General features: G+C 41.8%; 2 protein-coding genes across 2 annotated transcripts; one reads left to right on the forward strand and one right to left on the reverse strand.

Moving 5' to 3' along the window:
• Positions 1-1,655: 1,655 nt before the first annotated feature.
• On the forward strand, positions 1,656-42,535 carry LOC126556791 (uncharacterized). Its single transcript, XM_050212277.1, has 9 exons — positions 1,656-2,121; positions 17,875-17,973; positions 19,257-19,355; positions 20,630-20,905; positions 21,005-21,227; positions 25,729-27,400; positions 31,671-32,180; positions 37,669-37,780; positions 42,264-42,535. Exons 1-9 carry the CDS (start codon positions 1,691-1,693, stop codon positions 42,481-42,483), a joined length of 3,642 nt encoding a protein of 1,213 aa, XP_050068234.1. The 5' UTR covers positions 1,656-1,690; the 3' UTR covers positions 42,484-42,535.
• Positions 42,536-52,511: 9,976 nt separating this feature from the next.
• Positions 52,512-55,691, reverse strand: LOC126557757 (octopamine receptor beta-2R). The gene is made up of 6 exons (XM_050213634.1): positions 55,150-55,691; positions 54,767-54,865; positions 54,507-54,605; positions 54,229-54,350; positions 53,084-53,525; positions 52,512-52,891 (listed from the first exon to the last, which is right to left on the reverse strand). The coding sequence occupies exons 1-6, from the start codon at positions 55,617-55,619 to the stop codon at positions 52,570-52,572; spliced, it is 1,554 nt and encodes a 517-aa protein (XP_050069591.1). The 5' UTR covers positions 55,620-55,691; the 3' UTR covers positions 52,512-52,569.
• Between the last annotated feature and the right edge of the window lie 16,398 nt (positions 55,692-72,089).

The raw sequence follows: 72,089 nt of genomic DNA on the forward strand, positions 1-72,089 counted from the left end.
CGTGTCATAGTACACAAAACAGACTTGTCCTGCTACGGGGTGAAAATAAATCAAACAAGTCACGAATGACACACCCTCTTGACGATTTAGTGTCAAAGAAGACAAATATTCTTTGATCTTTCAACAGTATATTGCGTAGAATATTTCTTTCCTGTATGCTTCACAGTATGCTTATTTCTATTTCCCTTCGTGAATGTTGTTTTCTTTGAACTTTCCAGCTCGCAAGTAATGCACCTTTACACCATAGTAAGGTTTGTTTGCACAGAAGATTTGATTTTTGGTTGCCATTCAGAAGTGTTTGTTTTGTGATTAATCCCGGTTTTGCACCATTAAAAGATTGATGTGTTGCAGCGGTTTGCCACAAGCCACAGTGAAAAGGTTAATCCCGCCGGATAGTGCATGTGCCGCAAAATGGTCTTTTTTTTCCTTTCCCGGATCACATGCAAACACATTGAAACTTGCATGGCTGTTTGATGCTGATGTTCGAAATGGGAAGAAGAAGCGTAAACATAAGCAGAAAAATACAATTGTACGTTTGTGAGTGAGTTGAATGGATGTTGATTTTTTGTTGCTGTTGAGCTCTTGTATTGATGATCAACGTCCATGACGGCATAAATCGTGTCGCGGGTCGCGTTTGACACAAATGTCAACCAAGTGATTATGTGCACGTTTATGGTCAGTTGGGTGACTATTGACCGAAGGGATCTGCTATCAGGAAGTGGGAAAAAGCGACGATAAAGCTCGTTATATATGTGTTCGTTTTGTAATGAGTCCCCTTCCCAATCCTTATGCACTGCCGGGGATGATTGTTGTATCCTTACTGTTGATATTTTATTTCATCCCACATCACTTCCAGACATGATAGCAGTTTTGGTTTTTTATTCGTTCCCTCTCTCTCTCTCTCTTCCACAGGTTTTAATGAGCTGCCACTTGGTGACCTGTCGTGCTAATGGACATGCAGTCACACGCAGCACATGAATGCAAAAGACGCAAACGGGAAAACATGAAAATAAAACACTTGCCTCGTTCAGCGATAGGATGGCTGACTCGGTTTTGGCCGGCCCATCCCACCCGTTCAACTCAGCTTAATTAAATTCGAACAATCAGCGCCAGCTGACCGCTAGCCTCGAGCAGCAACGGGTGAAATTAGTGCTTCAGGGCACGTGCATGAACGCGCTGATAGTTCGCCGGGTCCCGGTTGTGCCCGGATATTCGTCGACGAGGATTATAGTGTCCGGTGGTCCGGTGAACGCGGTTTTTCGCCGGCCGCGATGCATGGGCAAACGACTTCCATCAACAGAAGCCACCAGCAGAGACTGTCCAGTGTTTTTCGTTCGGCTAATGGCAGCGACACACCCATCCGGCTGGCCCATTACTTCCGGGACGGTATCGCTTGGAGCGGATCGTTCTAAATCGTGTGATTGTTTTGTAGGGTAGTGCGCAAGTATGTCCCAGTATGTGAGTGATGGTGGAGAGTGCTTTTGTTAAATCTTAAAGCGTACATGTGCTTTTGCGTGTGAATAAACCGGTGCAATCCCAAATGAGTGTCGATATTGGATGGACATAGCGACAACCCCATAGCTATTACACTAGTGCGCTGTTTACCGTGGCCCACCTCAGGGAGCGCGTAGCTTGCTTTCATGTGAGCGTGTGTGTGTGTGTGTGAGTGGGTGATGCGAAAACCTACCGAATGAAAATGTTCACCAGCCGCAGTTTAACGACAGCAGCGCCGGAAGTGAACATCATTGGGGCTGCCACGCTGCGTCTATCCGGACCGGTTCAATCCACCCTGAACGGTACGCTGGCGACCGTTGCGTCGGCGATAACGTCGGTGGCCGACTCATCCACGCTCACCTCGTTCACCATGGCACCGTCGTCCGGAGGAGGGCCGGTGACGGATGGTACCGGTGGCGTCTGGAATGAAACGGCCGACCAGCCCGGAACGGGCAGTGCGGTCAACGTGACCGAATCCACCGCGTCAACAATCGTAGAACCATCCGATCGGCTCGTCGAGCTGACGGTACTGTGCTTGAAGAGTCTTATCTTCGGATCGATCATCATCGGGGCTGTGCTAGGCAATGCACTCGTTATTATTTCGGTGCACAAAAATAGAAAGTTAAGGTAAGCGGGCTACTAGCGGAATTTCATACTTTTTTATAAAAAATATCTGCACGGTTATAGCATTCATTTTTATGTGCTGTTAGTTCTGGCGGCAAATGTTGAAGAAGAAAACCAAAATGTGCTACATGAAAGAAGGTCTATTGCGGAGGTGACCCTAATGGATAGATAGGAGCTGTTTGGATGGAAGGGACCTTTAGTTCATTTGTCAGACCTTTAATGAGGCTTGGTCGGATGTGGAGATGTAATTCTTCAGTGGGCTCTAACACAAGACGACGCTAATGAAATATATTCATGCTGTTCAATTTGTTTAGGTCACATTGTGCCGGCCGTTTGTTTGGGTCAAATTGGATCTGTTCTGCACGCGACGTAGAGAAGCACAGGAAGCACTCGTTGGCTGAATCAGGTGGATCAGAGCCCGGTTTCATCGACGTGATCTATTGGGCAGACTAAGGAGACGAAGAACAAGAAGAATAAGAAGAAAAGTATCAAATTTCTGCCTAAAATGATCCACTCCATGGACCTTTCAAGCTCTATTTGATTACTTTGATAATGAGTTTCAGACCATAGTCGACCAAAATACGTAGAGCAAACCAAAACTTTTTATCTTTTTTGCTCAGTTAACAACTTAAAAATTCAACAGTAGAAAAAGGAAATGGTAGTAGTGTATTCAATACCAGTACATGAATAATTCAACATCTCTACCAGTAATCGATCATTACAAGAAACCACAAAACAGGAAATAATGCATAAATTTATGTACTGCTTTCATCCTACTTGTATATCATTACGTTCGAATTAAAATTGTAAGCATGGCACAAACCGCTTGAAGCACCTTTCCCTTCAAGTATTCTATTCCGGCTGATTCTTGTGTATCGAGGCACTTTTCCACAAGATTCCATAAAACTCCTTGATGCCTTGATAACACAGAGTATCGTTACTTGATCTTCATTCGGTGCGAAACTTTTTCCATCATTCTTTGCTCGTTTCGTATAATTGATATCACAAAAACTTTTCGCTCTACCGCTTGTGCCAACCATTCCCTCCCTCTCGTGTTCTGATGGGGGGGGGGGGGAGAAACAAGATTGCAAACGTTTTTGTTGGCCCTCTGCAAGAGGTTGTATGTTTCACGTTTTCAAAAGGCGAACACGGTTTCAGTATAAATAGCACGAGAGTAGAAGATTGAAAGAAAGTGCAACGATGGATTATGATAATGGTTCGCGGGAAGAGAACGCTTTACCTCACTGATTTCCACCATCGCTTGTAAATGAACATGCGGCTATTGTTTTATAAATGATATGCAGAAGTTGTCTACCGTCGTGCTGTTGTGCAGTGAAGTAGAACACTTTTTTAATCTTGGTCAATTGGAAGAAAAGCTTCGTAAGAACTTTTTGACTTACGGTTACGTTGGGATTTTGATACAGCTCTCCAAGACCGAGCCCAGCCATTCCATTAGTCTCTGGTACCTGAGTAAACATATTCGTTTGTAGTGTGTTCATTTGCATTTATTGGATTTCTATTGTTGGAAGAATTCGTGAGAAACAGTGTAAAGGTAAATATGTTCTCCATGCAAGAGACGATGGTGTAGCAGAACTGGATAGAAATAGAATGTATTCTTATGCTGCTTTCTAGTAGCTATTATTTCACCTGAATATACAGCCATCCTTTGGTGGTATCGAATGTTGTTGTTTACCCTGCGTGATGATAAAGAGGCGGATCTTAACTGTGAGAATGAACGTGATAATCGATTTTATGATGGGTACTATGCTGTGGCATTTTCTCTTTGAAGCAACATGTCATTTGCATACGTTCGATCGCGGGTAGAGTAGAACCTTACGGGGGGCAGAAGAAACCTTCGCTGGCATAACATTATTTTTTATAAGAGTGACAGGAAAATAGACTAGCAAAAAAGAAAGGAAAGTAGTTTGTGTAGGTAAAAAGAAAGCAATTAATGACCTCCTTTCAAACGGGATGAAAAAGCACAACCATTCTAGCCATTCTGGACGTTGACCAGGCTGTAAACCTCGACAGGTTAATTGATATTTCCACACCAAAAGAAGAAGAAAAAAAAAACCAATCAACTGCATCTGGTAAAAATCATTATCCAAGCGCCCGTTTCGTGATGGATTCGGGATGGGCACAGGTGAAGCTTAGGCAATAACAAAGGACAATATTGGTTGGAGCCTTTGGCAGAAAATCACCACTCCAGCGGCTGGTAATGCGAAACAAATACCGTTTGACAGGTAATTGACACGCGGCCCAAACATGCTTGCCGTTTTTCACTTTCGCCACGCTTTCTCATGGCGCAAAATGCAGAAAAAGAAATCATCACTTTCGCTTTGCCTTACTTGTCAGGTGAGCTTTTGGGATTTTCAGTGCTTTGCTCTATTAATCAATACCATCACCCCTGATAGTAATGGGCGCCGAAGAAAGGTGAACACCTTAGCTTGTTGATTTATTAGCGCCACCGCCCTTACCGTCTAGATGAATCGATCGTTTCTTTGCCAGACGGGTAACGCATAAAAAGAGGACGGAAATGGCGAACGTGGTTTGCTACTGTGAGCTGTGGCTGCTGTGGAAGCGTAAAAATGCAGATTCGATGTCGTTTGTGATTGATGCGTAACGTGTTTCTACATTAATGCGTACTGTGTCTGGTGGAAAAAGATGGAACATTGAAAATTATGCAACAAAATATTTGAAGGTGTGTTTTTCTTTTTCTCCTTTATGAATATTGGAACTCTTCTTAACGCTACAAATACGGTAAGAGTTCCACGCTTTTCAATTATAATTTTCACTCTGCCAGTCGCGATGCTTGCTTGCTTATTCTGCACGGATAAATAAATAAATATCCGGCTGTGATTTCATGTGGTTTCCAATTGTTTTGCTATTGCGGAGTTTCTTAGAGATACTTCGAAGCCTGCCCGTGCTTCTGCCACATTGTAACGGGAATAGAATTATTTTGTTTAGCTTACGTAGCGTCGAGGTAATGAAATATTCAGCGCCCTTTGTGGTTTGCTTTCACTAATGGTCTATGCGCCGGCATAGCCAGTAAGAAAAATCGATGCAAAAATCGTTCAACTTGTTCGTTCGCCCTATCGCACAGCTTCAATGGTTCGAAAGGTTGAACCACCGACAGTGCAGGATATAGAATGAATGATGCATTCTGAAACGCTACAGAGAGTTCAATTAGTATATTGCCCGGCCCGCCGGGTGTAACAATAGCGAGTGCAATAATGGTGGCTGAATACGTGAGAGCATTTAAAATTTATAAACTAACTGCCATCCCACCCATTGGAAAGGCCTAGAGCCAAAGGGCTTGTCGTGAGAGCAGCGAAAAAAATCACATTATTCATATTTCCCCTCATCCAGTTGATAAAATCGATTACCAAATCTTAAAGCTCTTTTGCGGCTACTTAGTATGCACAGCATTACTTCAACATTAAAAGACATCATCAAAGTTGCAAAGTTTACAAAAGTTTGATCGATATCAAAAATACCACGCTGTTGCCGACACAGCAAACTGTAATCAATGTCGAGCGTGTGATGAATACTAAAATGATTATTTCTACGATGCGTTTCCTGCCTGCCTGGCGCGCGGTATCTTGTCCGTTTGCTTCCTAATCTAACAATATTCATTACTTCCACGTGACGTGCCGTGGCAGGATCTGTACCAGCGACAAACAACAACGCGGCGGAAGGAGAAAATCAATTTTAGGTGCCGTTCCAAAGATACCGTCGTCGGTGCGACATCTTTCCGCTGCGCCCAAGCAGTGGCATTGTCGTTGGAAAGTTTTGCGATGCATAGCGATGTATTCTATAAAACACTAATTACTTCCCGTCTGACGCAGTTGTCACACAACGACATGGAACCATTTTTCTTCGTTGCCGCATATGCTCGATGGCATTGGTTTTGGATGCCGTGCAAGAAGGCGAACCCGAGAACACATCAGTAAAGGCTAACGGTGGCAGCTGTTGAGTTGCTGACGAGTGTTACGGGTCACCGATTCGACTCCTTTGCGTTGCTGTACATTGCGAGATGGTTCGTATGCTGATGTGACAGTGTGGTGTAGTGTTTCGTGGAAACTTTGCTAGATGCCACTAACGGTGTACGTTGCGTGTGTAGTGGATTTTGATTAATTTAAGGCGCCTTTTGCAGCACCTTGCACCAGCAGCATTTGCCACCACTTTGCTTGAAATGTTTAGTATCGCTTGATTGCTTCACATAAACATCCGGAGATATTCACTAGGCAGTTTATTGAAAGGAGCAAATGTGTAATTATTTAGTGGTGGTACAAAATTGCAAATAAAAGTTTGTTTATTTTATTCAAAGAGGAATGTCTGACTTCATTTTTTATTTTTTATTTCTTCGGAGACGGCTTGGCCGTATTGCTTTTTTCTGAAGAGTTCTTCATTTATATTTTAACTACGTTATGTATAATTCTATAACCTCTGTTTCTATGTTGAATGATTCATTAAAAACCGCTGGATCATTGAAACCTTCTAGAGTGCTGCAAGATTGTTGCTAGTATTTAGGTATTTTTTTTTTCTGGAAATGATTTATAATATTTCTAAACGTGCTTATTGGCTATTTTCAAAAGCCAGTCTGAAACGAAACGGGCGAACAAAATACATCATATTAAATATTAAAAAATTACCTAATCTGCCAAAAGAATACTGCTCGTGGTTGATTGCAATGCAAATTTACAAAAATTCCGTACAAAGAAATTATTTTATTAGACCTATTCTTCGAACAAGTAATATTTGGAAGGAGTTTAATAAGGATAATTTAGTGATCTGGAACTTTATTATTGTATTGTAATTACGGCAAATATTATAGTGTGATAAGACCTACTCATAACAGGTTGGCTGATAAGTCCCCGGTCTAACAAAGAAAAACACATTTGTTTGTCAAAATTCGTTTTTATTATTCAACATAGTTCCCTTCAAGAGCGGTACAACGATTATAACGACCTTCCAATTTTTTTATACCATTTTGGTAGTACTCCTTCGGTTTTGTCTCAAAATAGGCCTCAGTTTCGGCGACCATCTCTTCATTGCAGCCAAATTTTTCCCTGCGAGCATCCTTTTGAGGTCTGAGAACAAGAAAAAGTCGCTGGGGGCCAGATCTGGAGAATACGGTGGGTGGGGAAGCAATTCGAAGCCCAATTCATGAATTTTTGCCATCGTTCACAATGACTTGTGGCACGGTGCGTTGTCTTGGTGGAACAACACTTTTTTCTTCTTCGTTCTTTTTTCGTTCGTCAAACAACCAAAAGTTTCTTGACAAAAGACGCTCTATCTCACAAACTAATTGACATACAGACGTCAAATTTTGACACGAATCATTTTAAGGTTGGTGCTATATAAAAATAATATGCATTTAATACTAGCGGCGCCATCTATGTGTCAGACCGGGGACTTATCAGCCAACCTGTTAACTTCACCACAACGTATGATCTTGCGAAAATGTATGCGACCGCGCCAGGCAGTAGATCACCGTGGTTAGCTCGAAGAATCTCATCAATCCTTCGATGAACAACAGTGATCGTAAAGCTAAGACATCCGACAATTTTTACCTTGTTGTCATAGCGCGGCGCCGTGACGAATTGCCCGCAGCAAAAATCGTCTAAACCACTCATTCTCAATGTCATATTCTCGTTGATAATCTGGGAATAAGTCGCAAAAGGGTCGAGGAGGTTTTAGTCGGTAAGTATCAGGGAGTGCCTAATGGATTTTCTGCCTTTTCTTATAGGTCTCTATGAAGGTCTCCTCCTCGAAAAAATAAAACTTACTACTATAACAACCAAGAAACATACAATGATCCAAATTCGTTAGGGTCATGATTGCGCTGTTCATATAATTAAAATGATGCTTCATTATGAAAAATGTAACCACAGTGATTGCTGTGTCTTGAAATCGATTCTTGCAGCAATACTGCCAGGCCATCCTTAATGAAATAAAAAAATAAAATCGATTCTTGCATTGCTTTCAACCAAAATCGCTTGTTTTGTGGCTAATGCATGCAATTGGATCGATCACTTGTTGGAATTGGTTTTAAACCTGTTCCAGTTCCAGTCCATACGACGTGGTCTTGCAGCAACTTGTGGAGGCTTGTCTTTCCTGTTTACCGATCGATAGTTTGCTGTTACCGTTGGCAGCGGAGTCATCGACGGTTCATCAAGCGTGAGTCCATTTTGATGGCCAGTGCCAAAGTTTTACGACAACCAGCAGAGCATACGTTGTGGCCTTGTATAACACTGTGATACGTGCAGAAAACCAGCAAGACGACACACGTCAAGAAGGGAAGGATGACGAAGGTTCGCAGATTCGGAAAATTGGTTTCGGTGAAAGCGAAAGATAACTCAATTTCGAGTGCCGTGAAATCGAACTGCTTCGACTGTTGATTGGATTCTTGTGCGTTTCTGTGCTGAAGCTCGCTGCCCAAAAGCTTGCCGAGCCGAGCGAGTGGAACGTGAGGCAATTGCTTTTTCTGGGGCGAGTTTTCTTCCTTCACGCCTGCTCGACGGTGTGCTAGATGCGGAGGGAGAATGCGCAAAAATTGATTTCATTTGCGTCTGCCCGTTCCAATAGAAGGGGGCTGTTAGAGTAAGGAGACCGGGAACGGTAGGTGGTTCATTTCTGTGGATCCCGAAAGGAGGCCGGAGACTTTGCCGAGCACCCCTGAATAATCCTTTAATTAATTGGTATGAAGTTTGGTTGCGAGCTATTCGGAGGCAAAGAAGTATAAATAAGTTTCACGTATTTTCGTGCTTTAACGATGTAATCCATCAGAATGGTATCATGATTGAAGAGTAACTTGAGCTGAGTGGTGCTATGAATAGAAATATATGTGCGGCACATTCATTAAGGGTTTGTGCACTAAGAATTAACTCAATCTTTCATCAGTAGTTCGCTTATTTAATAGGTTCTAACCGAAACTAAAATCAATAAGTTAATTCTTGTACAAAAAAAAAGTATTTAATCTAATTGCTCGACGGTGTAAAGAAAAGCATGATTGGTTGAGGTAAACTTAAAGCGCCTTCGATTCGAAGACTTTTCTCACTGGCGTTCAACTTTAAGCTCGTTAGTCATTTCTGTGGCGAATGTTTTAGGTAGCATTAGTCTCCGGTTACGGTTATCGATCATATTTCCTTTCAATAGCGCTAACAGCCAATACCTTTACCATCGTTCGCATCATTTGCCGAGCCCGGGTCGGTCTGCCACACGGAGAAAATTCAAGAAGGTAACATCACACCAAATCCATCGGCCAATACCGCAAGCACACAGACCAGACAGACGATAGAAAGAAGCTCTGAGTCGAGGCGAACACTTGAACTCATCGATAGCGTGGCATCGATGTTACTCGGAGCCGGTCGATATACTTCCGCAAAACGTGCAAATCGCGAAGCCCTTTGCTCTGGTCCGGGTAAAGCTCCGGGCTATGATTTGATCCCGATGCTGGTGCGGAAAATGGTTGAGAAATACCGGGGACTGAATCCTCGTTTGAATACTCGACTCAAGTTCCAACTAAATGACTGGAACGGATGCATTCCGGACTGTTTGAGATTTTGCTCCTGTAGAACGTTACGCAACGAGCGATTGTATGGCTACGGTGGGTGTCGAAGTGTGTTGGAAGATTAATTTGGTTCATGATTTAATGATGAATCATCCTTCGGTAGCTGTGCTGTCAGGGAATACCTGATAAGAATGTTGGGCATGTTAGCACACAACACAGTATCAGATTGCTCTGCACAAGTTCGCTTTCTCTCTTACTGATGATGACTGAGTGGGTACGGATATGTTTAAGCATTGCTTCTTACATCAACAAAGCAAGATTACAGCGTCTATCAAACAGAGTTAAAGCAGCACTTCGTATGAAGGTTGTCCAGCCACGAGGCGAAAGTAGGGGCAAGCAAACATGGACGCTGTCGGTTTACTCAAGCCGTGTGGAGATGTCAAGAAACATCAGCAAATACGAAAACAACACACGCAGCACATGCCCAACAAACCAGATAAAAACACTTTATCGCAAAGTTCAACGGATCCTATTCAAACAAGGGTAACGCATGGTTTCGGTGTTGTTTGCGTAGATTGACTTTGCTTGAGTCGCTCTTGATATGCTTTGCTTCGCCGGTTACGGTTTACTTTCGGAACATTCTGTCCAAGGAGTAATGCTTGATTTTGGAGTAAAGCAGGAGAAAAAGAAGAGTACTCTCACAGAAATTCAGACACTTCAAGAGCTTTTTGGCAGAATTCGTACCCGGTCCCGACAAACGGACGTAATTAAATTGAAACCCATTGCGGCGGGTTGGCGACGAGCGTTTACCAATATTTGACGCTGTTTGTGAGGTGTTTGATTATAAACTCCCGTTTGCAGAAACTTGGTTTGAGCACCCAGAGGTTGAGCAGAAAGAAAAAAGGACATACGATTCAACGAGTGATGCGAAATTAAATCAGCTGCCGTGTAGCAATAACGCACGATTGAAAGCGTTTTACCGGCCGTTGGGTTATATTGAAAACGCTTTGATGTACTTGACAATTTGAATAATTTAAAGAGCCTACGAATTGTTCTCAAAAATACTTTCTTAAAAAAGCTTTACGTGAAGTAAAAATCATAGTATTATAATATATGTAACAATTAGAGGCGTCACCAACGGAGCTAAATGAACAGCTCGTAGCTGCTCCACCATCGAACTTTCATGCATATTTACCCGAAAATTTTCCTGAGCATCTTCTTATTGAAAATGGCTACGTCAGTTTAGAGCCTAGCTCAAAATTCAGAATCCATGAATATGAATTCTGTACAGTCCCAGCTTTGTCCATTGCGGATGTATATTTTGATAGCAGAACTTTCCTCAATTTGTAGCATGAACACCCTTTGAAGTATCTATGTTGGATAACGTTTTGGGCGACTTCAAAGATCCGATCACCTATATGTACATCAATTCTGCTTAATTTAGTATTTTCGGTGCGTAAATCGGTTTCTTAACTTGGATATAGTATTTAAAATTATCAAAGTTGTTTTATAATGCTTTAAAATTAATTTCGAAAATATAGTCCTTAAGCGAAACTTCAGTATAACAGATTATTCCGTAGGCTAAATCGAACATGTATGTTATACCCCACAACATAATTTCCAACACCTCCATCTCATTGTCTCAGCCATTGATTGCTCTCCCAAAACCGCATTAAAATTTGACACAAAATGTTTACCCCGCATTATAATCCAAGCATATCCTCTTACTGCCGTAGACCAATTTTGCAAGGAACATGGTAGGCAGATTAATATTCATACATTACATAGAAAGATTAAGTCGAATCTTCAGCATTAGCTACCCTTCGATGATGAAGCAAAATGGGCCCCGACAAACTGTAGGTCTCCCTACAACCGTACATTGCGTTCAAAATGGGAGCAACCGTTGTACGAACTAATTGCTTCTGCTGACCACCATCTTGCTAGCATCCCACCAACCCAATCAGCCCCTTTGCAACCACATACCAACGTCAGCTTTTCAATGGTACACGATGGTGCTTTCATCTCGCTCACACCCATTTCCTTTCCCGGCACGTTTTCTCGTCGGCATCGTTAGGTGGTTTTGAGCTGTGGTATCTGAACCGATGAAGTTGGGCTTCACGCTGGAGGAGAGTGTAACACAGAATGCATATTATAAGGTTTCTGTGGCCACTCTGGGCTGTGGGAAGAATGGCCCTCTGTGCGCGGTGTGGCTACCGGGTAGCTGGGTCGCACTGGGAAGAGTTTCATAAATCGTTCCAGCCTCCCTCGTTTCACCACGCTGTCTCGCGTTGTACGTTTGCCGCCAGGCTAGTGTTGTAGTATAATAAAAGCCCCCTAATATAGGTGTGGGCAACGCACCGTACCGCTTTGACATTGCTTTTAGGGAACTCGCTTCCCACAACCTTACACCATGTCGTCACGCACGTATATTGAATTCATTTGCAGCATAATGCTGTGATAAATCTCTGCCACGGTCCATTTCGTGTGCTTTTTTTTATGTACGGGGTTTCTTGCATGACACCTTTCATTTTGGGGATGCGTGATTTATGCGCTTTCGAGTGGTGTAAAGAAATCGAAGCAGAAAATTTTCGCAATCGACGAGCCGACTCGTCCCACCGTCGATGATCATTGCCAGCGGATGCAATTACATTTTTCCTGTATATTCCGGTGATAGATGCTCGCACGCACAATTTCTAGGAAAACCAGATTAATGTTGCTTGCGGCACAATCACACGATTAGTGAGGCGGAAAACACAGCTAACGCCGAGTGTCCCAGCTTAAAAGGAAAGGCGTAAATCGAGCGGCTACCCTCCTGCTGTAATTTGTCCGTACATCACTCTCAACGAAAATAGCACGTGAGCGCGTCCACTCAGTGTTGTTGCCCAGTAGTATTTATTTGTGCATCAATCCTAACGTCCGTTCCTTGCAGCCGTGTTGAGTTGTGGAGTTGAAAGTAAAAACGCTTACCCTTCTTTACTACCCCGCCGTCCCTCTCTGAATCTTTCTCTCTCTCTTTCTTTCCCACTAGCTGGTCACTTTCAACCGCTGGGAGGGTAATTGCTGGTCAAGCAAATCCTTCGCTCACGATTGCGTGGGTAAATATTGCGTGTAAATGGAATTGTTGGCCAGGAACGAGGCACCACGTTGTGGTTGTTAGGCTGAGGCGTTCAGGGACAGATTTGTTTCCGTGTTGTACGGGTCGGTTCGTGCTGGGCAACTGCTTACGAACTGATTGTATGGTGATTGTTTCGTGTAGCAATGTAGCTTTTTGAAAATGTTCAAGAAAAGGGTTAGACGATAGGGATAAAATCAAATATTTTTGTGGGCGATAACGAAATATTTAAGTGTTGTCATTATCATTTTTTTTAATAAAATTTTTCAATGAGGAAACAAAGAGTGAAACTCAATATATAGCGTTTCTTAAAAGATAGAATTTATAATATTTCAAAAAGTGTTTTGAAACGATTCCGCTGGATCTCAATGTTAAAAATTTAGAATGTTTCTAAATTGTTTTAAATTATCTAATACGTCCCACAGTTTATCTAATTACTTTAATCACAGTAATTGTGTATCGACCAACTTTAGTCAATAATTTCAATTTAAATCCCTACCCCTGACGGATTACCTTTCTCTATCGGATAGGATAAGCGAAAATTAAAGTTCTTTAATATTTCCCACATGAATTCTGCCACACGTCTGTGTGTATGGCGTGGAATCGATTTTGGGGCTTATGGTCGGATAGAGCGAGCATTATATCGTCCCCGTCCTGGGACGTGTAATCTGTACATTTTTCTTCCATTTGTACACCCAAAAGGGATTTCGCCCATAGCCATTGCCCCATAGCTTTCGAACCTGGCTACCTACTACAAGAACGTAACTTTGTTCGTTTCTGGACAGAGGAGGTATATGCTGCTTTTTTCGAGTTTGTTGGTGGTTGGTTTTTTGTTTGTTGCTTATTTTCTCCGTGTAGCACACTTGTGTGTTTTATTCTACTGAGCTGCCACAAAACGAAACGCGTGTGATGGAAGCCGGAACCGGGTAGGAAAACAAAGCTTGTACACACGTACACACGCACCGCTAACGCATCGATTCGGAATCGGAATCGCTCGAAGGATAATATTTATTTTATTGAATCAAATCGCAAAATCAATAACGATGTCGAGAAAGTAGCCCAACAAGGGATGAGATTCCCATTTGCCACCGTGCCACTTGTACGGAAAGCTTGAAGGACTGAGAATGGCAGAATCATAGCAAAAAAGCACACCGAGCTCACCGAGGATAAGCGTGTCTGGTGGTGGGTGTGTTTTCTCCTGCAGGACAGAAAGTGGCAGCAGGAAAGCTTTAATAGCGTTAGTGTGTACATGTGCGTGTGTGTGTATGTGTGCGTTTGTGCTTAAGGGCTACATGAACAATGGGAGGCGAACCTTCACTGATTGCGAATTTCCTCAATATTCATTGCGCTGTGACATGCTAGGTGGATTGGGTGCATCCGTTTTCCTGTTGCAACCAAGCATTTGTTGCACTAGGGGTTCCGAGAAAGGGCCAACAAGCTTATGGTTGTATTTTGTGCGTGTTTCAGGGTGATGTTTAAGCTTTCAGGACGCATCTCTTATAGTGTAGCTCTTGTGTTTAACACGTTGATGGTTGGATTTAGTTTTGATAGCGAATTAATTGTGTGGTGATTACAATTCTCTAACAGACAAACCCTCAAACAAGTTTTCTCGAGTCACAAATCGAGTAAATCGGCATTATGACTCCCGCAAACTGAAAAATATAAAAAAAGCAATTGCAATCACAACCGATTTTATGCAATTCATGACTAATGATTAAATATGAGTACATATGTAATGAGGGTAAGATATATATAAAGTTTATACAATTAAGAATTCGGAGCATAATCCATACATAATAAAGGTTCCATAAGGACCAACGATTTCGTTTAACAGTATGAGCTAATTTTTGCCTTATTGACGTTAATATGAGGTCTCATGTTGAGCATGATTGATGATGCGTTACCAGCCGAATCTTTTTTCTTCTTCTTCTTATTCTACACTACTTCTAAAGCTACTTACTAATTTTATATTATCTAAACTAACGCTATTGTGCCTATGGATAAGGCTATGGAGGCTATGGATAAGCGCGGAAGGAGGATTCCTACAACGATCCCGAAATTTTGCTGATAGAGTTTCCAATATCTCTTTTAGAGGTTTCACATCGGTTATCGCGTATATTTCCGTGTTTCGAATGAAGCGGTTTGAGTCAGTAATCATGCGCAAAATTTTGTTCAGCATGACCTGGATTCTGCAGAGATGAGTCCTCGCAGATGAGTCCCAAATTGGTGCCGCATACGTTAGATACGTATGCGATACGTCTTGAAGGCAAGATACTTACCTTCAAGATTGATATTTTATTTGGCATTTATAGCTGGGACCTACGGCAGATCAATGGGTAGAGACGTTTCAAAAGGAAATGCCCTTTTTCAAGGATGGTTTCAATATGCCCACTGAACAGCATTTTGTAGTCTATCGTAAGTCCCAGGTATCTAATGGACGTTGCCCACGGCACAGTTGTACCATTTATTTTTACTTCCGAACTCAAAGGTGGAGTATGGCTTGTTTTTAAACGATGGGGCAAAATCATTGTTTGTGTTTTTGAAGAATTAATCCCAATTTTCCAGTCAGCGGCATACCTTAGAAGAACATAAAGACACCGCTGCAATCTGATTCTCAGCCCTACTAGACTCGTACCTTTAACCGTAATGGCAGTGTCGTCTGCGAACAGGAACAGCTGGCCATCGCAGGGTAGAGGTGGGACATCCGTCGTGTACAGATTGTACAACAGCGGAGCCAGTAGACTTCCCTGGGGGACGCCCGCTAGGGCACTGGTTGAGTTGTAGAGAGCAGAGAGCAAAGCAACCCTGAAAGTTCTCTGGGAAAGGTAGTTCCTGATTATTTTGAGAATATACATTGGGAAATTGTATTCCGCCATCTTATATAGGAGTCCATCGTACCAAAAAGTGTCGAAAACCTTTTCAACATATATGATAGTAAGATTAGAACTGATAAAAATATTAAAAATGTTGTTGAACATCATCATTTTAGCCCCGTTTGATTCGTTGAGCCTATTCTTCTTTTAAAGGGGCTACCGGTGGTTACAGGACCGGCATTCAAATCCCCTCAGGATCGTCCACCGTAATGAGGACTTACTATTCCTCTACGTGTTAATAATGATGATAGTGATGACGATAAACCTCATGCCTTACCACCAGACAAGTTCCCAAATTTAATCATTATAATGGGAAAAAAATTAATAGAAAAGCTAGCTGCTGCATAAATAAGTGTTTCTTCTAAATTTTTGTCTGCCTTATTCCTGCAAATAGTAAAATTAAAATGACAATTTTTGCCATAAAAAGGAAATAAATTTCTGCAATACGGCCAAACTGATCTGACGGATGAATGTTTGTCCAAATTGATCGAAACGATCGTCATTATCGAAACATAAAGAAACTGTATTGCGAACGCTAGAATAAAAACTTACAAGCATCAAACTTTCGAGGCTTTCTAATAGATTGTCAAATTCATATACATAATACCGAATTATCGATGCAGAGAGCATCTGTCAAACATTAAAACGTGATAATTTGGAATTAAAGTAATGCATATTTTAGGTCATTTTAACTTATACCTGCAAAACTCCAGTGCAGCTTTTATAACTCCTTCATGAAAGCAGATCATTATTCATGAAATGTACATGAAAATCAGATCATAAAAAAGTTCACTCCTCAGCCTTCAGAGCATGCAAAATTTTCCCGACATATCATTTAACTTTCGCTGCACGGATGCAATTCCCACCTGTCCGTCTGTTGCAGAATAATGAGACTGAACCTTACCGGAGGGCTAAAGTAAAAACCGCACAACCCTTTCGCAGCCCATTTCCGAAGGAGCAATGTGCAACCATAATCGTGTGGCCAAGTGTGAAAGTAATTTGACGAACCAATTTAATACCGTATTTTTCAACCGGCATCGCAACTTTAGCCCTTTCGTGCAAAACCAAAAGCAGCGTAATTTGATTTTGCGGTGGTTTATAACACAATTAGCCTATTGTGTACCGCCATCAACGAAGCGAGCTTCCGCATTCTGATTGACAGAATATTTCATATCCTGTCGTACATAGGCGTTCCAGGCGTGCCTAATAAAAGCTAACGATAACCAATCAAGAAATCATCGACAGTAGATGCAGGACGTCCTGATGCGATTGTTCCGTTCGCCTTTCACGTTTAGAGTTGGGTTTGAGATAAAGCACCAGTAACAAATAATGTTATATACGTTGCTTGCGTCCGCTGGTTTGCTAGTTTCCCTCTTTCCCGTACACTGCTTTCCGTGCAGAGATTGTAAACGACAGCATTAAAGATGCAGCGAGTAAATTGTTTGGAACGGTTGTGAGCGAACTGCTCATTTCTTCTATCGCTTCTTTTTTCTGTTGTTGTTTTGCTCAGTCGATTGTCCTCGACGGGAACACATTGCAGCGAAGGTTCATTGCTGCTGGCTTGGTTGGTAAGTAGGATTGAAATTTGCAAGAAGGAAACCTGAAGCCAGTCGTGTGCACCGCAACGCAACTGGTACGGGTCGAGTGCCCTGCCATGGTACGGACATGATGGAGAATAGGAATTGTTTGATTAGATTTAGTGTGCCTTCCGAGAGCACTTTCACAACAGACAGGGCTGGGCAGGTCGCCTTACTTGACTCGACCAAGGACGAACTTTTCTTCACCATTTCCGTTGCGATCCTCTTGCCTGGGGATGGTTCAAGGATGGGGTTTAAAAATTATCGTAAACCAACATCCAAACCTCCAGCTGTGTGCTGTGGATCTGCACAATGCACAAGCGCATATGTGTAGTGAGAGCGTCTGGAAGTGCACAGTAAGAAACTGACTTGCAAAGTACAAAACCACGACAATCAAAGAAATGCCACCGAGTGTAAGAGAACCGCAGATCATTCGTCCGGAAAAGAGGAAGAAAATCTTCCACAGAACAGCTTCCAGTGCTGCTTCTGACATATTTCTAACGATGTTATTGTCAATAATGCTGGAATGGAATTTTTGATTTTCTTATCGTTTATTCTCACTGTCCAGGAACAAACATAATTAAACTGTCAAATCATTTACGGTGTATTTTGATTGTAATGTGGTCCTGTGGTTCGTTTGCTAAACGTTTTCTTTAACTCTTCTTCCTTCTTTCACAGAGTAATCACTAACTACTTTGTAGTATCATTAGCAATGGCGGACATGCTGGTAGCACTCTGTGCGATGACATTCAACGCATCGGTGGAGCTGTCAGGAAGGTAAGCAACATAGGAAGGAAGATGATTTACCTCCGCAATAATTGGTACAATTAAAATAAATACACTAAACAGTCTATGACATCCTCCATCCTGAAACCAATGAACGCTTGCTATCTTTAAACTGCGACACCACGCGACTCAGCAGTAAAAGTACGCTTCTCAACTAATCCACCCGGCACAAAAAAAGGCCACGAGATGGCACTAAAAGCGTTTGTTGTCAAAAACAATCAAATTGTCGGCTGCTTTCGTTTTCGATCAGCATTAAATTTGGCCAAATGAAATTACCACCGGCGATGGCGGTGGTCTTGCTCATTGCCACATGGCGCATTTGACGTGCGAACGAACTTCGCGCAACTTCGAGCGAAGGGCTTTAAAATGGTACGTGTTTCACACGAGCGAGTGAGGTAAGATAGTTTGTTTTCGGGGGAACGCAATGGACTTTTGTTAGGCGCTTAAAAAATGCAAGCACAAAAAATCGGAACAAAGTTTGGTTCCATTGGCGAGTGACACCGGCGACTTGTTTTTTTTTTTTTGTTTTGGCTGTCGTTTTCAAATGGCACTGAAAATTCAATTTCCGTTCGAATGGTTTGTTGGCCGTGCGGAACGTCGAGAATGGCACAGTTTGCTGGTTGGATAGTTGAGCATCTTCTCCCTTGTAAAACACTGTAAATGTGAAGAAATGCGCGTGAAAGCGATAGAGAACATGAGATGACCGAGTCAAGACAGAAGGGAGAAAGGAAACTTGTGGAACAAAAATAAATCGTTTGGATGTCGAGCTCGACATGGCCGAAAGGGGGTTTGGCTTCAGTGTTCCAGGTGTTTTTGAAAAGTATGGCAAACGTACGCGAGCGCCATTTGCAACAAAAAAAAAAAAAAACAAGGATGTATGTGCATTGGCCTCCTCACCGAAAAACGTGTTCCAGCAATTGTATGTGATTGCTATGAGGCGAAGAAAAAAAATTAATGGATACACAATTCCTGCTCCACAACGTTGAGTTATGAAGCAATGGGTAAAGAACAATTATGTTTACAGAACCAATTGAATTGAGAAAGTATCTCTATATTCAATATTCGTTTCTGCGATGCAACTCAATTTTTAAAAAGCAGGTGCAAAATTCTTAAACAACTTTGTAACAGCAGTTTCCAGTTTTGTTGAAAATGTTTACCTTCGTTAGACAACTATTTTTGTGCCGAACGTTACGAAACTTTTTATAACTACCCTACCCCCCACCCAGCAGTAGTTGTCGCGCAGAAGAATGATGTGCCGCATGATTACATTTCAGGTGGCTGTTCGGACCGTTCATGTGCGACGTGTGGAACAGCCTGGACGTTTACTTCTCGACGGCGAGCATACTTCACCTTTGCTGCATATCGGTCGACCGGTAAGTACTGTCACGCTCAAGTTCCTCGAGAGTTTTCGAACTCCGACCTTCGCCATGTAAATTCATTTTCTTCCATTGCTTTTCGACGTTTCCTAGCCGTTTTTCCTCTTTTCTTTTTATACCCATCCATCCTTTACTCGACGTTTGCTGGCCTGGTGATGTTGGCAAATAGTTGCAAAAAAGTTTTCTCATTCCTGGGATGATTCCTTTTTTTTCGCTCTCTGCTCTATTGCCGCAGTGGGATGTTGAAAAGTGCAAGTGAGACACACCCGTCCGTGTCCGACAAATGATGATAAGACTGAACTATTAATTAGCTTCGTTCGGTGCGGGTGTCTTTTTTTGTTATCATCATTCGTTCATTTTAGCTGTTGATGCTGTTCCGAGTAAGAAGAGTACAAGTTTTTCCCCTAGGACGCGCTAGTACAATTTACTCTTTGGCGTAGTATTTTACTTCTTTTTTATTTTCTTACGATTTAATCATGAGCAGTCAGTACCTTCCGATGGACAACGTGGGAGGGTAAAAAAAGTTATCCTATTTCGATTCCCTTTTTCCCAGCACGTTCGTTCACTTGATTTTGGAACATAGTGGGAATAATTCTCAGAAGACGAGCAACATCATCTTCCTCGCAGATGGATGGTAAATTATGATGAATGGTCGAGCAAATGAGTAGTCTGATAGGTATGGGCAGACAGATAGCGAGGGCTAAGGAAAACAGTTATCAGGCGCGGAAGGAAAAGCGTTACAAGTGCACTTATAAGTTTAGCATTTCCGTTTTTCTTTGAAAAAAAAATCGTCCAGTCTTTACGGTAAAGCGAGTCGACCAAATAAATGTGAAATATGATTGATAGCGCTATTACACTTGCATAACGTAGTTAATTTTGTTTTACGAAATGAAGAGAGCTTACGAGATGGGATCGCTTTAGTGACGATTGGCAAACAAAAGTTAAATAAGCAAAATTATTCTTGCCAAACTTTTGATCCTCGTTGCAAATAAATGAGGTATACCGTAAACGAATTAGACTTGTTTAAATGGTTTCGTCAGGTAGATGGTAAATGAAGATGTAGCACCACAGTCACTGTTGGCTTTATGTACGAGTAAAACATCCTAAGAGAGATTTATCATTTTGACCATCGTGGAACATGATGCACTGTTTATCATTCCACCGCAAACCGGTTTGTTGATGAAGATAATTTAATTTGTTTTTTCGCTTATGATTTTTTTTTCGTACCATTCGCGTCTGAACCTGGTGTTTTTGTGTGTCTATATTTGCAGGTACTTTGCCATCGTACGTCCGCTCGAGTATCCTCTGTACATGACGCAACGGACGGTGTTCTTCATGTTGGCGAATGTTTGGGTGCTACCGGCACTGATATCCTTTACGCCCATATTTCTCGGCTGGTACACAACCGCGGAGCATCTGGCCACGCTGAAGATTAAGCCGGACCTGTGTATATTCGTTGTAAATAAATCCTACGCAATCATTTCCAGCTCGATCAGCTTCTGGATACCAGGCATCGTGATGATAACGATGTACTATCGCATCTACAAGTAAGTAGCAGACTGTGCCATTCACTGTCTCTTAAGTGCAGAGCGTTTTTGCATGTTTCAGTGTTAACACTTTTTTACTCTCCCCATGCCTCCCCACAGAGAAGCGGTACGCCAGCGGAAAGCACTGAGCCGCACCAGTTCAAACATACTGCTAAACAGTGTGCAGATCAACAACGCATCCAACACGCTGCATGCGAACCATCATCACAATCATCACCACCAGCATCATCGGAATCATCATTTGCGTGCGAGCGACTGCGATCTCGGCATCGACATTAAAGACATCCAGCACGATACACACAGCGAGCTGAGCGATCTTGACGTGAGTATCATCGTGTACTGTTGTGTGTAGAAGAGAATCTTTCGCCCGTACTTTATTCACGCACAATTGCCCAACTGCTAAATATTGTGGCTAATTAATTACCAAATTAAACCTTCGATGGCCGGGTGTTTTGGCGTAAAAACAGGCTTGCTATTTGATTGCAAAGCTGGTAATCACGAGGTAGCCATCCATAATGAGGAAATTGTGCGAAAATATTTCAGCTTTTCTGCGATGGTCTGCTCTTGTAGGTGGATGAAGCGTTGGGAGAAGGATAAAATTAATGAGCTTTTAAATAGAGAAAATTGATGCCACTAGACGCCGGCATAACCTGTTCGCAGAACAAAACATGTTATGGTATTTATGTGGGAAAATGGGGAAATTGTTTCACTGCAAACTATCACAGAGAATAGAAGCTTGTTTTGATATTAACAAAGATGTTTATGTGAATCTGGTGGAACTAGTTCAAGAAGTAATTGTCTTTTCGATTGGCTATTTCTTTGCATTTTGTTGACGTTAGTGCCGTTACAATGAAGAGAGCTACTTTAAATTAAGTATCCATCGTTACTGATTGCATCAAACAATAAAGCTGCAATTGAACCCGATGCCCTATGTGACTTGAATTTGTACAAATGAATGTTCCTCCTGCTTTGTCTGGATCTGAAAAATCCGTCAATGCCATATGGAGTAAAGCTTATCGTATCACGCATGCTATCGAGAGCCGGCAGCCGCTCGCTTACGATTTGTTCGTGTGACAAATTGTATTCCAATTCATTACCGACACCAGCAGTCAGTGTGTTTATCATGAAATGCGAAAGCTCCTGCACGCAATCGGTCTCGAAATAGAATCTGACGGCAAACGTGAATGAGTCACTCCATCACGCGGGCATCTTCAACACCAGGCGTCTCCACCACCAGGCGTCTCCATTGGTTCGCACAAGCGAAAGCAAGGCCATCGGTTCGCGTCCCCGACCGACAGCCAAGTAGAATCAATAACATTTCCGTAAGCTTCCACCACTGACCTCGACCGGAGTGGCTTGCTGTCGAGGACAGGCGCCCAATAACAGCTCGCGTCCATTCAGCAGAAGCAAAGGGATAAAAATAAATGTGTGCACCCCAGCACCCGCGCTAGTTTTTCGAACGTACTGTTTATGGTCGGAAGCAGGCAGCCTAATCGGCGTTGTAAATGGGTCGAAGCAAACGGAGAAACCACAAACGGTGTGCCGGATTGCATGCCACTGAAACGTTTTCGCTTTTATTTGATTTCCTTTCGAATGAAATGTACCTGGACCGTATATTTGAAGCCTGTTTCCTGCTTGTGAGTCTATTTTTGACTTTCCGTCAGTTACTTATGACCATTTCAATGAACTGTTAAAAAGAACCACTCCCACCTTGTACGGATTCATTCGATTGTTTTTATTTACGCTTTATTTAGGACGTTGGCCAAAGAGGAATGGAGATAGAGGCGAATAAAACCTGTACATTAGGTGAAACCACAATCGTGAAAAAAGTAAATTTTATGCATTCTGTTGAAAGACGTACGAAATGTATTAATAAAATGAAAGGAGATTAAATAAGAATTCTGTTCAAAAAGTAAAATAATCCAGGTTGAATGTGGGAAATAATGTGCTTTGGGCAGAAAAAAGATGAATTCACCGGTCGATACATCGATTTCGTACAAAAGATGTTTAGACTGAATTCTAGAGTGATATAATTGAATGAACATGAAGCATGAGGACTATGAGGCTTTTGGGATGAATGTTCTACACGATACTGGGGTTTTCCATGCTGCAAATACGAAACTTCCCCAAAAGAATCGACAATGAAGTATTGTTCAGCTGCACCGTCCAAACGGTCACGAAATGGTTTACTGTTTAACCCAATCAACAATGTATTTCGAAATATAAAACATACATTTTTTATTTTTGAAGAACGAAAAGATTAACCGTCAATTGTACTGCTAATGACAGCTGTCATGTATGATGTCATTTATGTAATGTGTTTGGCTTTACGACCTATTCGACCACGTCGGCCGTCTAATGGCTAACTATGCCTTACTTTGTCTAATGGCTTACGGATACCACTTGGTTGTATAGTCAGTCATCACTGCGGAAGAACAGATGGAATGTGATTTGAACCACGGTGATGCCGTGTGAAGATCGGCGCCGCTGTGGCCTTATCACTGTACACTAGATAAGATTTTATTCATGTTTATGGTTCTTGAGTTCGTGAGTCGGCCCGGTGGTGTAGGCGACAGCGGAGCTGTGGGGAACCAGGGTTCAAATCCCATCCATTCCCAACATTTTGCTCGTGGTATCGTTCAACTACTTGGTATCGGCAAGACTAGTAAGCCATTCGATTATCGGTGTGACCTTACGGTCGTAAAATCAAGAAGAAGAAGAAGAAGAAGAAGAAGAAGAAGAAGGAGGAGGAGAAGGAGGAGAAAGTTCTTAAGTTCGGAAATAATAATTCTTAAACATGTTTTTATTATTATTCTTGTGTGATAAAAACTTTCGGAATATGTTGCTGTCCTTAATTTACTAATGATAACAATACCAACAAATAACGATTAATAAGCTACATAAACTTTATCCTTTGTGAGTATAATCTTCAATACGGTTTAAAAAAAGAAGTTGGTGCGAAGCAAATGATTGATGTAATTAATGCCAAGATGGGCATTTTAAGCAATAAATGGATGGTGAAAGGTTGAAAAAGAACAAAATAAGTATAAAATTACAATTATTTTCATAAAGATAATAGCTCACCAACAGCATCTTTCTCTCCTTTTCCTCCGGTGCTGTGTGCCGATGATATGTCGAACTAACAGACAATAGATTCCAGTAGATCGCAAATGTAAGGTACTGATGCAGCAAAAGTTATGCTTCCGTCTCGTTCGAATAATGTGGAAAGGATGCTCGGATGTAGAAAGCGAAAAGGGCGGAAAACCCAGAAGCGAAATAAATGAGAAGCCATAAACAAGAATCACGTACGATTGCTGGCATTGCCCTGAATGTCATTGTTGGATCCAGCCTCCACCGGACTCCATGATCATTGTGAAGCTGTTAAAATTTAAATTACTCTGCTACGTTCCTTGCAACCTGCCATATACGAACGGCTTTTGTTTAAGTGTTCCGATAGAGGAAACAGAGGGTGCGAGAAAGATAAAGGATAGGACGGAAGGAGATGCCATGACAATGACAGTTATAGCCGTTCAAGAAGAAAAGATAAATCACTGCTTGCAGCGAGCGAGGTTAGATAAGCGGGACACGATAAAAATGAAAAAAAAAATCGATTACGCGTGGAAAGACGATTGAGCAGAAACGATAATGTTGACCATTCGTAGCTCAGAGCAGTTTATTTGAAATAATGAAATAATGCCGCTAAAATTATCGCATAAATATTTATAGCATTATGGTATTTGAAAGTTCATGAAGGTAACTTCTTCGTCGACTAATCCATGCACGAGAATTTTCATCATGTTATCATTAATATTTTTATAAAAAATACGCCCTTGCGTTCATCCACGGCTAATTTCATTTTCCGACTAGTTGATATTGGGTGCAAATACTATCAGAATAACTCAAGACGATCCCATAAACTGATAGACACGTGTGTAGTATCAAGCACTGCGGTGCTGGTGATAAGATTTTCCCATCCGAGCCCTTTCCAGTAAATGGTTCTGTTCATCGACTGGCAAGGGTCTCGGATAATGACAGCATCTGGGGAAACGATTATTCCCGCTGTGGATAATAATCGTTATTAAAGATTAACAATCTGCTCTTTCGAAGTTCCGTCTGCTACGGTTCGCTTGGATCGTGGCGTGACTTCAACTCTTAAGACAAGAACACCGCTGCTGCAACGTGAAACCTGAGCAGTACCAGCACTTCATTGTTGGTTGGTGGGAGGTAGTCGGGCGGATCAGATTTCTTCCATTCAATAACCGGTAATCTTCGTAATAGCGCAGCTACGGACAATAAACGTTCGCATACCGTTTGTTCCCCACCACCCACGATTCCCCGATTCCTGATCTTATCTTCATTTCCGAATACTGGATGCTGGTTAAGATTTGATTGGTGAGAAAATTTACCCGTTTTCCGGGTGTAGCAAGGTTCATCAAGGCTTCTAGTGAATTCGCTTAGCTTTCAATTCGTGCAATAAGGAGCGAAAGACGTGTGGCTGTGTATTAGTAACGATGCTGTTCACGCTCACTTTTCAATAGCTATTGATAATCCTAATCCAGCTCGCGATTTTAATCACAATTAAGCGTTATCGGGATAATTGTGGTTCTAGAAGGGTTATGATTTTGTGGAAAAGTGATACCGAAACTTGAATTTCTTAATTCATATCTGTAACCGTGCAATGCTCGAAGAATCTTCGTGTTTCTTGGTGTAATTTCAGATATTATCTGCAATTTTCAGGATTTATGTTCAAAATTTATTAAATCAAACAATACAATTACCGTAATAAAATCATTTTAATATTGTATTTTATTTTCTATTAATAGTTACAGGTGCCAATAGTGCCAACGGTCGTTACCAACACAGACGACGACTTTCTCGTTCCGTCCTCGCCACCGCGCCGCCTGAGTCGTAGCAGCATCGATCTTCGCGATCTAGAATACAAGAATGAGAGCAAAATCAAAAGCTCCGACAGTGTATCATCCATCTTTCCGCTGCATTATGAAAACAATCTGCGCTACTCGGGCTCCGAACCAATACACATAAAAGACGCACAACAGCAGCAGCAGCAACAGCATAATGATCATCAGCAGCGTCGTGCTTCACGTAAGGATAGTTTTCGCCAGATCAATTTCTTCCAACCATTCTTCTCGCGCAACAGTCTGCTGAAGACTTACATAAAGGGTGCAGCTGGCAGTGGTGGTGTGGGTGCCACCACCACAGCTGGAGCAGGCACTGGAAGTAGTACGGCAATAGCTGCCAATAGTCTGAACAACAGCAACCTAAACCGGTCGGCCGAGCGGAATAACAAAAACAATGACAACCGCTCAAACAACAACATCCTCGATCTGATCAATGTGGCCTCCTCCCTCAACAAGGACTCAGAGAAAGAGGTAAACACCCACAAACGCCATCAGATAGCCGCCAGCGAGTCCGACTTTCTCACTATGATCGAAAAGCAGCGGCAGAAACTGGGCAAGAACACCAACAGCCTGAAAAACTGTAACAAAGACGAAAAGGAGCTTATATACGCACTGAGTGATTCGGACTTTAGTGCCGCGTTGCAAAAGCAGGATGAAGGTGTCGCTAGACGATGCTTCAAGAATTTGGTCAGCAATGAGGTTGGCAAGGAAGGTATTTTTAAAATTGTGCTTAACAGTGAAGGAAACGGCACGGGTGAAGGTGGTGCACCACCGACAGTGATTGGTGCAGGCGGAGGCGATGGCGGAGGAACGATGGATACGCCCGACATTTTGATTGGATGTTTCGATCACGGCTTCACGGGATCACGGCCTACACTGAATATTCCCACAGTAAAGGAGCTCGTCGCAGATGAGAGCGCACTCATTAAAACGTCCAGCCTGAAGGTCCAGGTACCGTCAAGCGGTTCATCCGAAGCTATGGAAGGCACAAAAGTGATCGATCTCATATCGACGATCAACGGCACAGCAGGTGAGGAGTTACGATCACCGAAAGCTTCGCTACAAAGCCGCTCATCTGCAGTAGACAATCAACTATCGGCGACCCTAAATGTGTCGTTGAATGCGCGTTGCAGTCCGGTTAACATTCAGCTTAGTGAGGCGTCCACCATCTCGCTCGATCTTGTTGCAACGAGTCCGAAAGAAAAGCTTCCGAAGGTTCCTACTTCGGCTCCAGCAACCGTCACCACGATCGACATTGCGAGCGAGATGATGATGCTGACGGACAATCCGGACATTGTGATCGACAACAGCCATACGGGCGCAACGGTTTCGCCCACATCACGTACCGTTACACCGTCGCGTGCACCATCGATCATGACGCCCTCACCGCAACATCCTCGGCTAGGACGGAAACGGCAGTCATCGACCGTGACGTACAACATTAACGTTATCAACTTCCAGGCGGGTGATAATCCTGACGATGACTCCAGCTATCAACTTAATAATCGAAATGGTAGTGGAGCGTACGGTGGAGGTGGAGCGGCTACGGTGGGTGGACGATCAAACAGCTCAACGAGTGAGTAACGTTTTGTTGCATATCCATTATTAAAATGTTTAAATTTACCTCATAATTGAACATTCCGTAAGCCAAAAAACTCACGGTTACTCACGCACTCTCACTGAGTGCAGCACTCATTTGCACCCATTTCATCAAACCAACCCTTGCATAAACCGTTTCCCCGTCGCTGTAATCAGATATCCTCCTTCCTTTTTCGATGTATTGGTGCCCCGTCTAACGATCGACGTAGGTCTATGATCTTGAGTTTGTTGCAATGCGGTATAAACACACACTCATGCACGTTTGTTGTAGAACTGAAGTTTAGTATGATTGGAATGTGAAAACTTTTGCTCTACATATATCATTGGTTAAAAAGCTGGAAGTGACGCCAAATACAATAAAAGGAAAACGGGGCAAATGCAAATTAATTCTAAATTCATACACCTGGTGAAGTGTTTGTGTGTTTTAGCTGCATTCATGATTGTTAGTGTTATTAACTCTTCTCGGCGTGTGTTGTAAACAATCCCTTGTTTGTGTTCCGGTCCCGATTGGTTCAGTGTGTATGTGTGAGATTGAAATTGTTTCTTTGTACATAGAAATGTCAATAATAAGCGAATTTACAGCGGTCAATGTGCTTTCGTGGAAGCACAAATCTATTCGCTAGTCGATGGAATATGGAAATAGATGATAAAAAGTATGGTGCGTTGAAATGGCACAATAAGTAAGTGTAATTTAAAAATACACATTTTACAACAAACCTTTATCCGTGAACAATATTGTGTGGTTTTCTCCCCTTTACATCTAGCCCCTTTTATGTTGCTTTATGTATCTTGTACGAACTCTTCTTATATGTTTCTCATTTTTCTCTGCCTATTTGTATAGTTTTCCGAAAGATTTGATAAACCGTGTGACATTATGTTGTTATTTTTTACCTTCTCCGCTCTACAAACTTACGATATGGTGTTTTCTAGGCATTGTTTTTCCCTCCAGTCCGTTGCACCGGATTCTCACCAGTATTACTCTTCCCCGAGTCCGTGTTTTCCAGAGCATCTTTGTGTGATGTGTGTTAGCTTATATAAATATTTCTTGGTGTGTTTGTGTAGATAAATACGGGTGTTTGTTTTTTTCAAACTGTAGTCCAAAATTCGCCACCACCCACGTAACAAGCAACAGGCTTCGTTGAAGTCTGGAACATAATTATTGCTGAGAAGCATTATGAGGTTGGTCATTTTGCAGCTTCTCCAAAGGAAAGCATATCAGATGTATTAAGGCATTTACGTTCAAGGTCAAAATGGTTTCTTTTAATAAAAAATGCAAAGAAAACAACGTAGACGAAAAACAAACAGCGCCTAATCGTTAGTCAACAATGTTTTTCTTTTTCGAAACAAAATCACCATACATGAAACAACGTTGAACTGTGGCAGCTAGCCTACGCACGATTTTTGTAATTTATAAACATCAAGCACGGTCAGAATGCTTCAAGTCATTAAATTTTCTTGCAAAGGAAAAATGAACTCTCATGGAGAATTTAATTACATACCATTATGCGTGGTACGTGAATCTTGTCATGAAAAGCCGAAAACCTCCCTCGCAGGAACGACACAGTACAAAGCTGAAAGCAATGAAACGACTTCAGGTAATGCATAAAAACGTTAATTGTTTTGTGAATAGTGATTTGTTTGAAGTCATAATTTATTGCACCACAAAAGATTATTACTAAGGACTGTTTATCGAAAGCTTTGAAAATTGTTTCGCATATTTTCGAACATTCATTGGCAGACGAAATGCCGTAAACTGTAAGTCGGATTAAGAGCCGATTTACTCGTGTTCATATTTAATACCTACCCGCAAAAAAGCACCAGGCGTCTCCATCGCTTAGGAAGTTCGTCTCAATGGCTAGGCGACTCGATCGCCCGGTAGGAAGTGTTGGATAAACAAATTTGGATAAATATTTTGCGTTTAATAAAGCTTGTTTTTATTTTGCACCATACTCATTTTCATCGTTTTGCTTTTCGCTCATCGGGTCGAACGGTAAAATGACAGCTGGATGTGGTAGGTTGAAATGACCAACATCTGCCACGGGCACTTTGAGGAATGGAGAAGTTTACATGAAGTGGATATTTGTTCGACAGGTTTAAGGTTTTTTTTTTACTCACTCTCTCCCCAACTGATGGCTGTGCAGATCTTCCTACACCCGTAAAAGTTGCAGAAAGTTGATTAAAAAGTTGCTCCATGGTGGAGGATTAAATCATCGCCAGGATTTAATGAGTGTTCGTTATGCAAGGAAGCCTCAGTACCTTGGTACCGGAGGGACAACGCGTTCTCGGAACGCCTATTGGCCTACATTTTAAACCATTGCATTTATCTTTCGTTCACTGGTTCATTCGTCGGGAGGTGTATGTTCGGCAATGGTTGCTTTCTTCCCCATTTTGGTTTGCGTTGCAGAGAAGAAGATGTACCTGTGTTTGTAGTTTAATCATGCACCATAGATTATCAAACTCCAGTTGCTTAAGGATTAAAAGGGGAAAACAACTGTTAGAAAAAAATTAAGGCGAGCTGATTAAAAGGATTTTCAACAGCTCATCATTTCATGATGATGGGTTTATTTTAAATTACTCAACACATTCTCTCAATGAAGCAGTATCTTAAAGCTTTTGAAGAGCTCTTAATCGTATGAGATTTTACAATTATAACAGATTAGTAGCACAGGTATAAGTTAGCATTAAATACAACAAGAACCTGTTCTTTTGCTCAGTTAAAACCCACAGCTCTACCACCCCGTCAGAGATCAACGCACTCTGTAGCGGTAAATAAAGTACTCAACCTTACCAGTGCCCAATGTCAATACGGCCCATACACACCCATGAAACCTTTTGCTAGTAAAATGGATTTATGATGTTGCTTTTCAATACTTCTAAGTGCTGTCGGTCCTTCGTCAACTTCGTCAACCTTTTTTACGAAACCTCGGGATAGTCTGGGGGATGGAGGATGGATGGATCGATGGATGGAAAGTTAAATACATACTACTTTGCGATGATGTGTTTGTTAAACAGAATGCAAACGTTCGAGGGAGTGTTTGAGTGGAATGAAATTGGAGTTGAAGGGAAGCAAAAACGTTTGTATCCTCAAAAAAATTAAGTTGGACAAGCACTAGCATAATAACTATTTCTAAAAATAAATTGGGTTACCATTTGGTATATAAGAAACAATTTTCGCTGAACAAATTTTGTTTCGCACATACTTGTTTGGTGATAGAAAGAGCCCATTTTGCTTGCCATGCAATTCAAGCTAGCACAATTTTATGCAATGTATTTCGCCATTATGAAAAAAATAATCGAGGAAAAACCTTTCACGTATCCGCAAAAGGTGTAATTTATCTTCCCGTCAATCAAACGCGCACGCATCGGGTACAGCCCAGCTTCATTGTTATCGCACGTTGGCTGATGATGCTTTCAATGGATTTTGTAAAGCAATACCAACAGCAGCCACTCCGTATGCCGCCTGAGTGCTGTTTTTGCTTCTTTCGTCATCGACTTCGGTTGTTCACCAGCCACCAGCCTGAAGTAGACAACAACAGAAGAATAAAAAACGATAAACTGAGTGTGAGTCAGTGCTATGAGCGAGAGCTTTCGGTGCTCGTTTCTTTCCTTTCACAAAAATTGAGGCTCCCAAAATTTGCCCGGTTCGATTGTTGATTGATTTGCTCACGAGACGAAGCCCATTAGTGCGTGATCCGGAAGCGTACGGGATGATGGTGGATTTTTTTTTATATTTTGCACAATACAAACCGTTCTTCCGGCACTGTTGTGATTCAAAAGTGCCACGGAAATTAAGAAACATCGTTTGATCGTCTGCACATGTCTACACACATTTGAAACACACTGAACCAAAGCGGGATCGTGACGCTGTTTTTACTTTGTTTTTATGCACTTCAAAGTTTTCCCTTTGCCATCTTGTTATCCCTGTTCGTTATCGCTCTGAATCTCTCCATCTCTTGTTCACTCGCTGGCGTCTATCTCTCTTTTTCCTCTCTTTTAACCCTTCTTATCGCACTATCGCCCTGTCGCATACTCTTTGTATCTACCAATTTAACGAAACAACCTCTGTCGGGGACAAAATGATGTGTGTTTGTGTGTGTGTGTCCGTTGGTTGATGCTAATTTTCTCATCTTTACTTCGTATTGGAAATTTTAACGATTTACAATCATAAAACAATGTCCACACAATATCTAATCGCTCCCAACATCGCATCGCACACACACACTTACATACGATCGAAAATCCTGTAGACTCCAGTCAAAAACATCAGCGCCGTGGCGCCATTTGCATTGTGATCAACAACGACAATGTGGTGCACGCGAACGATACCGACACGGACCTGGACGACGATGGGTGTGCCGGTGGTATGTGCGGGCCCGACTGTGACGGTACCGGAAGCCGTAGCCATACCAACCAACACTACCAGCATCCGCACCATCAGCAGCACCAACAGCAACAGCAGCGGTACGCGAACCAGCCAAGCTGTTGCTATCCGGCCGGTCACCAGGACGATGGTTCCGGGGCGGCCTCCTGCCGGCACCACAAGTTCCGCAAGATCAAATGCCTGTGGAACCATCTGAAGCGGTACGGGTTGCGTCGGGCCCCGTCCGTGCATGTGTCCTGCGGCGGAGGGTGCGAGTTCGTTCCGCCCTCTCCCACCGTCTCCACCAGTGCCGGCGCAGGAAATCGGCTGACCGTGCCCAGCCCCGTACCGCCCGGCTGCCGGCAATCCCGCTGTTCCAGCGTCGGATGTGGAGAAGGTCAGTCCGATTCCGTCTACTTTTCCGGCGCTTTCGCTCGCTTGCCTGGCCTGCTTCGAATGCTTTGTTGCCTGCCTGTAGTGTTTTTTTGTTTATCCCCGCACGTACATCTGTGTTGTCTCTGTTTTCCTTTACGCATGTTCTGCTTTGCCAATCTTGGTATGATCTCACTCATGGACAAATGAGTTTACTTCCCATCCGGTTTTGTTAACTAGCAGCTTGACTTGCATCACTCATAGCATATAGTTGTCAGTTTTGCTATTTTTTTCCGTACCCAATTATGAAATATTTTAGAAATATTCTACAAGAAACTGCCGTTTTGCTAAGAATCAATGATTCTATTCATATGAAAATATGTTCATAAAATTAGCCGTGCTTTATTGATATATCACGTATGAAATCCTAATTACTCGCTTAACCACCATTCGCACACTGTTCATTAGTTTAGACAACTTAGTCTATTTAAAAATGTTCATTGAATGCATTAGGCTTAGAGCGCTTAGCCGTACGATTATAGGATCACCTTACTCTGCAGACACACCATTAGGGCTTCGTTCTGTACTGTTGTACTGAGAGAACCAGCTTGGCAAAATGAAACAAGCGGAACACGGCGCGTAATTAACTTATAGAAAAACTGGTGTCGCGTATTGGGCATGTAATATTTTAAGCATAAAATGCATCTTCCATTTGGAAGGATGAAGACTATGTGTGACAATGTTGCTTAACACATTGAATGGATAATTATACCGTGAGTCTGCTTGGTCGCTTCGGTTGCATATAACGTTGGAACGGTTAAAACAACAACTGGCATTAATATTTAAATTTTATTGCCACTCTGTTCGATGCTGTTGGATTTAAACAGATGCTTGCTTAGAATATGTAGATTGTATTGCTTTAATTTACACTAAAGTGTTCCTTTTACACCGTCCGGGAAGGATGCCGTTTTATCTGCTATGCAAAACAGAATCCTGCTGCTTGCTGAAATAGGAACAAATGTGAGAGAGATAAAGAGTGTATTCTCTTAAGTCTTTAATGTTGCAGCAAAACGAGCCGTAGCTGACATAGAAGACAATTTTCGTATATATTTATTTGGATTTGTATATAATGATATCAAGTTGTCTAGATTTCTCTGACCTACATTTATATTTAAAAGTAATATGTGCACTAAACACTAACCATGTTACATACTTCCACTTCTTATTGGCCTTCTCAGGGTTAAGCACGTCGCGTAGACATTACCAAGTCACTTTCATCATGGCTTTTTGTTTCACACAAAACCAGCAAAAGAATTGTTTCAAAAAATACTAGAATCCAAAAACTTGCTAAAGAAGCTGTATGCAGTAATCACCTTCAAAAGTGGGTCATTTGATCTGAATTATATTGATTTACATTTAAAAATTAAATAGTGGTCGGGGCCTTAAGTACTTCGTAAGAGTTTAAAAGTAGATTTTGTAAGCTTATAAAAGAACACATACTGAGCCGTCATTCGTCTGTTATGGAGCGATTCCAGCTCAGGGTCCAGTAATGATGACGAATTCTAACAATGGCACCTAAAAAGATTATTTAAACTTTATTTATATGTGTGCATGTTTGATTCCTAGTTCAGCTTTGCAGGGAAAATTAGTAATATTTTAGCATTTGTTTTTTCTTGTTGCTTTTTCAAAAGAATTGTTTTAACAAAAGGTTTAGGGTTGAGACTTTTGTACGATTTGTTTGTAAATTCTCAAGCACTTATTAAGTTGGCATAAATTAGCGTAAAACAAATGGATTCACACTTTTATGATCAAACGGAAGAAGAAAAACAAGCAATCGATTCTTTGTACCTTAGCGAGATGCTTAAAAATTGATAGCTTCGCGTCTAAAGCATAGCGATAGTTTATTTCCGGCTGGTACATCCGGAACGTTCGTCTGTTTTCAACGATCCGGATCATCCTTTGCATGGCCAGAGGGAACTTTTGCTACCGTAAAAAGCACGAATGAAATAACAGCGCTTAGCGAAAAAGCGACCGTATATCAGCCCGGCTAGAAACCCGCCTGACACTAGTTATGCCACTTTCGACCATTTTCCTGTGCTCATCCTTCCGACAAAAAAGTGAGAATCCAACAATTACCGCTACAGCGAGCAAAGGTTCGTTATCCACCATTTCCACCTCTAACAAGCACACACAAATTTGTTCTCGATCAAAGCGCTCTGGTGCGCAGATTGCGTCCCCATTGGAAGATGAAAGCAGCAGCGGAAAACACTGTCAGGCTCAGACCGACCGACTGCGTTCTGCACAAACGACGATGTGCGGAATGAGGCGACGGATTTTTTTTTTGTGTGTAGCTTTTTTATACTACCGTACACCGTGCCGTACCGGACCAATGTTTACTTCTGCAAAGTCAGCTCGCTAAAGCCAGCCGAAACCGCGACCCATTTGGGCTGTGGTTTCATTGCAGAAGAATGTTGTGGCTTGTTGCAAAAGGTATACATTTTTCCACTGATGTGATACTATTGTTGCTATTTGTTCATGGAAATAATACATTTCGCTTATTTGCAGAACGTTTTCTGGTCTTTTTACTATGAAAAATGCAATCATATAGTTGTGCTGTGGTTGTGCACGCATTGCACTTAAATTAATTCGTTATTTTAATGGCAATGGTAGCCAAATTGAATTGCCTTTGTTGATGTAAATCAGTATCTGATTCTGCAGTGGACATTGCAAGATGACACTACTTGAGCAGTGTGAAATTTTAATTTAATTACAAATGTGGTTATTGAATGAGAAACGCTCAGAAATCAATTCGTATGGTAGGTCGTTCACAGACATCATTTACAGTAATTAATAACACATTTTTCAATACAATAAAGCCTTATTCCATGCTTTAGTTAATTGTTGATTAGTGTTAGGATTGAACGGTATTTATTTAGTACAAACATTCAGCTTGCCTAGTTTTTAAAGTTCTCAAAGTTTTGGCAGTTATTTGTACGCAAACATGCTTAAATAATCGTTAAAAATAAAATTGTTGTTGTTGAAATAAAATTCGATTTGTTCAATTGATTGTTTTTCTAAAAAATGTGATTCGGTGTGTATACTACACAAAGAAACTCTGAACTTTTTTGGCCTTTTTCTTAAATTTTTGAACTCGAGAACCGAAATATTGTTGATTTCATCCTAAGGTTTATTTTCTGTTTCGCTTGTTTTTTTTTTTTTTTTGTAATGTAATTTGTAAAATTTGTTTTTGTTCCTGGAATGATTTTGATTTTATTTTATTGTTCTAGGCACTAGATTTTAAACCTTAAGTTGTCTTTTTTAAATATTGAGCTGAAATAAAAGGTAGTTATTGCTAAATGCTCATTCCAAGTTACAAGAAAAGTTGTCCTGCACTATGAAGAAAAAAGAAAAAGTGTTGAAAAATACTGAAAATTACGCAAAAACTGAAATGATACAGTTTTTTCTACACACTAAAACATAATGTCTAAACATTTTCACAAATTTTTGGTTTATGATAAAAGAAAAAATCGAAAACGAAAAAAACAAACTATCGAAAGCGAACAAAAAGACAAGCAAAAGCGAACAAAAAGTTTCGGAACACTCTTTCATCTTTCTGGAACGCATTGTTCGGATCATTCGCTTGGTTTTGTTGTATGCTCTTGGAAAAACTTCTCATAGATGTATGTTTAATGTTGCAGCTCCAAAGAGAGAAAAGCATAAGAAACTGACAATGTCACAAAACTCAAACAAGTGTAACCAAGCGACCAAGCAGAGTGAAACAATATTTACTTTAACAACTCAAACGAAATGTTAAAGTAATCGCTTTACGAATGTGTTTTTGGCCAATTGAAAAGTGGTGATCTAAGAGGTGATAATTATTAATGTATTTAATTATACAGAAGCCCTGCTTACAAACACGAAGACGCATTGTAGCGGTCCGGTGGTAGACAGCGACAGCGGCGCTAGTCTTCACACCGCAGGACCGTGGTTCAAATCCCAAGCGTACCGTCCTCGCTTACTGAAGACTGACTGTGAAATTAGATTATATTTATAAAGTGTAGTAAGTCATTTTTGTTGGAAAAAGAAGAAGTTAAAAAAATATGAAGAATAGGAAGATGAAGCAAAGAAAAGACGGCTAAAGAAATTGGTTTATTAAATGCATGTGTAGACAGTCATACCGCTGAGTTTATAAAGGATGAACCGCTGAGGATGAAAGCTTGACGTTGTTTTCTAATTTAGATTTAAAATTACTGGGTCCGCCGTTTACTTTAGACTGGCTGCCCACGTTTCTTTGTCTTGCCGCATTCTGTTTTTGACTGGCCGTGTATATGTTTGCATGCAAGCATCGGATTTTTGATTGGGAGCATTGAAGCCTCCCTGTCAATGATTGCTGTGGAGGGTTGTTAATGTGCAAAAATGTTTGTTTTTCAGTTACCAGAAGGGTTTTTTTTTTGTGTAACAAATTTTTAAAATTCTATGCCAACTTATGGAACATCCATTAGGTGTTTTATGTTTAATCCGATGCGGAAATCGTGTAAATTAAATGTGCGTAACAGATTCGTTGTGGTGTGTAGTAGTGAATCCATGGAGATAAACCTTTCTCTACGGGATTCATATTCGGATAAACATACGGCCTTACAAACTGTCGCAAATCGGGTGGATGAAAATCAATGCTCCCAATCAAAAGTTTGATGCTTGCATTCAAAAATATACGCAGTCAGTCAAAAACCGAATGCGGCAAGTAAAAAAATGTGGACAGCCATTCCAAACTAAGTCGTCAAACTCTGCATATTATACGCTCATACCTTAACGTGTAGGAAAAACCATGAAACATATTTCAGAAGGATACGAAAGTAAAACAAAACAAAAAGCTTCGTTTGTAATGTAAGTTTGTTGCGCTTGAGCTTGATTCATACCATATGCTTCAAATATGTGATACTATATCACTTTTATAGTATGGAAACGTTCCTGGCCCGGTTGCAATTGTGCGTCGTAATTGTGTGTGTGTGTACGAGTTTGCCAAAAGGTATTTTCCAGTTCACACACATCCATCAACGCCGTAGTAATTGCACGGTAGAACAATCAAGTCTGGCGTTAGGTGCATCTCGCCGTATTGCCTCGCTTTTTCGGTTCCTTTTTTGTGTGTCACTGGACGCCAGCACGCAATCGCTCTGGGTGCCGGGACCTGGCACAAGCGTCAAAGGGATGAAATGTTGCTCTGGGTAACGGGCATGCTCGTGATACGTGATTTAATTATGCCCTCACTTACCTGTTTTCGATCTGTTCTTTTCTTCTCTGTTTTCACACTTCACATCGGCATTTGCGTTGGGCTTGCACGTGCCCATCGGATCGACTCTCTGCTATGGTCTCACTGCCGTCATCTAAACATCAAACAACGTACCACACTCGCGCCCCACTCTCGGACGAAATGGCCTCTGGTTGGGATCGAACCGGACCGCATCGCGTACCGATCGGACGGAAATCTAATTAAACTGGCTGGTCGATCGTGGCAGGTGGCACCTCGACCCGTCCTGCGAAGGGTTGGCGAGCGGAGCATAAGGCGGCACGGACGCTCGGAATCATCATGGGAGTGTTTCTGCTCTGCTGGCTTCCGTTCTTTCTGTGGTGAGTATATCGTTCAGAAGTGGTTTTTGTTTTCCTTTTCCAAAACTGGGGTAGCGACTTTTGTCTTTCCGATAGTATCAGCACAAGGGCTTTCGGATCCGGCCAAAGGCCTTGCACAGGGATACACAAGCATACAACCAAGGATGAAAAAGAGAATCTGTACATATACAGACAAGCAAACACGTGTGTGAAGATAACCTAAAATCAATTTTCTTTAGTGGAAAAACCCCTTTTTCACGTGCCATGGTCCATTTATTTCAGTTTACTGTGGAGGAAAGGTTAAGGTCGTTTTTATATTTCCCTGTTTTAAGTTTGGTTATGCCACCCGGATGCCATTTAGTGTATAATAAGATTAATCAATTGGTTTGCATCGCTTGCGGTTTTCTGGGCCGGAAATGTGTTTATTGATTTAATTTACAGATCAAAGATGTTTGTAGGATTGCTTTTTTTTCTATCAAATCATAACAAACTGTCCCTCAAAATGTCATTCTACCTTTTGGATCGAGTGATAGAATTCCTACGGTTTGTTTTAGGAATGTTAATTATAGTTAGTGATCCAGCTTTAATTGTAAATGCATTCTTTCGCATACATTCTTTCAGCGAATTTAATCAGAATGTGTCACCCATTACCCGGTGATGACTATTGATGACTTTGTTGGAACTGTTTTTCTGTCCACGTTTGGTGGTCTTGAGTTCAAAAAATTGTAATGCTGTGTGGCATCAAAACTGCAGCTAAATGCTTCGCTAAATTAATGCTATTTGTTCGCACTAATCCCGGTCGGTGCGCACTCGTTTTGCGCTCTACCGATTGCAATTAATGCAGCACTTAAACCGATGTCACCGCAATCGAGCTTCGATGCTGCTAACTGTCACAATAACCCTGGAATGTGCGTACCTAAAACTTCCGGGCAACCTGAAGCAGCAATTAGCACCACATTGAGCATATTAACTCGATAGCAGCAATCATGTTTACCCATGCTGGTGTGTGTGTGTTTTTTTTTATTTATCTTTTACCAGCTACTCTGGTGTACTCGATTTTATAATTAACACACGCATCGACACACATACACACATCGATTGGATTAAAATAGTGCGTAGAAAATTGGAACCGTCGCATCGCAACGCACGCACGCATGAAGAAGCATAAATGAATCAAATCAAAACGATCGTTTGTTTTCTCCACCGGGGAAGAATGGAACACGGCACCCATCACCCAGAGGGAAAACCATCGATGCTTATCAAAATTGCAACACGTCCTGTACGGTACGGTTGTGCACATTAATTGACCGATTTTCCGTTTGATTGAGCCGTCCTGCACAGGTGACGCAACGTATCGAGCAGCTGCGTGCGTGAATGAAATTCATTACAATCAGGAAATCGTCAGTGATTTTTTGTTTGCGTATAAGCGCACATTGCTGCAATTAAATTAAGTCGACTTTGGAGTAACAAAAAAAAAGGACCATTTCACTGCATGGCACAGTTTTCTCCGTAGCCGAAAGTGTCATTTTGGAAACGAGTTACAACGGTTCCAATGAATTTCGACAATTTTTTTATTATCCTTCTGTCGTTTATTGTAGTTTCTGGATACGATAAATGGGTAACAGATATATTCAATTATCCCAGAAAGTGTCCGTTTCGTTAGGTAACTAACAAAGTTAACGAGCTTAATGCAGTAATTTGACAGTTTGGTGAAGCTGGGGTCTTGCACATACGATATATTAGGTCAGAGAACATGTTTGTAGCAACTTCAGGAGATTTTCTTTATTGATTTTTACACGCTCATACCTTCTTAGGACTAATTTGTTTTACAAATGATGCTACAAATTCTTTGTTTGAGGATTGAATTTTATCATGTTTGTAAGATGCCATGCAATAGTATTTTTTATATTAGATTTGTCGATTCGATATATGACGTTATTCGTACGGAAAAATTGGTGTTTTTACTCTTCCATTTGTGAAAATTCTGTTACAGTATTTACCAGCCTTAGGCCTGCATTACAACAAGCAATAAAATAGCCGAAACAATGTCGAATTTGAGATGCAAAACCTCATCTGACTTGACAACACATCACATAAGTTTAGCTGCGCTGTTTAAATCGATAACACAATTTCCGATTATTTAAGAACATCGTCTGTTTTGGCACTAATATTTACATTAACAATGGCTGTATTTATCATACAAAGGAGAATTTTTGGACTAGATTTTTTATACCGAGTGATTAACAATCCAAGCATCTTAAAAAATGGATCGTAAATGCTAAAGGAAACACCAGAACCAACAAACCGATGATCAAGGTATGGAAGAAGTACAGAATCTGATAGCATTTTTAACCAATTACAAGTTGTTTTATCGATCGAAACAGCGTAGTTAAACTGGTGTAATGTGTACTCAAGTCAACAAAGATTGTGCATCTTGAACTCGGCATTGTTTAAGCTATTCTTACGCTTGTTTTATGGGCTGGTAAATCCCGTAAGCGATTTCCAGGGCACCTTATCCTTTGAGTTCCTCTAGGTCAAGACAGATTCATGGTGAAGGCCTCTATCATCGGCTCTAGGTTAACTTTAGCAGGCCATTCATAAGTCAGGTCCTCACACCAAATTAAATCAACAAATGTATAACTGGGTCGAGGGAACCTATCCGATCTAGAACTTCAAGTTCGTTGAAATTTCAATCTAAGGAATATTTTATGTATATTTATATCAAGAATGCTTATAGAAATGGCACAAACATTAACAAAATTATTCTACAATCTTTCAAATAGAAATTTAACATTTAAAAGAAGAATGCATGGAAACGGAAACAATCAATTAATGCGTAGGATTTCTTCCATGTTGCTTCCGCTACTTCGAAATGCTCACCAAAATATTGTCCAATAAATGTTGATAAATCAACAAAAGTACACCGTACACCATGATTATCGCTTCCATTAAGCGACGTACTGTGAAAGTTTTCGCTTGAACACGATATAAAAACTTGGGTGTGTAAAAAAAAACACAACAAACCGCGTAAAGTTTCAAATGAAAACCCACGCTTCCGTTTCAAATAGCCTCCCCATTGCCGTCACCGGAGGAAACCATCCCATCTGAGAACCGCGTCAGTGCTGAGTAGCCACTCAACGGCTCGTTATCCGCAAGAATGATTGCTGCGAATCAAAAGTGAAAAGTGACTGTAATCGGAGCTGTGCAGGACATTTTCGCCGTACGTACGTACGCTTGGTGTGTGTTCGTTAGATACCATTCTGTTGGCTACTGCCGGGGCGCCGGGTACGCTGAACAACGACCCGACGAGTCACGAGTGCTTACCCGCTGTTGACAGCGCTTCGGTATTCTGAGCTGTGGATTATCCGTCTGTTTATCATTCGGCGTGGAAGCCGGGCCAAACACTAGCAACAATTACTAAGCAGCCGAACCGAACCGGCGGACGGAAAACATGCATGCATGCCGACGGTGGTGCGTGAGCGTTACACGTTGATTTGAGCATGCTGTCAACGCATGTCAGCCCATCATTGTGCTCGCGGTGAAATATGAACTGACTGCTGAGTGTTAGCTTTCTCTGCACGGGAGCATCAGTTTTAAGCTGCAGCCACATTTTATCCCATCGCAAGCTTGCCACCAGATTGTTAAAGATTCGGTTCAGTTGTGAGTTTGTCCTTTTTTTTCTCTCTTCTCCGCAAAAGGGATCGTGGGATGTATCGTGCGCTCGCTCGTCCCTTGGGAAGGAATTCCCCAAGTAAAGTGGAAGCCGATTTTTCGGATTACACAACACAAAAGTCAGATAAAACAAACGGAATATAAAGTAGTCTTCTCGATTCGGTTTGCAGGGAGAGAGCAGAACGGTGCTCGGGGGATTCGTGTGCCGTGTTAGTCCCTGTGGCAGTGAATGACAAATTGAAACATAAAAAGCAAGCTCAACTTAAAACGAGTTTGAGCAAGCGTAATGCCGGTTGACCGGTGCTTCATAATGAATTTGGTTATGTTTGTTTTAGCTGATTTTCTTATGTTCTGTTCCGTTTCCGTAGTTTTTTTTTTTTGGTCTTTTGTTCTATTCTTTTAATAGTATCAACCGGAACTAAGGTCTGTGGCTAGCTTGAATTTAAGACTTTTTGGTTCGCTGTGTCTGCTGTGATCGTTGAACATTCCGGCAGGGTAGAACGTGGTCAATATAAACGCTAAATTAAAATTACTTTTAAATTTTAAAAACCGTTAAACTGCAAACAGTTATTAGTTAAACAAACGACAAAATTTCCTGGAGCATCAACAGCTTTCCTGTAAAAGTCTTTATTTTAATAGACAAGGCATCTGAAGCAATCAGATTTCCTGTCGCAGTCTTAGTTTTAAGTGGATCGACATTAGCACAAATGCTCGAGGATTTTTACACTACTTTCGACAACCTTCTTGTTTTAGTTTACTGTACATTCATAGATAAAGTTTGAATAGTTTGAAATAGTTTAACTCCATTCATTTCTTCGTCATTTCTCACTAGGTACGTCATCACATCGCTCTGCGGCGACGAAGCCTGTCCTTGTCCGGATGTTGTCATCACCGTACTATTCTGGATCGGGTACTTCAACTCGACCCTCAATCCGCTCATCTACGCTTACTTCAACCGAGACTTCCGGGAAGCGTTCCGGAACACGCTCCAATCCCTGCTGCCCTGCATTGTCCGACGCAGCCCGTACGGTCACAGCGTGTACTACGTGTAGTATTAAGTGCATACCCGTAGGTTATATTGTGTCTGTCTCCCCGACTCTCTGTGTTTACTATTTCTCTTCTGTTTGCATTGCTTTGTATGCTAAACGCGAAGAAAAAAACCCTCCAGAGGGAAGCAGGCCATTTTCCATCTTGATGCAAACATGCCTTTTTCGTTCACAGAACAGAAAACAACAACAAACAAAAGAAAGTGAGGTAGCAACCCTACAACCTTGATTGAATGAACCTTGTATGATGAATATCTCCATCAGAAACTGTCTGTCTGTGCGTGGTCTCTTGGTTGCCCTCCTTAAAACGCACCTTTTTATCTACCCACTGGGGCAACCGCAACCATTCCATCTACTCGGGTCCTCTTCTCTTGAAGCGTTGATAAGCTCTGCGGTAAGTTTTTGCTCCGCGGGGTATCATGTTGATCGAGTCTGACACTTTGTGCTGCATAATTGAACGATTTCGGTACCACCTGCCGAGGTGTCACACAGTTCGGTGGAAAAAAGGCCAGCACTTCATGGCTCTCTGACACCCGGCGGAACCTGGGTGTTTGGAATCAAAATCGAATTAGACAGACGCTCGCTACGCAGCTTTCGGAAGCCTAAACGGTACCGAACGGCATCGCTTCAAACTTTCCTCCTATTGACCTGGTACAGGTATCGAACAGGTCACCTGCCATGCCTGCAGGGGCAAAAGGGTGTGCAACAATGGTGAAACAACCGGGACTGTTTGCTCACTTCCAGCCGGCAGATTGTGTCAGCTTTGATCAATTCGCGCGACTCCCTGTTGGCGGGGACAAATATTGACAAACATTGTCAGGTGTATTGAAAGCATGGGATCCTCGGCACACAAGATACGCGGCGTTCGCTATGGGACACACGCATACATAGCTTTGTGTGCTTTACAGTAGCAACACAACGGCACACCGTAAGGCAAACATACGAAGGAGCAAACGCTTTCAACGTTATTTACCCATCCGCTTTCCTATGCCCAACAGGGAATTTGCTACCTGTTTGAATGTGTCGTCACCAGGGCTGCTGTGCTTTTGCTGCCGAGCGAATAACGCTAGTGGTCCCGTCGCAGGACCAAATTTGGCAATAATCCGATTTCCGAAAAAAAAATGGCAGAAGTGAAGCTACAAGGGAATGGCGCTGCGTTTGAGGCTACAATCAATATTGGTTCGACACTCACTCACACATACGCATATCGCAGAGATCTAACAAAAAGCATAAATTTGACGGGGATGAAGTCAAAACCATGCTTCTGCTGGATACTAGTGCATGTTTCTGGATATTTTATTTAGTTTTTCGAATGAATACATTACTTTGTTATTATATGCCGGTTAGAGGATTAATGGAAGAGTTAATCCCTAAAGGGGACAACATCCAGAGAACGGGTAGCACTATTGTTCGTCCTTGGTATACCCTCTGTCTTATGCGAATAGTTGATGTTCAAAATCAAGCCAAGGACATCACGTGTTGCGTGAAATGTAGCAATAATAGTTGTTATCTAATGAATTCCTTTCGCAACCAAATGAAATCCATTCCATGCTCCTCCGTAAGTCCTTGCTGGGGGTGTTCATTCACGATTTACGTCCGTAACCCATTCGGTTATTCGCAAGTACAAGCAGCAACATGCAGATGATGCCCCACCACAGTAAAAGTTACCACTAGATGTGTGAATGCCGGTGTGTCTAACAATAAAGTCGAGCAGTACTCGCACTATATCAAACTAAATTGACGAAGGCACAGTAACCTGAGGCAATGAAATGTAGGTGTTCATAAAGTCATAGCGTCCCCTTTTTTTAAGGGATGAACAGGATATAATGTAGCGTAGCAAATGTGTAGGCAGCAATTTGATTGAGTTTTAATTTGATCGTAGCTTAAAATAATTTTGCAAAGCGCCTATCGAATAGTGCAGGCTACGATTGACACAGTATTGTGAAATATTTCACTGACATATGAAAACTTTCAAGCGTAGATCAACAGTGGCGCCCTCGCTGTGGAAGCTTCCGTTGTTTGCTGTTTAGTACAAAGCGCTATAAAATGGTCGTGTGGCTTTACAATTTTGATATTCTAGCTGTTTTAATTGAGAGTGTTGCACTGCATTACCTAAATTACGTTTTAGAGGCGTGTAGTAGTAAACTTTTTTTTTCTAAAAGCAGAAAAGACAGAGTAAAAGGGCCGCCATGCCGCTCTACCCGAATAAACAAAAAAGCAGAAAAGATGGATTTTTGTGTTTCATAGCAATCTGAACCGACAATCCAGCGCATTTAGGGCACAATTGATTTCGATTAAAGCGTACATTTAAGTATATCAAATAGTTATGCACAACTGTATCAGAATGATATTAGTCAGTAAACCAAACATAAGTGTTAGTTGGCATTGTTATGTAGCTAATGCGTCCGAACCATCACTGTCGTTCATCAGGATGGTTTGATATCACGGAGTAAGCCGTAAGTAGCAAAAGGAAGCAGAAACAGAACTGGTGTGTACCGAAAGGATGAGTGTTGGAGTAGACGAATCAATTTCAAACCAAAGTACTGTTACAAAACTTTCAAGTGAGAAAACTCCTAGCTTAAACATTGAGACGGGTAAATTAACACTAGTAAGCATGAGGTGCAGAGAGCGCGATGTGTGTTGGTGTGAGAAATATTTTGTATAGAAACCTTAGTGCAGCATACCGTTAAACGATAGAAGAAAAAAAAAGCTATTCACAACACAAAAACAAACAGCACCACGCATGTAAAGGTTGTTTCCCTGTAATTATATCCGTCAGCATACCTGGCGGCATAACATTCATCAGACGACTGTGCAAGCCTATAGTGTATGAGAAAGCAAACACACAAAACAAATTAGCCAGCAAATTATGAAGCTTATACTACTGTTACTAACATCGCTGCAGCTGCTGGCAACGCCAAAACAGTATTTGGTAGAGGGATGAAAGTTTAGCAAAAGCCGTGAATGGGTAGCATAATCATAACCTTCGCACAAGAAGACGTACGATGTTAAACCAAACGCAAAAGATGCGCACGTTAGTTAACGACACTGTATCGCTGTTTGGTGTATATGTTGGTTTGTATGTGTGTGTGTGTGTATGTTTGTGTGCATGTGTGATTGTGTAGGGTGAGAGTTTACGAGTAGTGTTGTATATGATTTTCCTCGCTAGGGTGAAAGCTTTTTAGTATTACGTTAAGAACTATTTGTAAGAGACGAACTTTCTGCTACGGCCACGTGAAAGGTGTTTATGTTGAAAACTCGATTTGTGTAGAAAGTTTAAGGGTGAATCGAAAGCTGTAGCAAGCCATTAAACCCACTATCGTTCCAATGGTTTTACTGAACAGTGTTCTCTTCTGCAGAAGCTCTTTATCAGCACTGGTCTATTGATGATGAAAACAGTTTTTGTTAGGAAACAGATTTCTGCTATCGCGTGTTTCTCCACTAACAGTGGCTCTCTTGATAACAATAAATACTTGCAACAACCGTGAATAAAGACTGTCGAAAATAGAAACCAAATGTTAAATGGTCAAGTGTTTGCAATTATTTTCTGTACCACGCGGAATGCTGAACATAATTACGAAAGAAAAGTTAATTTGTATGCTCTTTTGAGTTTATTTTTTGTGTACTGATTCTATTGCAGACAGTGATAGAATAGCAAAATATTTAATAGATCATTACAGGTGATTTTTTTTATTCTTGAGGAACGGCCTGGCCGTAGTGCTACAACAGGTGAATTTTAATGCAAGGTAAAATAACACCGTTCTAAATATAGGATTGCACGAGGAACATATATTGTTAGCTGAAGTGGTTTACGAAGTCTTCCTTCCTACAAAACTTGTGAAGCTTTTCCACTCGATTCTGATTTTATTTGCGCACTGCTAATCGATGGAGACGCCTAATGTTTTATCATTTGACGAGGTGTACATTGAAATGCAAAGTTGGGGAATATTTTTGTTTATCAAATTAAAGTATGAATGAAACAAAATATTAAAACTGTATTTCAACTCAAATTTGAAATCTTATGAAGACATTTTGAGCACAGTTCGCTTACTTTTTAAAAATATATATGCATTCAAACTCATGTTTAAAACACTTTCAAGGAGCGCCATCTACATGTGAGAAGTAAAAACGTATTTTAACGTATAACAGCGAATGGAGTAGAGGGTGTTATGTTGTACGAAAATTGATATATTTCCATACTATTACAACATAGTTTGCTGTTGATGATTCCTTTAAAGTTTTCTACTTAAAAATAAAAATTTTGGCCTAATTAATATTTTGTAAATCGAGGGAATAATATTTTGTAAAGCGAGTATGTAAGGATTCATTTAGTTCAAGTCATACCGAACTTGTATACTGAATCTTTTTGGTCAAAATTAATTTTGATTGATTGATATGATTAAAAACATAAGCTGTGATATTACACATCCAAATTTAAAGGAAAACTGCAACCAAACCCATTACATATCTTCAAATTTACACCACTTTAATCATTTTGTTTTTATTCAGTGAAACGCATTCGATTCAACGTCCTCATTGCTTCAAGGAAAGGTTGAATCAAAGTAAGAAAACGAAATAAATTATTAAACTATTTCTCTTTCCTAGCATCAATCTTTATGATCAAACGATCCTGATCGTGCGACATAATGGCAATTTAGTCTTGGTTTTCTAGTTTTAAAATAATAATTATCCACACCATTCAACAATGCTCTCACAATCTTATCGCAACGAGTTGCTTGTTGCTTGTGTTTTCTTCCATTCATCGATCGGTGCCAGAAAAACGGTCTCACTGTCAAGTCTTACTATCTTCTTTTTCTTAATTGAATAAATGCATCCATCCAAAATGATAGTACGAGTTGAATGTGCCACTAGGGAAATCGCTTAAATCCATCCGGGAGAGTTAAATTGGAAGTTTCAGGCTGTTTTTTCTTTTTGTGCTGCAATTTAGAATCTTTATCTTCAGCTCCTAGAGCCTGTCACATATCCTCAGGATAATCTCACTCGTATCCTCATTTCTTTTAATGGTAGGTTTCTTTTTTTTGCTTCTACTATAACTCGGATTTTGTTTGCCTCTTTCGCTGGAATCGAATCAAATCCACTTAATACAACCAAGCTTTTACAAAGGTTCAACGTAACTGCGTTGGGAGTTTCTTTTCGCTTTTTCTTTTTTCGTGTGACATTTGATTTAGTTGTCCTCGTTTCGGAAATTGTACACCATTCTTATGGATAACATTTACACCAGTTAAAGTTATCTATTGTTAAGCATCAATTATACGACTAGACCCATTAACGCTACGTGTGTATTTGTATATAAATTTACGACGAATGTTCTTCCCTTCCTTCCCACCGCACACTGATGATTCATCCATTGCCTTCCATTTCCAGTACGTCCCAGTCTCGTTCATGCGTTTTCCCACACACATTCGTCCACGGTACACCGTACACGGGGTTGACATTTTCACAACGCCTACATTATTGCCTAGCTTCCTTCAGCCATCAATCAATCTAACCGATACAACTCACTTTACTCCGCTTACACACGCTACCACACACTCATCGGTTAACTCGGTTACGAAGGATGGTTTTATTTTTCTATTTCGATTTACAATGCCTACACCGTGGGTGGAAGATGGGGAAAAAACAGGAAACAGTTTTGATTGTTGAACGCCAGATTTGTTACACTTGCCTGCTTTCGGTAGCACAACATTGGGTATGATAATTACTTACGAGCTGCACTGTAAGCAGAACAGCAATTCCTCCTTCAGTGTGCACTCGATAAACGCTAACTGATGGTGGGCGTAAGGAATTGAACCATTTGTTACCGTTTTGGATTTGAAAACCGTTTTCCCCTTTGGAAAGACTATTTACTTCCAGTGCTTATGCAGCTTTTTCTGCGATATTTCTCCTTTTAATATCTATCGTTCTCATGTTTTGCTTGTGGGTTTTCTTCTGTGTTCCGCTTTTAGCCACTCAGCATTCGGTTACGCGTATTTGCGTGCGCGTACTGTTCCATCCATTTTTATGAAGTACGGTTGTCCTATTTTTAGTTTTGGTATGCATGTTTAATATGTATTTTGTTTTGTTCTCTTTTCGGCCGTTTATGGTACATTTCAATGTTAGTCCGGCGTTCCGGGAATAAGTGTATGAAATATGGGAAGGATTTGTTACGTTTTGCTCTATGTTTGGTTTGTGTTTATGAATTACATTTCCACTACATGATGATTCTGATTGTTTGCTCTTCTGCTTCCGAGTATATTACAACGATCCACTCGCATGCACGCCCAGCAGAGCAAGCAAGCTTGCCCGCTGCATTCATTCTCGGTACAAACACACACGTTCACCCTGTCACATGCACACCCTTTGCTACAGCTAAACACACAGCACTAGTTCCGAGCGGAAGCATCCGAGCATTTTCTCTGTTAACAGCACACTTTGAAGGTTTTTTGTTATGTCTATCACTCTATCTCTGTTCGGGTTTTTTACAGAAGATGCATCCGAACATTAGCCGGTGCATATGCATTCAACATTTACAACGACGTTTGAAGTATCACTACAGGCTACTCTTTTTGAAGGGGGGATAGGACGAAAGCGATAGGACGTGTGGACGCTAGGTTCGTGTGGAAGAAAAGTACATTGGTGAAACTGTCAATAGGAGGACTAGGGCGATTGGAAGTTCAAACGATGGTTAAAACATCTTAACTTCCATGGTAAACTGTTAAATCAGGATTCACGCATGGGGATTTTTGATACTTTTCCATTCCGCAATGAAAAGCGTTTGATCTCCATTACTCGTACAAAATAAAAGAGAAATTCCCTAGTTTTCTAAATGTTCCACCAAAACGATTAACAAAATTTCAGCTCAAGTGAAGCTCAAACTTAAAAGTTTAACAAAAAAAAAATTATAAATGCTTTCAACAAGTACTTTTGAGCGTCAACAGACAAAAGGGACGATGGGAAACATTCTATAGCTACACATTTTGCGACTGTTTTTACTACAACTCCGTTCACAACGAGTTCACATCGAAGATAAACGAACGTCCATTTTCTTCCGCTACGAGGAAATGTCATTAGCAGCTAGTTTGCATAATTCTAACAATGTTTCACAAAGTTCGCCATTGCTCATCCCCATTCGGAATCGGACGATGGGTGTGACGGTATCTCTTGGCTTCTTTTTTTTCTCGCACTATCCTAAACAGCTTCTAAATATTTTTCCATCAAATGCTACACTTAATATTGCTTTTCTTTATTATTCCAACACTTAGAACATTGCATCCGCGCGTACCGATGTACGGTTGCGAAACGCTTTTTTTTTGCCATCGAAGAAATGCACTCGAAGCTTTCGTGTCCCAGTCAAGGGAACGGTTGGGAAAAACCTTGAATGCATCCCTCTCTAGCCGGTGGTATGTTTTCCTTTGATTATTGAATTTGTTTATGTTTAAGCTTTCTTTCGTGTGTCGTGAACGCAGGGTTTGTTGGATGATAGCCGGTAACGTACGCTTTACAGAAGAAAAAAACTGATGAAATCACAGGGCTAGAGTGCCTGGAAGTCCACATTCCTTTACACGAACTACAGGGCTAGTTTTGTCGGTGGAGAATCATACTTTCCGCAAATCTCATCCGAAATCATACTCAATCCTTCGTAATCAATCCAGAAAGAGCGAGGTCGCCTCCGAACTTTGCTGCACTCGATTGCTGTTTGCCTACCAAGCAAATCAGTTCGTACCCATATTCGATCGCGATCGATCGCCTACCCTGCCGACGCCATTGCGACAGCAGCGAACGACAAGCGAACGGTGCACGCTATGTAAATTACTTCCCCAGCACCTCAACCCCGCTGGCAATTATACGCAAACAACGGCAACGAGCATCCTGCAAACCCGTTTCCCAACTTCCAGCGATTGGGTCTTGTTCGAACGCCCGAAATCCCACCCCAAAATTGATACCGTTCCAAGTCGCCGACGATGTTTATCTGTTTTTCATTGCTTTTACATGTACGACCCAACCCAACATCTGACCCTCACCTGGCGGTTCTGTCAATTACTTCGTTACGACCGTTCCGTTCTGAAACAAACGACACAGCCAACCAGCAGCTGCTACGGAGGGAAGCAATGTAGTCCGGGGGCCATCTGTTGCATTGGAAGAGGTCGCATTCGACATGGACATGTGCGGGTGCATACAGTGTTTGACCATCAATCATTACAGCACCGGGATTGAGCGCCTTGTTCGACGACATGCGTCAAGCAGTGCTGGGAAGGAGCGACACCACTTTTCTTGGCAGCGCACCAGCGTGAAAGTTACCGGACCGGATCGTGAGAGATAATTGAGCGTAAAAGATTTCGTAGGCAAGGCAATGGTTGTCTAACGTTCTGCAAAACAAAACAAAAAAATAAGACAAAAACCTGCTTGAGTTATTTTCTGTTTAGGGTTGTTTCAAGTGCACGCGGACTGCGTGCATATTGACAGAAATCTGCTTACTTGTTCCGTAACACAGAGACGAAGTTTTGCACAATGTATTCTTTCACTTTGCTTTACTTGTTTCGTTGGTAGTGATGTTTTGGAGTGATTTTTCATTTCTCGCTTACATTTGCTTATTATATTTTCCGTTCATTTGCTTTTACTGTTTTGTTTTGCTTTCAGTCCAAACATTCGCATATTCCTACGTGTGTTTACTTCGTTTTATTATATTGGCTAATAATTTCACTACTACTTTGCTAATGATACTCATTACATTTTGCTACTAGCGTTCAGTGCTAAATATTAACATTCATTACCTTCTCTCACTTGCATCTTGTGTCATGTTTGCGCATTTATCATCGTTCTCATTTCTCGTTCTTTCTCTCTCTCTCTCTCTCTCTCTTTATCTTAGCCTCAATACTACACTATACAATACGTTTGATGTACGGACTACGATTTCTTACGAACAAATACCCGCTTTGAATAGTTATGCTCTGTCTGTGTCGGTGTGTAAAGTCTGTCGCTGTCTGTCTTTGAGAATGTAAATCGGTATCATATGATCCCCGATGTTAGTTTGCAAAGGATTTGTGATGTATCGATTTTTGCTTTCTGCGTCTCTTCGCACATGTTGCAGCACGTTGTGCGGCATTTTTCAACCTACATTTTTATGACCATTTCTACACCAAGATTCATTGCACTTCGCAACACCTTTACAAAGCGTGGGAGCGCACACGCCAGCTCACGTCTGATCATTGCACAGATCATTTGGTTTTGGTTGTGCCGCATGAATGCTTCACGGCAACCCGACACGGGTTGGATAAAAACTGGCAGCGATTCGTACGAGCAGAGCGAACGGCGAGGGAGCTCACATATATCGGCACACCGAATGCGTACCGACCGTCCTTTGCTCTTTTCGAGATGCCAAAGGTCACCACTATACACTCGGCCGGTGAGTGTGAGGATGATTTACTCTAAAATAAGCAAATTTAGGGGCTTAATGATGGCTGATGTTTTCTTTTTTCTTGCTGGAAAGTTGACGGAAATAGCCGTCTGTCGTAAAGTCATCCCTCAACCAGCTAGTCGTACCGTGAAACGAGATTCACTACTTGATCTTCATTGGAGAGAGTAATTGATAGGAAGATATTGAAGATATGCACCGAATGAACAACGTTTTAAACTCTGTGAGTGTGTTCGTGTTATTATGCTATTCCTTAGTATGTTAAAGTATTAAAATCTGTCGAACAAGATAACAACGACCGGTCTGTGGACAGTTCTTGCGCTAATTAAAACAGACTACGTAACTAAACAGACTTTCTTCGAAACGTTTCAATAAACTATGAGCTATGAGTAATAAATACATAACCAAGCAATAGAATCCTCCGGTATCAACACTTAACAGGTCTAGCGTACTACATGCAACTGAAACAGCTAGTAACGTATCTCTGGTAACGACTTGTGATGTTTCGCTCTGGCGTTGTGGACTTTCCTACTTCCGGTGCGCACGCTGTAGTCGGAAGTCTTCTTTGGCATATGGCACACCCTTGGTACGGAGGGGGTAGGGGTGTGGCGATTAGCACCCGTTCACTCGAAGAATCGGGTAGTCTCAGTGGCTTCTGAATCGACGTCATCGTACCGCCGTTACAGACTTTCACCGATCTCGCTGTGAAAGCGATCGGTTTGGGACGATGGTCGTAAATAGCTCTCGGAATAAACACTCTTCGCCCGGCAGTCATAACGTAGGCTCGCCCGCCGGACATTAATGTCCAGCGGGGACGTTTCCCGGCGCCACCAGGCGCAGAACATGCAGTTGAGCGTGTTCCGGAACGCTTCCCGGAAGTCTCTGTTGAAGTAGGCGTAGATAAGCGGGTTCAGGGTGGAGTTGAAGTATCCAACCCAGAACACTAGCATAACCACAATATCCGGATTGGGACACTGGTCACACAACGATGTGATGATGTACCTGTTAAGGGGGAACCCAAGATAAAGTTGTGTAAATGAAATGTTTAATGCAACACTAGTACCAGTGGTTGTTGTTTAGATAGCAACGGCTTCCAACGAGATAACCAGTTTGAAGGAATTCGAATGGATAAGATACACTCGGTTTTAACCTCAACTTAAACCCAGTTTGGTAAGTAAATATACAAACACTTACCATAGGAAAAACGGAAGCCAGCATAGAATGAACGTTCCCATAATGATGCCGAGCGTTCGGGCAGCCTTGTGCTCTCGCTTCATTTTGATCAGATGCCGATCCTTGGTCGGCGTCTGTTCCGCGTCCACCTCGTGCAGGGTAAGCGTCTTCGAGGAACCGCTTCCACTGAGGGCCTCTCCATTAGTACCTCCACCGCTACCACCACCGCCCCCTCCGACGTTGTGTTGATGCATCAGCATGGCAGTGCCTTGCCGGAGAGCCAGCTGCTTCTCCTGCCGGTTGGCCTCGCGAAATATCTGGAAGTACGTGAACACCATGATCGTGCAGGGGATAAAGAAGGAGATGGAGCTGGAAATGACTGCGTATGGCTTGTTGACGATGAACAGGCAGCTGTCCGGGTTCAGCAGTACCTCCATTTTGTGCTTATCCGTAGTGTACCAACCTGCGGAAGAAGATAAAAGTGTCAAATCGTGGTGTTGTGTATGATAAATTATTCATACACATCGATTAGCTGTTTTGATTGTTATAAATGATATTTGTCACTGGTGTCTTAGCGTCACGATTGGGCCAAGCGAAAAGCAAAAAACCGTATTGCTAACGCAATAAAATGGTTAGAGTCTCGCACAAGGATGGAATGCTTTGTTTCCGTTCCACGAGCTGATAATGGGTGCCCTATTTTGACCTTTTGAATAGCTAATGTGATGCAATCAAGGATTATTGGTGATACATCACGCCATGTCAAACATTTTTGGGATTTCGAGGTGGTTTGATGGATTGTTTGAAGCGGAGTTTTTCGTCGTTGTGTGAGCCGATAGCGACACTGGACACAATTTAAAAAAATTAGAAAAAAAATCTAAGAAGAATTAGGATCTATTTGCTCTGATGAATTGAACTCTTATGAAACAATTGTATACAAAAGTACACACCCAACATGTTAAAGAATAAGTCATCGAGACGTTCTCATGGAATATTCCCACAAAATAAACCAAAACGTTTGATAATCTACAGCACCCCAGAATGTAATACAAGTTTCAAGTTCAATCAAATTACCATTCCATTCATTAATACGCTTGACATCGAATTACGGAACAATCCAATTACAAACGATCATCTTCTTTTCATCTGCTTACACATGCTTTACTTACCGGCAAAGATCGGCACGAATGACAACAGCGCTGGTGATATCCATGTAGTTAATAACATTATCGCTACGACTCGCTTCGTCATGCTTATCGGATACTTAAGTGGTTTCACTATGGCATAATATCTGGAATGATAACGAGAATCCGAAGAAGCAACAATAATTGAGTTACTCTTGGTTTAATGTGGACTTTCGCATCGAATTAATTGATCGTTTGTATTAATGCAGCTGCCATTATCATGTGATAGAATGAGAGTCTGCACGCGTCATTCGTTTACATACCTATCCACTGAAATACAGCACAGGTGAAGTATACTGGCGGTGGAGAAGTAGACATCTAGGCTGTTCCACACATCACACATGAACGACCCAAATTTCCAACTATCCCAAGAAATACACCCAAAAAATTATAGATCACATTTAAGTAAGCTTATATAGTATCGAAAAAAGACACGAAATAATAATTTATCCATCGACAGTAAGGAAAGGTTCTCAAACGCTTAAGAAGCTAAAAACATCATCCTACCATCACCGTAGCTTACCTTCCCGTTAATTGTACACTAAAGTTGAATGTCATGGCCATCATTGCCACCATGATGTCAGCCATGGCAAGCGATACGACGAAATAGTTCGTGATTACCCTGCAAAACGATGGAAACGACGATTAAGACATTTTAGCCGGATGATAGTCGAAGGTTGAGCTGGAGCTCGAGTTCACTACCATTAGTTGCGCATTTTACACACTAATGATCATTTCATCGACTCCACTCGTCTCCGGGATGGTATGTGTTAGCGCATTAGCACGCTCGTACCATAATTTCATTTCGATCCAAATAATCCAGTTGTGGGATTCGCCTTTTTTTTTCTCTTCACTTTCTTTGTTTCACGAGTTGCCCCCGTAAAGACAAGTATGCAGCCCGCTTACCTTAACTTTCTATGGCGTTTGACGGAGATGATGACGAGCAGATTGCCGAAGATGGCCGCCACGATGATGAACATCATGATGGAGGCCTTCAGCACCAGCAGCACCACGTCGATCCATTCGCTGGCTCCGCTTCCTTCGACGATCGTTTCGTTCGTACCGACCGTGTCCATCGAGCTGCCGATGGGTGCGGTCGATGAGAAACCCTGCAACATTATGCTGCTTCCGGACGCGTCGAATATGGACAGCGTGTCCGCACTGGCAGTGGCGCTTTCTGCCACTGCTGCCGCCGCCGACGCCGATGACGACGCCAGTGCGCCAACGTCCCGTTCACGGACACTTTGATTGAAGAACACGCCACTGTCGGCAAGGCCGAGCGAGGAAGCCAGCAGGTTGGTGGCCGACTGCAGGTGCGAGGATGACGAGGATGAGACCATGTATTTCGTCGAGTCATCGTTGGAAGGATTCATCATACAGTAAGGACGCTACGCAGCAGGACCCCGCCCCCCCGATACACTATGCTATTCGGCCCTACTTCACCTAGCACTTCCCCCTTTCGTTCCGTTTTGTCACCTGAATACACCGTCACACACTGGTTAGGGTAGAGCCCTTTTTCACGCCACACTACACTGGAAACACTTCTCTCCTGCTCCCTATTCCGCACTTACACACTTACACAGAAACACATGCCACAGACGCATTACTGGCAAACGCCAAAGTATACCATCTGAAGGAGCATAGCTTCGGCTTCGGGTGCTACTCAGTGACACTTCATCTTTGATTTGATGATCATTAATTTTCTGCTAGTTCTGCGAACCATCGTACACATCTTGTGTGAAATGTTTTCAATGGTCCACTAACCGGATAGTTAAGTTGGATGCAGTTGTGCTCCTGAAAATGAGGCGAAAGGTAAAAAAAACAAAGAATAGTTAAATCATTGCGTTGGTGTGCATGATGATATCGTTAGTTATAGTTAGAATGAGATTTGTTTTTAAAATTGGTATTTCAAGAATAGTTAAAATTGTACAACAACGGGATAAGGCTAATTATTAATGTTCATTGTTTCAATCACACATGGTATTGACAGTACGATTACATGCCGTCATTCTTTATAATACATAAATTTTAAAATAAATAAACGAATATGAATAATATCGTTGAAATAAAACTAGAATATTCTATATCAAGTATATGTTTTTCGGTTTTACTTGCATCCTGAGTAAAATTCAATATTTCTGTTATTATTTTTATTTGCAAAGGACGGCCAGGCCGTATTGCTTACAATAAACTTAAAAGTAAGACACTTCTTTTATCTTTGCTGGGAGACATTTCCTTCTCCGTCATCCTAAGCCAAAGTCGTGCTAATAGCGAGGGTCCTCTCGTGTGAGGGCACCATATCCCGGGGTGTATGTGCGCGTTTCCATGCTCGCGGTCCTGATTGTGTTCGATCATGAAGTCTCGTTCGTGTCCTTCTTCTCCCCGTCGCTGGGAGTCCATCCATAGCATCGGCCGATGCAACTTTTTCCATATACCCAACCCTTCTCGCATCGTTCTCATTCATACATTCATTCATTCATACATCCACAGACAGCAAATACATCAGACAGCAAAAACAGTTCTCTCTCAGTTCGCAAAAACTCTCGATGCTCATCGGCGGAGAAAGTCGGCCAGGCGACTTTGGATGTTTAGAAGGAATATCCCTTACTGGCATGTTGGAGGTTTGAGGCCTTACCTTGGGTAGGGGGACACTCAAACCTCTAGAAAGAATTGAACGCAAGGTTTAGCTTGTTGTACCTTCTTTCTGTCTGTCTGTTTGTGTGTGTCTGGTAGGCTTCCAAGACCGCTTTATTTATACTCAATTCTTACAATAGTTTTTGTTCGTTTTTGTAACCAATATTGTTTCTTAGTGGTTGTTCTTATTGCTATTGCATTTAGTACAAAAATATTTACGTAAGCATAAAATGTGTCACGGTGCGATCGATTGCTGAACTTGCAAGAAATGTGTCGGATATCATTCGTCGTTGGATCTATATGCTTGCTATGCATGAAGTTACTTGTTTGTGTTTTGTTGTTTTGTGTTGCTGACCACTGTCTGGACTCGCTGGTTGTTTTGAACTGATATCATATTGCATTGCGTTACTCGCTAGCCGGGTGCGCTGGTAAGTGTTTTCAGTTCAGTTCTTAACATTCAGTTCATGTTAAGGCGTGCTCGTGGTCAAAATAGCTGAATGTACATTTCTTACGTTCTTGGCTAATGCAGGTTATTTGTTAAATTGGTGAATTTCTGATCACCGTATAATGCTACGTAAGGCCTGTTGTATGCGAAATAATGTATACTCTAGTGAGATGTTTAGCAGATATGCTACACTAATAATCCGTTCCGTAAAGAAAGATTATTCTCAAGTCGTGGCAGTCTCCCAGCAGGTCCCAAATTAGAGTGTTTGGCAACTTTCCAATGCCCCGGCTTGCGTCTAGGCGAGTCGAGCAGCCTCGTACTCCACACAAGACCATATAAGATGATCTGCAGCCACATACTTTGGAGTCGACCTGTCCTATAAGCTGGAGATGCGCGCCCAAAGCGAAATGATTAGACCTAAGCCTAGACATCATTCGAATGAGCGCCGTGGAGATGCCGTGGAACCAAGGCTTCAAAGGCACTTGGGGAGTGATCGAATATAGAAACATCCCGAGCTCATCGGTGTCCCACAAACTCTGCCACCGAGCCATGCAGAGAGACTGTGGGGCACGCATGTACTCGTGAGGTAGGATAAGCCTGTTGGAAAAGGACTCTTCCGAAGCACCTTTTTGGCCAATTGGTCTGCCTTTTCATTGTCGAAGATACCGCAATGTGCAGGCAGCCAAACAAGAGATATACGGAATGATTTCTCAAACATTAAGCTTAAGACCTTTAATATTTCTTCTACGACGTAGACCGGGCTCTTAATAGCTTTCACAGATTTTAATCCTTCGACAGCGCTTAAACTGTCGGAGAATATAAAATATTCGACTGGAGGACAAGCACTTATTATCAACATGGCGTAAAAGATTGCGGCGAGCTCCGCTACATACATCGAGCATGGCTGGCGTAGTTGGAAATATGCTTCGGATACAATGTTATATACGCCAAAACCGATACCCTGCTCTGATGAGGATTTCTGGTTTTAAAGCCACTTTGAAAATTGAAAATATTTTGAACTTTTTTTAAAATATGTAATAAACACAAACTTAAGATTAGGATTGACTACAGTTCAAGTTGCTTACACGGAGCGAATGGTAATGAATCCTATGCGACATCCTCTCCCTTTAGCCGGAACCAGCTACACGTATGACCAAAACATGAAAATTAGATGGTTGCCAATGACTTCTTGAAGTTGGAGAATTAACGTAGATAGAAGAAAGCTTCAAATAAATATTCTCAAGGAGCACGGCTTTGTGTGTAAATATTAGCAATTGTTACAAATCTTCTAATGTGAATTGCTACTGACGTTCGTGAGCTTTATTATGTTTCCATCATTATCGTGTGAAACTCGTGGGCAACATATCCTCAGATTTGGAATATAATTAACTATTTTAGTCCGAAAAATATACTTCTATAATTCACAACTCAACGGTCGTAATAAACTATTTGAAAAGAATAAAAGTTAGTCTGAGTTACAAAGCAAAAACAAGTTATGATCTATTAATACCCTTCCTTATGGACAATGACAGCGGTCAGCATACTGTTATCTTTTTTCCCGCATCTTATCAAACCGTTTCAACGTGCAATGTTTTCCGGAAGTTATCTTTAGCCCTATGATACAATCATAAGACATGTGGATAAAATTAACTTAGCTTCTTCGTTTATCATCTGACATGTGTCAATTGCATGCACCCCGGGTAGAAATGGCTCAGCGATCATATCCAAGAAAGCACTTTTCTGTAATAAAATTACACTGGCTAGCAAATGCACCTCAATGCATCTCGTTTTATTATCTCAGTTGAGTGATATGTGCCTGGGGCACGGTTTCCTTCCCGCGTTACGTTTCGTTAGGATGAACTTCCAAGTAACAGCACTGTCCGCTTTGAAGTGACACACTCTTTATCAAAACATTGCACCTGACGTGAACCGTCCGCTGTACATCGGAAGAATGGAAACGAAGCATGAAAGTTAGCACAATGCGTCACACATTTGCTAAGCAGATGTGAAGGATAAGGCGCTGCATTGTATGCAAGAATATATATGGGTCAGGACGTTTCTTCGGGCAATATTTGTTTTTTTTTTCTTCTGTAAATTATGTACTCAGGTAAACGTTCAAGCGGAAGGGAATAAAACATTTAGCAAGTAGAATGATGCCCTCGAGAATGAGGAGTGTTGATGCTTGTTGTGTTTTTCACCTGCGTTCCCTACTGATCGATGGAAAAACGAGTTATATAGAAGGTCAAAACACTGCAGCAGAACTGTTTTCGAAGCACAATTACTCCAATTTGAATCGCAAAAAACGTCATGGCTAATTTGAGTGTTTTCAACATTGGCAACGTTAGTAAAACAAGACGTCAAGAGGCTTCTTTGGTCATTTGCTTTTGATATCTTAAGTCTCCAAGCTGGGTTAGTGTTAAAGAGAAAACGTAAATAATTGCCACATCGATCGTGTACTCCCGTAGTTCGTCTAACTACGGGCGACTGACTTTAGCACGTTTGTTCCAAAATGAGTAAAAACTTTGTTTGAATTCATCAGCATTCGTCAACAGAGACGAGAGACAAGTGCTCGCTATCCCAAACAAAAGATGTACAGAAGAGAAAGCGTCCCAACGGTAGCGAGCCATGGTGAACGGTGTAGCATAATGAATACGGTCGTCTATGGTCCACGGTCTCATTTCGAGCTGCGCCAGGAAGCACCATTATCAGCAGCGAATGGGTTGCGAGACAGTGCGAAGGAAATCTCGGCGCAAGATGTCGGTACACAGCCTCCATATTATTTGCAATGCAGATAATCGCAATAATTTCTAGCGTTCTATGGAGGCGATGTACACCCACGCCTCTTGACCTGTTTTCTCCATTTTTACAGTTGCTCACTGTGCATTGCTCGCTCTCTCCTTGGCTTTCTCTCCCTATATTCCTTTCAATTGCATTCCATCTTCTCGCTTTCGCGTGCCTAGCACGTATGTAATCCGTTCCACATAAGCACTCGTGCACATGAACCACAGGAAGGAAGTGGAACCATTCATAAGGCAATCACAAGACAAGCGGCAAGCGGTAACTAGCCACAACCATACTAATGATGGTGCGCTCTCGTACACCTCGAGGTCATGCGATGTTTACCGTGTTTCGGCCAGCGGTAGACTATCAACAATTATTTATTTTCTGTACAGACGAGGTTTGCAATCTGTCTGCCAAGCCGAGCGCACTAGCGATGCGACTACCTTACCATCGGAAAAAAAATCCACATTTAAGAAAAATTTTATCCAGCGGCTTATACTTCATCTGCACCAAAACTGCACATTGCAGGCACGTATGATATTGCTATGAAATGAAATTTGAATAAAGACGGTCAGCCGAATAGCCTAGTTTCTCAACTCCAATTCAATGGCGCAAGAGCAAGCTAGAGCGCAAATTTGTAAAACAACAGTTTCACATGAATAGGATGTACGCAAAGCGCAACGTCCTATTGTTTCGTGTCTTGTGTAGCTTAACGGAGAAAATCGAAATAATGCAAAAGCTTATGCTTATGTCTTTAAGCAGGATGTCTCATTCATGCGATCGTGTGTCGGTTATGTATTTATACATTTTAGTTCCTTTCCTTCTAATTACCAACGTTTTACCGAAGCAAAGCGTGAAGCTGGGAAGGTGCTTTAGCTCTAGCATAAGCTACCATTTTAATTGCACTCCAAACACAATAATTGAAAATCGCACTGTGCATTAAGTGATACGTAAGATAATTGGATGATCAAGCAGAGAGGCTTTTCCTTAGCGGTAAGATGTAGCAACGCCGACTTAAACTACGAAATCATGCTGAGAAATGCTTCCTCTCTGCAAAACTCGAACCATTTTGCCTAAATTGTCAGCTTGAATTGATTGGTGTCTGGATAATTTGCAAGCATTTTCTAATCGTTCTACTTTTCCTTGTTTTGACGGTGCATTGCATCTGATTTTTTCTTCCTTTGAGCACTATTTATCCATTCATGGCAGTTTTCAAACAATTTGTGTGACAAAACCGAGCTTTCGTTTCCATTTTCATAGGAACTGTTTGGTACACAACGCTATAAAAGCGGAAGAAAAAATTGGTACCTTTCGTTTGCCGGTGCTTTTTTTGTGTTCTTCGCACGTGCACACGAGAAGGTACACATTTAAAAACTACGAAAGAGACTATCATCCTCTTTGCACCTGTGTCGGAAACATATGCCAATCACATACGCACACTATGGCCCTTTGAGATGCTGCTGCTGCTGCTAAAGATGAGACACAGGAAAGGCGCTAGGAAGCGGTGTAAAAAAAAAACTCCTTCGAACCTTCGTACAGCATATACTTCGTTAACGAAGCACTGACATGAAAGAGGCTAAGACATTTGGTTGGACTGCAGGCATTTGTTCGTTTCTTTTTCTCGTTTTCTTCAACCACTTCGTCATTCGGATAGAGCCTCAAGAAATGAGGCTGGTACGTGCGAACAACGATGGGTTGAATACGAATCACTATGATGATGATGAAAAAAAATGTGTTCGTGTCACCTGAGGTGACGAGCACAATTCGTACGTGCCAAATATGCAATCCAGTGTGGCATCGACCAGCTGTCTTCAGTGGGGAAGATACATTGAAGATGGTTACAGTACGATGGTTTTATTGTGTACAGTACGCAAGGTTTAGTTTCAACCAAGCGGTAAAAATCGTCAAATATTTCTTCTTAAAGCTTCTTTCTGTTCTTCACCGATTTGAATTGCTTCCCTGTACTTGAGCATACGTTTGTGCGTGAAACACCAGGCGTCTAGATTTGAAACCCGTTTCTTTGAGCATGTCGGATTTAATTATTAACCAGTCAGCTTTTGTCTTGATTGATTTAAAACATTCCCATGTGTAATGCATTTTTGCTTCGTCATAGCTCTAAACTGCCGAACATGACAATCCTTTCATCGCTCAAACTCGTTAGTTTCATTCACCGTTTCGGTTCTCTTGCTATTGCTTCTACTGCTCTCCGAACGGTAGTAACCATCTGGTTCCATTCACATCGCATCCAATCGACCAAGGGCATTTACAACTATAGCCAAGCTGCAGCAAAACAAAACCAACAGTAACAGCTGTGTAAATATTGGTACTTCAAGCGAATAGAAACGTTCCGTTCGAAGATTTCATTCATTCAACATAATCGCTTACGGGGCTGTTGCTACTCCGGCTGTCTTCGGCGCATCGTACCAAGCAGCAAATCGTAAAACGCAGGTGCTGATGGTGAGAAATGACGATGTTGCCCCGTTTCTGTGCTCGTATCCTTCCCGCTACGCTCACACATTGCTTGCACTATCGGAATGAATTCAAACACACAAAATCAACTTGTCATGAGCGTAACGATGACATACGCTTCAACCCGAACCATACAACTACACAACCGCTCGATACTCACCAAGAATCCAAGAAACCAAGCAAGGCACAAAAAAACGGTGATCTTTTTTTAAAATTAGAAACCAATTTCTAACCACTCTCGGCACAATCATCTCACCAGTTCCCGTTTGTGGGCACCAAAAGCCCCGTCCATCGGTTCCCTGCCGATGCCGGTGTTTAACAGAAACACTAAAAATATCGGGGCCAAAAATCGATGTCAAACCGGCCTCGGTATAGCCGTACACCGTCCACGAACGGCATAGGTTGACTCGAAACATACGATTCTATGGCGTGACAACAAAGTGGACCCAACCCGTTCCCCGGGTTTTTTTTGAGGTTTTGTTTTTGTTTCGGCTCATTTTACCACCTTTTCCAATTTTGTTTCTGGTAGTTCATGAAGAAAGTTTTTTTGTATTGCTACCCATCGCTTTGAACGACAGCCTTTTTCAATGTAGACTAGCTAACCGATAGATAGTACGCGAGTCGCACGTGTATGGAGCGAAAAACATGCTTACAGCATAAAATGGTAAAACCATAACAAATTCGAACCATCCTACAGACACACAGGTAAGGCGGATTTCGTGAACACAAACTCATCGGTTCGTGCGTGGAATGATGTGCTTTGTTTTTACGCTCGTTTTTGACACCTTGTCATCGCGGTCGCGTTTGTAACGTTGGTCATGTTTTCGCAATGGCCACACACTGTGGCAGATTTTATATGGTTTGTTGCAAGATAATGTTGTCGTTTAACGTGCGCTTAAAATTCCTTCTTTTGAAATGTTAAATAAATCATCGAAACTACGCGAAAAATGTACTCAATGTGCTCCCATTAGCGATAGGTTTACAGTGAGTAGATAGGAACCGACAAGCACATAAAGACGACAGAGGTGAAAGAAATTTTACGCAATGTTGAACTCGTCTTGAGAAGAAGTAGTGTGAGTAATCAACTTAATACGCAGACTGCCTTTGATTAGTTAATTTTAAGGCAGCCTATCGTATTGCATCTCACAAAAAAGGCTTTTTAAGTGGCGTTTCCAAATTGTCAATTATTATAGAACAGAGCTTCGTGTCCAGGGCCTTGATTTTTGTTCGTATTGTTTTCCTCACTATAAACATTCAGTGCAATATTTTATTAAATAACTCAAAAACTCAAATGTCAAATGTAAACTTTCTTTTAAAACCCCTTTCCAAATCAAGCTCTATACCTTCCAGTAACCATAACTATCAATATTTACCATTAAGTACACTCCCATGTAAACAAGCTAACCGCAAAACCAATTGTACTAGATTGAAATTTCAAATAAACATGCTGAAAGGATTCAAGGGGAGCACACTGCGCCCCAGATGCATATACTCCCCAAGCAAGACGTGCTGCTTGTCAATTCGATAATCGAATGTAGATGGATGTAGTTGTGTGATGGATTTTACAAATAGGCCCCCTTCAACCAGTATGGTTTTCTCGTTCGAAGCGTTTTCAGTACGTCGACGGTAGTTGTTTTTTTCACCCTCTTTTCATCGTTGCGGTTGTATTGTGTCCAGGAGAGCGATGGCTTCAGCTGGCTCGTATCGTTTGGTGCAAATCGAATACTGAACGATATGCGGTCCACTCGAAATGGCCAAGCGACTCGAAATGCCGTCCCCTTGGTAATGTGACGATGTGCTCGAGTCTGTGCCCGGTGGCTTTTTATTGGCTTTTAGCAACCCCCGGTAGCGTGGAAGAAAACCTTGTTTGTGTGTCGCTTGATCCTGCTAGGATTCTACCGCTAGCGAGTTGAAGTACCTTTGTACCATATCGTACCATAAACTATCCAAAAAAAAAGGGGAAAGGTAAAACTCTTGGTGCTAGTTGGACACTGGTTTTTGAATGCGGAAGTGAAGCAAACAACAACAAAAAAACGTGGTGCAATAAGCTAGTGGCGTTGGCTGTAACCTCAGTAACGCAACCCAAATTCTATTGATTTGCTGTTCGGTATTGGATGTTGGCATTTCCTTCAATGAACATTAGGAAATTTGCTATGACCGAAAGTGTGTGGTTTTTAAGCAATATTTAAAGTATTTATTACGCTTTTGAACATGGCCTGATTAATATTTTGTTAAAGAAAAAAACATTTACAAATTTAAAAATTTCTAAGAAAACTTCTGTTGAAATTCACTAACAATATAATCGTTGCAAAACGGAAACATATTTAATGTATTTGCACAACTAAACCAAAACAAAACGCAACGATCGCGTTCATACACCACTCGTTAGTGGTAATTGACCGTCAATTGAAGATCACGTGAGTAAATACAGCTTCCATCGAGCAATCGTTGCCCTTACTCGCCACATTCCAACTCACACACTCACATTCGTTCGTCCCAACACCATTCAAGTTCAACGTGCTTGATCTATTCTTATTGGCCACAACGATCGATGAAGCTTGAAAATTGTTGCTACTTTTATTACACTCTCACATGCACAGCGGTAACGCGCGATCGACAAGAGTAACCGAGAGCAAACCACAGCCGTCGCCGCTCATCGTTCAGCAACTGTGGATTGATTTTTCACCGCTCAAGTGCAAGATCACTCATCGACATTGGCAGGATTGGTATGAGGTTTCTTTCAAAAAACGCACACACACACCCACTGGCGTGGCTCAAAAATAGCGACAAACATACTTAGCCGGTGGAAAATATTGACCCGATCGACGTCATACTCAATTATCGACTGGGGGTTTTTTTAACGGGGAAAACATTTTAGTCTCTGACTTGCGGGTGCGCCAGAAATTTTGCAGACCTTTTGGTATGGTGGGAAAGAAACTCTACCTCTACACTTTACACACTTCCCATCCTTCAACCCTCTTCTCTTCACCAAAAGACTGACACTTGACGAACTAACGAGCAGTGCAAGCGTGTTTCTTTACTCGTTAGACGAAGCGCAAACGATTTAACCACAATTGACGCCAACAGTTGGCCGATGCTGATGAGCAGTTGCATATGTGTGTGTGTGCTTGTGATGGTGGTATACTAAGTAAAAAAAAAGTACAATACGTTAACTCTCTGCTTGACATGACCATCGGTAAATCGAATGGTACGGCCCTGAAAGCTCTCGTGCCGTGCGCCCAGCTGGCAGTGACGGATTTTATTCTATTTGTCACCATGATTGAAGGTAATTTATTTCGGAGAACACATTCGAGCCGTACACTGCGATGAAAGCTTTGATGGTTTCTTTCTACGGATGAAGATGAATGTGAAATTGATTGTTACCAGATAATAAGATCGATGAGAGCAATTGAAAATATGATTGAATTTCGTGCGACAATTAACTAACAGCACGGGCGTATCAAGTTGCAGGCAAACACAAACATTTACGATTACTTCAAAAATCCGTTAATTGACTATTATGATTATCTGTAACAATCTGTACAGCAAATAATTTACATCCTTATGTCCACAGGATTGAGTACATCCGAGCAAACTATCATTGCTGTGCAAAGTCAGGTTACGCTGGGCCTTGCGCTCGTCCTGAATATTTCATCTGTAAGCAATCCAACATAATGCACAAATACATCTCACTCTGTTCTCTGCTTGCTTGTTGAGCGATAATTACATTCCGTTTTGGGGGCTTGTCTCCGGTAAGATCCACCAGCCCAACCAGCACACGGCATGGAAATCGATAGGAATCAACCTCAATCACCTGATGCTGCTGTTGCTGCTGCTGCTGCTGATGGACAGCACAGCTCGAAACGAATGAAACGGTTCATTCAAAAACAGTGGCTGAAAGCTGAAAATGAGGCTCAAGTGCGACGCTTTTCGCTTTCGAGCGTGGTCACCGCATAAGCATGCGAGTGGCATTTGTAAGGTATTTGGTGGGATTGAGAGTGGAATTTCTATCTCCCTTTGCAAAGCTGCCTAACTAACATCGGACAAATAATCGTGCTAAGCCAGCCGTCCCGTACGATTGTGCAGGGTTGCCTGGATCGTATACTTTCAACTGTTCCAATGGGCTCATAAATCGACCAGACCTAGTGCCATTTCGGTGTGTGAAAAGAGAAAGAGACAGTACGAGAAAAAGCCAACCAACCAAGATGCAGATCTCGTTCATCCGTAAAAGTGATGGGAAATGGATTTCCTTTGTTCACTGGTTCAGCTGCGGGCGAATTTCAGGTTATGTTACCTCCATTTTCCCAGAATGCTTGCCTGCTGCTACCGCAAACGAACGGTTAGGCCACATCCCGGATGCCACTAGGCGGGTACTGAAGCACTTGCAATAAATCAATAATCGATTCGCTCTTTTCCCATCTGCGTGTCGATAGTGCATCTTGAAGGAACGTATCGCCTTGCCGGCACACGTACAAGGCACACGAAGGTTGCCGTTTACCCCGGACGAGAAAGTTTGATTGCAATAGTTCAACCAGCTGGAGCAGTTCTAGTTGCATGCACACGGGAGAGTTCGAATGCAGGGTGCCGGAACCGTGCGGGCTGACTCAACGATTGCACTGACTTTTCACAGCCAAAAAATCAAACTGCAACACGTATAAGGGATAGCAGGAATTAGAGGCAATCGATCAAACGAGTTGACGTGTGAGCCGGCGATGGGGTGTAACGAAATATTGAGGAAGCAATTTTCTTCTCACAACATTTGTTGCATCGTTTGAGCGCTTCACGAGCTGGGGGAAAGGTTTGTTGTAGTTTACATTGTAATTTAATTACCGTAAGGGACCACCTGTAATGCTGGCTTGTTAGCAGGCGTCTCTTGACAGCAAGTTTTATGAAGAGATTTGTTTGCTTTTTAAGCTGCAGTATAACGCATCTTGCTTGAGTGGTACATTAATTTTACTTGTACTTTGATGTGTTGAAGATAAACCTGCAGCTATTTCTAGAGATTTTTTTCCAAAAACTTACTCAAAGAAGCTGCTCTGATGAAGTTTCTAATAAATCATTAGTGAACTAAAAAACTAAAGTATACAAAACTAGAATTTTCCATCTCATAAATACTCGTTTCCAGCGACTGAAGCACAAAGCAGCTGCAAAATTGCAATTGATTCCTCATCAAACAACATCCATCATCACGTGCCGATGGAAACCCTCGTTCGGACAATCGATTAGCTGCGCGGTGAAGGTTAATGGGCGAATAAATTCATCAACCGTCATTTGCGACGGTTGTCCACAGCCCGATTCGCTCTTATCGTAGTGGAATTCCAGAAAAACCAAATGCAATCCTGCCCGTTCACCTAGAACCAGTGGGAATGTTTGTTCCACTGTCGAAGATTTATTGGGCAATAAATATCCAACTAGCAGCAGAGCGCAGAATGCCGAGAGTGGAATAAGGGGCCTGTGGTTTTTGGGGGAAATAATACAATAAAACCACGAAATGATTCACCGAAACCTGGCCCTGCTGGAGTGTAAAATGCAATTTCCATGTAACATGCCATGAACCGCCGGGCAATGGAGACGCCTGGTACGACAATTCAAATCGTCAATCATTGGCACTCGAGGGTGGTGTATGCGAGTGCATTATGCACCTACGGTAGTTTTTGTACAATGGACGCTCTTTGAACCTTTTTTTCTCCTGGTGCCTGGTGACAATAAACAACAGTTTCATTTGAAAGCAAGTGGTGATTCGTCACTTCTTACATGGCTGGGACTGCTCATTGGAGTGCAATAAAATTGGGCATTTCTGAGAACATTTCATCTTCTTTCAAGCTTAATGACTAGCTAGGTCGTACTGGCTATCTAATAGCTAACCAGGCCTATCAAATGCCTGCGCTTTTAGTGAAATGAGCATTTAATGAGTCTTAATAGGTTGTTCATCAAATCGAGAAGAAGTAGAAGTAGAATTTTTTATTGGGATAAACTTATTTTGCAACGGCACTGGACCGTAATAATCAATTATAAATAAATAAATAAATAAATAAATCAATAAACTTGTTTTGCAGTTTTAAATTCCTTTGGGTTCGCTTAATAGGTTCGCTTATTGCTTTCCGCATTGATTTGAGATTTTTAGAATTAGCGAATACTCGGTTGGAATTCCATATTGGTTTAAAAGGGTTTAATGTGGGAAAAAATAGAAAAAAAACCCACGCACCACATCAAATCGAGATAGGATTTTGATTTACTTAAATTTATAGAAACAGCTCGCTAAGTTTTTTTATGAAAGTAGGCAAAAATATTGCTTCTAATTGTGTTATTAATATTAAGATTTTTCTCAAATAATGTGACTGATTTTAGTCAGTTAATTTTTCAAGTAGGTAAATTGTATTAATTTACAATTGAATTTGACGGTCTAGTGCCGTATTGTCAGGTACAAAAGGAAGTTAAGTACAAAATTTAAGTAAAACATTGGAAATGCATTGCGAATAACACGCAGTATCAGCACAAGAAGTAGTGATAAAAGGACCGGGCTTTAATACAATACACAATATCTTCTTCTTGGCTTAACGACCTAAAAGGTCAAACCGGTCATCGAATTTAATAATCAGTCCTCACTATCCCCGGTCCTGTCGTTTGAAAACCAATGTCGATTGCACCTCCGAGTTACAATTAAATCAGCAATAAACAATGTCATTTAAACGATTTTAAAACATAATTCAAATGTTTGTTACTAACATTTTCATATTAATTAGATGACTTCTTGTTTAAAACTACAGATTATATGGCGAGTTTGTTGTTGTGCTAGTCAGAAGTGAAATGCCCTCGAAAAGAACAAATTATTCTACCTTCAAGAATCGGCAAATTATAAATCATTCACCATTTCTCTGTATGGATATCAAAAGTAGTGATATTAAAATTACAAATGACAATATATCACCAAGTTAAAGCAACAGCTGCATCCAGTGTTGTTCATAAATCGTATAAATAAAAGCATTAATGGAACATAATGCAGCGGCACCACTTTCCTGGAAAGCTGATCCGGGAAAGTGTCATGAATGGGGTGCAGTGCAAAGTGAGAGTATCGAACACGCTGTCGGAATCGTTCGAATCTCACATGGGTCGGAGGCAAGGGGACGGACTCTCCTGTCTACTGTTCAATATAGCCTTGGAAGGTGCCATACGAAGCGCGGGGCTAGACAATGAAATCCGTGGTACGATTCTCTACCAGTCTCTTCAATTTCTTGGCTTCGCCGATGACATTGACATCGTGGGCTAGACGACAGCGAAGGTGTGTGAGGCGTACACCCGACTGAAACGTGAAGCAGCAAGAATTGGATTGATGATCAATGCGACGAAGACGAAATACCTGCTTGCCGGAGGCTCTGATCGCGATAGAACCCGAGTGGGAAGCAGCGTGTTAGTCGACAGCGAAAACCTCGAAGTAGTAGAGGAGTTCTACTATCTTGGGACTGTCGTAACTTCGGATAACGATGTCAGCAGCGAAATCCGGAGACGCATTGTTCAGGGGAATCGTGCCTACTACGGCCTTCACCGTCTGCTGAGATCCAGAAGACTTCGAGACCGCACTAAATGTGAGATATATCGCACACTTATTCGTCCGGTGGTCCTATATGGACCACGAGTCCACGAGTCTTGGACCATTCGAGCGGAGGATGCAAACGCTCTTGGCGTGTTTGAGCGTCGCATTCTTCGGACCATCTTTGGCGGTGTGTTCGAGCATGGAGTGTGGAGTATAAGGATAAACCACGAGCTTGCTGAGCTATACGGAGGACCGGACATCCTGACGGTAGCAAAGACCGGCAGGATACGATGGCTGGGGCATGTTATAAGGATGTCGGACTCATGCCCTGCCAAAAAGGTATTCGTCAGCGATCCCCAGCTCGGCACGAGGCGTCGGAGAGCACAGCGAGTTCGTTGGCAGGATCAGTTGAACGGTGATCGGTGATCGGAGATCGGGTGCTTACACGAATGGGAAGCTGGCAAGGGAATAAATTTAAACTTGATGTTTCATCAGCTACTTTAGATATGAGGTGCAAAATAACTTTTCTCACTTATGAAAGTTGAAGTTGAAGAAGTGTACTTCGCAATAAATGTAGCTTAATTCAAGTTATATTTCTCTAGGTTTTTTCTTTATAACTTTCTCGTTTTGATTGCCTTTATGACTATCAAAGCTGTTTCACTTTTCAGCACCAAATTTTCGTTTTGCTATAATAATTAACACGTGTATCCAAAAAAAAAAAAAAACGTGTGCCACTTGTGGCGCCACAATTTCCACCCAAGTCGAACGGCCAGAAGTCATCCATTTATCACGCACGTAAGTTGGCGAGTGTGAAAATGAAAAGTAAACAAACACGACCGACCAGGATCGGTTCAAAAGTTAAAAGCAGTGTGCCGGAAAATCTCTGGAATGGAAAATGAAGATGGAAAATGAGGCAACTGTTGATTTGAACCGAGGTGTTGGACGTGTGTGTGTGTGACCGGCATTCTGTCAAACGTTGGGCCAGCCTGTGAATGCGGGACACGGGCAGCAAGATAATTACTGTTGAAATATATCCACTTATGATGATAATCCGCCATGATGGTCAACAGTGGGATTCGTTTCATGGGCGTTTGCATGCAGGCATCCTTCGCAGTGCTCTTGTCGATGCTCTCGCAACCAACTTCCCGTCAAGGGTAAGGTTTGCTACTCGTGGCGGTAGTGCGGGATTGATGCTATGCGCGAAGGTGATAAATTTGTCGCATGTTTAACATTCACACCGGCCAGACGCAACAAGGGGTACCGAGGGCATAATGGCGGACCAGCCTCCCGTCCCCTATGGTAAAACTCGTACGCGGGTTTATTTTTGGCCAGTGCGGGACATCTATTTTTGCACCAGAAACGTGCACGACGACGACAAATATCGTCATCTGCCCGCCTGCGACGATATCGGGCCCGTGCTCCCCCGCATAGCTCTCTTTGCTACCATGGCTCTACGTCTGTCATCGTAAGTCCCTTCGTCAACTTGTCAACCCTCACACTCTTCCCGGCAACGACAGCATCGTTGGACAGAATGCGGTCGCCACTATGTATCAAACCGAAACAAAACTCAAAGCGCGGCTGGCACACTGCGAACAGATTTGCGGTTCACACAACGAACACATTCGTTTTTGTTTTTCGTACGATGATTCTTTATCTCGAGAAATTTTTTCGTATTAATGTGAATCTACTAAACTACTGCTGCACCGGGATAAGAGAATAAAAGACCACTAACAATCATCCCACTTTCATAACCATCAACCAGTTTGCTGGTTGTACGATTGTTTTTGATCCATTAATTCTGGCGCACGTCTGACAGCGACAGATGTTGTGCTGCATCTTAACGATCGTTCGGCTTTTAGGTTAGGTACCGTCAGTACAGCTGTAGAGGTTTATTTTGCTGGCGACAGGTGAAACCTTGTAGTAGGTTTATTTTGTTCTAATTTATTACAATGCACAACATTAAGTCGTGTGTGCTAAGGGTGGTTT

Source organism: Anopheles maculipalpis, chromosome 2RL (assembly GCF_943734695.1).
Source record: "Anopheles maculipalpis chromosome 2RL, idAnoMacuDA_375_x, whole genome shotgun sequence".
In the NCBI taxonomy this organism is placed as follows: Eukaryota; Metazoa; Arthropoda; class Insecta; order Diptera; family Culicidae; genus Anopheles; species Anopheles maculipalpis.

Coding starts and splice junctions, on each gene's coding strand:
- LOC126556791 (XM_050212277.1), top strand. CDS start 1,691: ATGAAAATGTTCACCAGCCGCAGTTTAACGACAGCAGCGCCGGAAGTG. Junction 17,974..19,256: donor TCGGTGGAGCTGTCAGGAAG/GTAAGCAACATA, acceptor ATTACATTTCAG/GTGGCTGTTCGGACCGTTCA. Junction 27,401..31,670: donor ACGATCAAACAGCTCAACGA/GTGAGTAACGTT, acceptor AAAATCCTGTAG/ACTCCAGTCAAAAACATCAG.
- LOC126557757 (XM_050213634.1), bottom strand. CDS start 55,619: ATGATGAATCCTTCCAACGATGACTCGACGAAATACATGGTCTCATCC. Junction 54,351..54,506: donor TGCTGTATTTCAGTGGATAG/GTATGTAAACGA, acceptor TTATCATTCCAG/ATATTATGCCATAGTGAAAC. Junction 53,526..54,228: donor ATTCGTGCCGATCTTTGCCG/GTAAGTAAAGCA, acceptor CTTCTTCCGCAG/GTTGGTACACTACGGATAAG.